This window comes from Capricornis sumatraensis, chromosome 10 (genome assembly GCF_032405125.1).
Source record: "Capricornis sumatraensis isolate serow.1 chromosome 10, serow.2, whole genome shotgun sequence".
In the NCBI taxonomy this organism is placed as follows: Eukaryota; Metazoa; Chordata; class Mammalia; order Artiodactyla; family Bovidae; genus Capricornis; species Capricornis sumatraensis.
The window spans coordinates 105,658,646-105,726,130 of record NC_091078.1 but is presented as its reverse complement, the minus strand read 5'-3'; the positions used below and the strand labels follow the sequence as shown (position 1 = coordinate 105,726,130).

At 66.2% G+C, this 67,485-nt stretch overlaps 1 protein-coding gene across 1 annotated transcript; it reads left to right on the top strand.

Moving 5' to 3' along the window:
• The first annotated feature begins 7,124 nt into the window (after positions 1-7,124).
• On the top strand, positions 7,125-39,933 carry PLXNA1 (plexin A1). Its single transcript, XM_068981682.1, has 31 exons — positions 7,125-8,306; positions 9,473-9,655; positions 16,226-16,366; positions 17,027-17,127; positions 17,329-17,452; positions 17,584-17,737; positions 17,935-18,034; positions 19,423-19,537; positions 22,018-22,218; positions 23,700-23,796; positions 23,866-24,059; positions 24,148-24,299; positions 24,651-24,771; positions 25,025-25,161; positions 26,341-26,508; positions 26,811-26,904; positions 27,044-27,283; positions 27,362-27,505; positions 27,629-27,863; positions 29,590-29,732; positions 30,783-31,039; positions 31,472-31,538; positions 34,245-34,391; positions 34,750-34,909; positions 35,256-35,359; positions 35,500-35,596; positions 35,880-36,070; positions 36,246-36,415; positions 37,436-37,648; positions 37,966-38,116; positions 38,998-39,933. Exons 1-31 carry the CDS (start codon positions 7,125-7,127, stop codon positions 39,091-39,093), a joined length of 5,679 nt encoding a protein of 1,892 aa, XP_068837783.1. The 3' UTR covers positions 39,094-39,933.
• The last annotated feature ends 27,552 nt before the right edge of the window (positions 39,934-67,485 follow it).

The window sequence follows — 67,485 nt, the reverse complement described above, 5'->3', positions numbered from 1 at the left end:
GCCGGCCCGATGCTGCAGGGCAGGAACCCACCAGCCAGCCTGTATCACTGTTTACATCGGTCACCCACTTGTCCCCTGAAGCCGTCTCACTCTGCAACCCCAGGACAGGGTGGCCCCATGCCGCCACAGCTCTCAGGGGTGTCTGTGGAGTGGCAGCAGGGGCTCTGCTCCTGTCTTCCCTACAGCGCAGTGCTGACAGTGAGCTGGCTGCCTCCCCAAGGATGGCGATTCTGAGCCCAGGCTCACCACCACTGGCCAAGAGTGGGCCAAGAAGCCCGAGGAAGCTGCAGTCAGGAAGGCTTCCTGGAGGCGGAGGGCACTTTGGGCCTTGAGAGGTTGGCAGCAGTGGGGGTCCCCCGGCCGAGGGCACAGCAGGGGCGCAGGCCCGGTGGACCCGGGGGGAGGAGGCCAGTGGCCGGCTGGGGCCCTGTCTGCCACTTCCAGCAGCTTGCTGAATGCCTGCACCTGGGCTTTCTCTGGGGACTCCCTCCCCGAAGCCGCCCTCACTCGGAGAGCTCCCTGCACCAGTACGGCCCTGAGAGGCTCTACTCCAGGCTGCAGCGACGTCCATGGGGGCCTGTGATCCAGCCCACTCATGAGGGTCCATCCTGGGACTCCTCCTGGACCTGCTGGGCAAGGAGCACCCGGAGCTGCCAAGGCCACCAGGCACAGAGGCCACCGTGGGCGTGACCTCGGGCAGCGGGGAATGTGCCCTGCCCCCTGCAGCTCCCCGACCCCCTGGGAGCTCAGGTCAGGTGAGGCCTGTCCGCTCGACCACCGGGCCTGCTGGGAGGGAGGGCGAGGCGGGGGGCCTCCCTCAGGGCCTGCCCCCCGGGCGAGCCCTGCTCCTGCTCTGGGACATGGCTCTCTGTGCACCCTCCCATCTGCGTCTCCTTGACGCTGCCCCCTGGGAGACCTCCATCCTTGCCCCTCTCAGTGGATGGAGTGGGCTTCCCAGAGGCGATGGTGACTGCAGCCACCCTGCGTGCCCAGTGGCAGCCAGCGCTCACCCCTCAGGCTGCACGCTCAGCCCCTGGAGGATCTGCCCAGGAGGGTCCCTCCCTCCTCCGACCCTTGCGGAGAGGCCCTCAGAGTTCCTTCTGCACAAAGCTCTGAGGTAGAGATGCAGAAGCGGTCCTGAAGGAACGTGCAAAGCGCCCGCCCCCCACCCATCCCCAGTGGATTTGATTCTGGCTCTTGCAATTGTTTCCCGCAGCCCCACACACTGCCTGCCCTCTCGAATGGCAACAGAAGCGAAACCCACACAGGAAACCCAAGGAGGAAGAGCCCAGTGCCCGCTGACTCATTTCCCTCCATGTGAGGGGACGGGGCGGGGTGGGGGGTTTGCCTGGGCCACAGCCTCCAGCCCACAAGGTTCCCTTCTCTGCTCCCCTCTCCATCTGCACCGGACTGGCCTCCCGGGGGCAGAGACCCTGTGCGGGGCTCTTGGGAGCAACAATTATTTGCCATTTTTGCTCCAACGCTCTGTGTGTTGGGGTTTCTGTCCTGGGTCCCTGAATGGATTGTGGCCTTTCCTTGTTGATTCTTGGGGATCCCTCCTAAATCCTGGCTATGCGGCTGTTGTCAAGTGTACAGGTGTTGCAAATGTCTTGTCCTAAGGCCTGGCTTACCTTGGTATTTCCTCTGGTAACTTTGAGTGGACAAAAATAACCAACATGAAGGTAGTCAAATTGACCCCTATGTTCCTTTATTTTTGACAGGCTGAAGAACTCCTCCGGTGGCCGAGGGTCATAAAGACGACCAGCTCTGCTGTCTGGAGTGCCTTATCCACCGCCTGGAAGGATGGCCCTGCGTGATGCTGAGTGTCATGTCAGGGGTCCTTCTGGGAGGGGCCCACAGGTGACAGGAGTTGGGAGCAGGGGATGCGCGGGTGGGGGGCAGCTGGCGACATTCTGGAGGCTGAGCGAGACGGCTGTGGGCCCAGGGCAGGCTCTGAAAACGGGTGGTCCCGCTGCACCTAAACAGCCATGCTGGGATCCGCCCACCTTCCGGTGACTCCGGCCACTGGGTCGGGCCCCCACCGCGCAGACCGCGTCCCCACGTCCCCAGATGTTGCTCGGCGGGCGACAGGAGCAACAATCTCGTGCTAGACCCACAGGAGATGAAGAACAGCCGCTCGGAATCCAGGACTCAGCCCCTGGAGGTGGGGAGGGGCAGGGGTCGCCCGAGCCTGCGGGGTCCCTCTCCTGCGGGTGACCGCCTGGCTCGCGGCCATCCGTCGGCCGCGGCTCCGCCCCAGCTCGTCCCCCCGCACTCCGGCCCCGGGCCCTTCAGCCGTCCCCACGGCTCCTGCCGCCTCGCCTAGCCCTGACCAGGTGCCCGCGCGCGGACCCACCTTCGGACGGCCCCAGGGCGCGCGCGCTGCTGCGGGGGCGCGGCCACGGCGACCGCCCCTGCCCTGCCGACTCGTGAGCTCGGATTGGCGACCCCCGCCCGGCGCGCCCCGGACCTTCCCCAGCCAGCTCCTACGTCCCGACCCCGGCCTCGTGCGCCCCCAACCTAGCCCCGTGACCCCCGCCCGGGGCGCCCCTGATCTGCACCAGCCACCTCCTACGTCCCGACCCCTGCCCGCCTCCTGCGGCCCTTGTCCCGCGACCCCCGCCCGGTGCGCCCCTGACCTGCCCCGCGACCCTCGCCCGGTGCGCCCCCCGAGCCGCACTCGCTGCCCCGAGCGCCTCGCTCAAGTCCCCGCACCCAGCCCGCCGGCGGCCTCCTGGGCCGCGCGCCCCACAGCCCTATGAGGATCCCGGGCCGAGACCGCCGTTCCGGATCGCGGCCGCATCTGGGTCCGGTTCCGGGGCAGCGGCTGCGGGCGGCGGCGTTGCCCTTTGCAGCGTGCGGTGGGCAGAGGCCGGCGGCGGGGATCGAGCGCCCCCTGGAGGCCGCCTCCGGCTCCGCCCCCCGCGCAGGCCCCGCCCCGGCCCGGCCCCCAGGGCGGCGCATGCGCGCGGCGCTCCGCGGGCGGCGAGAGCGAGGCCGGTCCGCATCCGCGCGCCTGGCGCCCCATTCATGCTGGGCAGCGGCGGCGGCCACGCAGCGGAGCCCGGGCGCGGCGGCCTCGGCCTGGGCGGCCTGCGCGGCTTCAGCGGCCCCGCGGCGGGGCAGGGGCGGGCGGCGGCGCGGGCGGCGAGCTGCGATGGCCGGCGGCGGGCGCGCCCCGGGGCAGCCTGTGAGTAGGGGCTCAACTTTCCCCGCGGCGGGGCGGGCGGGGGTCCGGCGGGGGTCCGGCGGGGGTCCAGGCTCCGGGCGGCCCCGGGCCGGCCTCCTCGGGGCTGCGGCCGAGCGGCGGGCGGGGGGCACGCGGGGGGGGGGGGGCTGCGGCGCGCGTGTCCGCGCCCCCGCGTGTCCGCGCCCCCGCATGTCCCTGCGGCTCCCGCTGGGTTCACGCGTGTCCGGGCGCGGCCGCGGCGCCGGCGTTGAGCCCGCGCGTCCCCGCCCGGCCGGGATGGGACCCTGCCCGCCGAGCTCGCGGGCCGCGCCGCCTCCTCCCAGCCAGGCGGGGAGAAAGTTCGCTGCAGCGCTGCCGGGAGGGCCCTTCGGCCGGCCCGGGTCGGCGGAGCGCGCTGGACGTCCGGCGCCGGCAGGCCCGCGGGGTCGGAGTGGTCGCAGGTCCGCCCAGGCCCGCAGGCCCGCGCGGGCTGGGAGGGGCGGTGCGCCAGCCGCGCGCCCGGCCTCCTCGCCGCCCCGCGCGGGGCCTCTCCAGGGTCAGTCGCTTCCCGTGGCCGCTCTGAGGGCTCCTGCGCGGCCCTGGGCCTGGTGGGCGGCGGGGCTGGCTGCAGCGGGGCGCGATCGGGCGGCCTCGGGGAAGGGATTGCGACTCCGCGGACCCACGGCCGTTCCGAGACCACAGGGACAGCCCAGGAAGGGGGCGAGAGGGGCTCCGGCGGCCGTCTAGGGCCCGGAGCTGCCCCTGGTTAATCTGTGGGGTGCTGGGGCCACGCCCCTTGAAAGAAAGAGGGGTGTGTGTTGGGGGACGGGGACCGAGCCTTCAGCTCCCGAGCCTGGAATCCGGCGGTGCGGCTCTCCGCGCTGCCCCACCTCTTTCCGAGCCGAGGCCGGTTCTCAGGGTCTTCGCGGGGTGGGCTGTGCCTCGCTCCTCGGGCCCTGGGGAGCTCGCCCAGGCAGAGTCCCTGGCGCCCTTCTGATTTGGGGTGTGCGGAGGAGACCAGGTGCTGCGCCAGGGGCGAACTGGGAAGCCCGTGATTTCTTTCTGGCCCGGCAGCAAGTCGGCCTGGGAGGGGGCCCGGGAGTCCCCAAGTGGGCATTTCAGGTAGACGAGACGGCGCTGCAGAGGCCTGGCCACCCCCGGTGTGGCTGAGGGTGTGTGCTCGGGGGTGGGGGGCCGATGAGAGCTGAGAACCAAGCCGACTGCCCTTTGCCGGCTCTGCCGTGGTTGGTGTGTTTTAAGCCCCTCCTCACGCCGAGGAACGTCTCCGGGTGTGAAATGGGGTCGGGAGGAGAGGATAACTCGGGGGAGCCGGGGAGCAGGCACTTTTCCTGAGGAGCAGGACTCGAGTGCCCGCGATCCCGGCCCTCTCGGACAGGCCTGGAGGGGAGCAGGCGGCTTGGGACCACCTCCGGGGGCCTGTGTGGGGGAGGTGGGGTGACGGGGCAGCTCTTGGCGCTGGTTGCTGACCGACAAGGCACCCCTGGGTAGGACGCTGTGTCTTCTCCGTCCCCCATGCCTCAAGCTGCCCGAGTCCCGCGAGGGTCCAGATGTGGCTGGGGAGTTGGCCAGTGGGGCGGGGGAGATCGGGGCCGTTCCTCTGGGAAGAAGCCTCTGAGGGCCTTTGTTTCTCAGGGCGCGGAGCGGCGGTGGCCGCGGGCCGGCAGAGAAGCGGGTGGCGCGCTCTCCACGCCCTGGCGGATGGCTGAGCCGGTCCTGTGCGGGCGTGGAGGCCGCTGGGCCGCTCCCTGCCTGCTTACCTCCCGTCGGCACGCCCAGCCCTGTGCCCCGGGCAGCTTCTCCCTCCCGGCCTGGCTCTGATTGGTGCTGCGAGCACCCTCACTGCCCTCTGCGCGGTCCAGCAGGTTCCACCCCGGCCTTCGCTCCTGCTGCTCTGCGACCGGGGTGCCCCTCCCCCGCCAGCGTCGGGCCTGGTCCTTAACCAGCAGGTGGAAGGGCCTCCCCGGACCCCAGCGCGGGCCCAGAGCTCGCATCTGTCCCGGCTCCTCTCCCCCGGCCGGCATGGCCCTACCCAGCAGCCACTCTGGAATGAATGCATTTTTTCCTGGGTAGAGCAGAGGCCCGTGGGAGTCCAGGTCTCCGTAGGAGTGTGCACAACTAGCTGGGTGACCTTGGGTCTGTCTGAGCCACAGCCCGTTCCTCGTGGGTAGGGGGAGTCCCCCAGCTGTCTTTAGTGGCCCTGTGAGGGGGTGGTCTCGACGCCCTCTTTTGCTGGCTGCAGCCTGACTGGTCCTCTGGGCAGCCCTGTTGGGGGAGGGGCAGCGGGCCCCCGGCCAGGCTGGAGTTTGGATGGCGCTTCTTCAGCTGGGTCCCTCCTGTTTAATATAAAAAGTAGGGCCCGTAATTGCATTAGAACGTGTGTAATTATCCGGAGGAGGGGAGAGCCCAGCCCCTGGTAATTGCAGGCCTGCTTTGAACTGATAAACGGTGAGTGATTCATGTTTTCTTTGGAGTTCGAAAGCACCCAGCCCAGGCCCTGCTGAGTCCTGAGGAGCCTGTTCTCCAGTACTGCTCTGCCCTGGGCTCCTGAGCTGGAGGCAGGGGCTGAGGACTCCTCTCCCTGCCGCCTGGGAGGTCCCTGGCGGCCATAGTTGTTGGGAATGTCTGGGCAGGGAGTGAGGGGGTAGCTGAGAGCCTGGAGGCAGGGTTCTGTGGCAGCACAGCCTGGTGCCCTTTCTGTGGGATGCTGGCCAGAGCTCCACCCCCCTTCTGGGGGCTCAGCATCCCGCCTCAGGCCCCCACCCGTCACCCGTGGAGTGCTGACCAGCGGCCCCCCTCACCCCCCCGCCGCCTCAGTTCTCGAGGCTCAGCATCCCCGAATGGAAGAGGGTGTGGGGAGTGAAGTTGGGTTGGGCGGCAGGGCCCAGTCACTCACTCACATGGGCAGGTCCTGGGCTGGCCTCTGGGGCTTAGGCAGCTCTCCTGCTGGTGGGGACAGTGTCTGGGGACAGCTCGGGCCTCCGACTACAAGGGTGACAGACAGCTGGAGAGCTCGCTGCTGCTGCCCTCAGCCCGCAAGTCCGGGGACAGCTGAGACGGGACCCTGACTGGGCACCCCGGCCTGCTCACTGTCACCCGGCAGACGAGCCTGCATAGACGGGGAGACCCTGGCCGGCGATCCGGTCAACCACGTGGCTGCGGGCCCCAGAGGCTACACGTAACCTGGAGTGTGGCTGCCAGCTGCCAGAGCTGTGGGGAGATGAGATTGTTTGTTTGCGAGGAGGCAGGGTCTGGGGGCTTCCCGCCTGGGGTAGGGACAGCCATTGGCTGGGGGGTGGGAGGTGCAAGCCACCCCGCTGCTGGGGAACTTCTCAGAGAAGGGGGCGGGGCCGGGCTCTTAGCGACCAGGGCTGGGGGCGGGGCGAGGGTAGGTGGGCAGGGCTGGGGGCGGGGCCGGGGACGGGGCCGGGGACGGGGCGTGGCTGCGAGGAGCCCCGCCTTCTTCAGGGACCACACGAGTGTTCCCTACTACCTGTGAGTACTGTCCAGCCCGCAAGGCGCTTGGGCAGAGAGGCGGTCACCACCGTGGGAGCTTGGAGCCGGGAGCCTTGCTCCCTGGGGGGCGTGGGCAAGCCCAGGTCTGTCGCCCACCTCCTGGTCCTGGGTCCCTATCTTCTCCTCCCGGCCGTGGCCGGGCAGCGGCGGAGCTCGAGCGGCCCGCGCTGATGGCCGGAGTGTGGGGCTCAGAATAGCTGCCCCCAGGGCTCCAGGCCGGGAGGGGCTCTCCCTTGCCCCTCTGGCGTCTCCTGGAGCGTCAGGCCGCCCCCCACGAGTGGGACATCCCGGCGGAGGATGGGCACTGGAGCTCAGTGACACGCAGGTGACACGCCCTGTCCCTCCTCCCCGCAGGGCTGAGGCTCCTATGATGCGTGGTGCCGAAGGACCCAAGCGCCTCTGCCTGAGGCCCCGGCCCGTCATGCTGCTGCCGCGCCTGAGCCCGCGGGCTCCACTGCTGCTGCTGCTGATCCTGCTGCTGCTGCTGCTGGGGGCCGCGCCCCGGGCAGGCGGGGGTCCGCAGCCCCCTTTCCGCACCTTCACTGCCAGCGACTGGGCGCTGACCCACCTGGTGGTCCACGAGCAGACAGGCGAGGTGTATGTGGGCGCCGTGAACCGCATCTACAAGCTGTCGGGGAACCTGACGCTGCTGCGGGCGCATGTGACGGGCCCGGTGGAGGACAACGAGAAGTGCTACCCCCCGCCCAGTGTGCAGTCCTGCCCGCACGGCCTGGGCAGCACCGACAACGTCAACAAGCTGCTGTTGCTGGACCAGCCCGCCAACCGCCTGCTGGCCTGCGGCAGTGCCTCACAAGGCATCTGCCAGTTCCTGCGCCTGGACGACCTCTTCAAGCTGGGCGAGCCACACCACCGCAAGGAGCACTACCTGTCGGGCGTGCGCGAGGCGGGCAGCATGGCCGGCGTGCTGATCGCCGGGCCGCCCGGCCAGGCGCAGGCCAAGCTCTTTGTGGGCACGCCCATCGACGGCAAGTCCGAGTACTTCCCCACGCTGTCCAGCCGCCGGCTCATGGCCAACGAGGAGGACGCCGAGATGTTTGGCTTCGTGTACCAGGACGAATTCGTGTCCTCGCAGCTCAAGATCCCCTCGGACACGCTGTCCAAGTTCCCGGCCTTCGACATCTACTACGTGTACAGCTTCCGCAGCGAGCACTTCGTGTACTACCTCACCCTGCAGCTGGACACGCAGCTGACCTCGCCCGACGCTGCCGGCGAGCACTTCTTCACGTCCAAGATCGTGCGGCTGTGCGTGGACGACCCCAAGTTCTACTCCTACGTTGAGTTCCCCGTCGGCTGCGAGCAGGCGGGCGTGGAGTACCGCCTGGTGCAGGACGCCTACCTGAGCCGGCCCGGCCGGGCCCTGGCCCACCAGCTGGGCCTGGCCGAGGACGAGGACGTGCTGTTCACCGTGTTCGCCCAGGGCCAGAAGAACCGCGTGAAGCCGCCGCGGGAGTCGGTCCTCTGCCTCTTCACGCTCAGGGCCATCAAGGAGAAGATCAAGGCGCGTATCCAGTCCTGCTACCGCGGTGAGGGCAAGCTCTCGCTGCCCTGGCTGCTCAACAAGGAGCTGGGCTGCATCAACTCGGTGAGCACCCCGCCCCGCCCGCCCGGAACACGGGACACGGCCGTCCCACCCCTTGAGAAAACAGGTGACGTGACTGTGTCCGTGTGCCCTCGTGCCCGTGGACAGAGCCCCCGCCCTCGTCCCGAGTGCTGTTCTGGTCTCTGGCTGGCCGGGCCTTGTCTCTGTTTCACAGATGAGGTCACTGAGAGGTGGGGTGATGTCCAGGGTACATGGCCAGTAAGGGGCGAGCTGGGGCCAGACCAGGGCCAGGTGGGCAGTGGGCACCGTCTCCTCTCAGGGTCCTATCTCGAGGCTCTGCTCTCTGCTGCCGTGGTGCCTGGCTGTGCATCTCACCTGGGTGGGCGGGAAATTGGGGAGCCGCTCAGTGCCCATTGGCTGGCTGCTGTCTGTCTTGTCTCTAGGCCCTGACGGGGCCAGCTGCTTTTTGAGGAGTGTATGTTGCCCTCCCCCAGAAAGGATGATCTTCCACGGGAGACCCCAGACTCGTAGGGGGTGAGGGCTTGTTTGGAGGACCTCCAGCGCCTCTGCTGCCCAGGGCTTGGGGTGGCCCCAGGAAGGGCCGGCCCGGGTTTTCCCGTCTGTCCAGGAAGCGTCGGGCCTCCTTGGTGCAGCTGGAGACTCCTGGCGGGCGCCTTGCTAAGTTCCCTGTGTGCTCTGTGTGTGCCCCCTTCTTGCCCCTCCCGTCCGCCCTGGTCCCTCCCACCTCAGCCCCCCAGCCAAGATCCTGGACCCCGCCCCAACCCTGCCCCCAACAAGCCTCCGCCGGGCCTGGAGCTGCCTGACCCCGTCCCCCTGCCCTGCCCTCCCCGCCCGGCTCCGGAACCTGCACTATCGATTGCTTCCTTCCCTTGCAGACGCCACCTCTCAGCTGGCCCCTCCCTCTGCCTATTAGGTGTCACCCCGCATCCTGTCCTGAGTGAGCCACCCCGCCCCTGGCACACACCTGTGTGCCCCCCGCCGCTCCCTGCGCCCCTGTGGTGAGGCGACAGGGCCTGGGCCTGGTGGGCATGAGAGGCACCCTCCGTCCCGGGCTCCTGCTGCTCAAGCAGCTCCCAGGGCCTCCGTCTCCCCACGACCAGCCGCAGCTGTGCCAGCCACCGTCTGCGCTGCACGGCCGCAGCGTCTCCCCGGGGACGGCCTGGACCTCACCCCCGCCGCCTCTTCAGCCCCTGCAGATTGACGACGACTTCTGCGGGCAGGACTTCAACCAGCCCCTGGGCGGCACGGTCACCATCGAGGGGACGCCCCTGTTCGTGGACAGAGACGACGGCCTGACCGCCGTGGCCGCCTACGACTACCAGGGCCGTACGGTGGTGTTCGTGGGCACGCGCAGCGGCCGCATCCGCAAGGTCAGCACGGGGTCATGGCCGGGGCTCCAGCGCCTGTTGCTCGTGTCCTGGTGGGGAGGGGCCCCCAGTCCCGGGGACCATCGTCTCCTCGTGCGCCCCGGGCGCTCCTGCGTCCAGCACGTGTCAAGGTCCTGGCTGGGCGTCGGGGCCTGGGGGCAGGTCAGGCCTGTGGCAGCTTAAGGCTGACAGGGCCCTTCGGCCTGCAGGCCTGCCCACCCACAGAGGTGACCTCCAGGAGACCGCGGGGGGCGGGGGTGGGGCTGGCCGGGTGGCCCTCTCCCCGCCGGGATCGGGTGTCGCCGAGGCAGCACTCTGCCCAGAGACACAGAACCAAGGGCAGGGTGAGGCTGGCAGCCCGCCCGCCCCTGGCTGCCGTGAGCCTGTTGGGGTGCCCTAGCGAGGGGGCAGCTCCCCGGCCCCTCCACGGGCTCAGCTTGGGGGTGTGCAGGGCGGGGGCGGGGGCCGGGCGGGGGTGGGCATCCTGGGGTGGCAGCAGCCCCAGGGTCAGCACTGGCTGGCTGGGTAGGGACCCGCCCAGGGAGGCCTGGCTGCCGTGGATGCAGCTCCTGGGGGCTGGAGGGTGGGGGTGCCTGGAGCCCTGAGGGTCAGTGCAGGGGTGGGGCTGGCGGATGAAATAACAGCTGGCGGAGGCTGCCTGCTGACCCAGCGCGGCCTGCGGGTGCCGGGTGGGGGCTGGGCCCTGACTGCTTGCTCAGCCCTGGTGCCCAGGCCTAAGGGGCGGGCAGGTCCCTGGTCCCTGCCACGTGCGGTCCACGGGCTCTGCGGCCTCTGGGCAGGACCCTCCCTCAGCACCGGCTTTTCCACCCATGGACGGAGCCATGGGCCTTGGGCCCTGGGGGCTGTGCCGAGGGCACCCCCTGGTGGGTGCTGCGGGGTCCTGCCCGTGGCAGTGTGGAGTTGGTGCGGGGGTGGCAGGCCCACCCCATGACCCCCTGTCCTGGCCCTACCTGGGGTGGCAGGGCCTCCAGCAGGGTTCTGCCTGCAGCCCCAGGGCTGGGGGGCAGCGGAGAGGGCCCACAGACCCCATGGGGGTTCCCTGGGGAGCCGTTTTTGCCCCTGCCGCGGGGGCCCACCCAGGGTGGGGCTGTGGGCGGAGCAGCAGGGACTCATTCCTGCAGGACCCTCGAGCCCGTCGCCTGGCAGAAGGCTAGCATCTGGGGCTGGGGGGCCCCTCCTGGTGGCCGGTGAGCCACCAGGGAGGTGATAGTTGAGGCCCCCGGCCGGCCCCCAGCCCTGCCTTCCGGGTCCGGTTGCCTGCTGCGGCCCTGCTGGCCTCGTGTTCCTCGCGGGGCGGATGGTGGCCTTCCTGGGGGTGTAGGGTCCAACCGCACCCGGGGCTGTGAGTTGGGCTGGTCGAGGGGGTCTATCGTGGAGGCATGACCCCTGCACACCCCGTGTGGACCAGCACGCACCTTCGGGGGGCCTCTCTCTCGGCCTCCCCGTCCCCCCCGGGGCTGGGGCTGCCTGGGCATGGGGAAGGGGCTTCTTGTCCCCATGCTGGGCCTGGCCCTCTGTCCCTGCGCCCGCCGGCTCCTTGACCTGCAATTCCCACCTGAGGCCTCCAGCCTTGACCTCCTCGAAGGGCTCTGCTCCCGGCCGCCCGCCTCTCGCTGACCTGGCCTTCGGCAGCACATTCCTAATTCCCGCCCCTGCCCGGCCCCTCCCGCGTCGTCCCAGCCCGGCCTGGGGGTGGAGGTGGCTGTGGTCCAGGGCCTGGCGGCCAGCGGTGCCCGCCCCCCTCCACCCCCCGCAGGCTCCCAGCTCTCTCCCCCGGGCCTGGGAGGGCCGGGCCTGGGGTTCAGTGCAGGCCTGGCCCCCCGTCCTGTCTCCCCACCTTCCCAGAGTCCAGGCCTGGGGCCCCTCCCCGCCTCTGTGCGGCCTGCTGCGCTGAGACGGACCCGCCCCGTCCTCCCCACAGCTGGTCCTTCCTGGGGTTTAAACAGCGACCCGGGGAGCTCTGGGGACGCGGCTGGCTGTGGGCCACCTCCAAATGGTGTTGTGTAAAATTGCAGCCGATTAACTGAAGAGCTGCCAACCGGAGCTGCCACGGGCTGGCTGGGGTGCCCCCAGGTCCCTGCCCTCCCTGTGCCCCGCCTGCACCTGCCCCCCACCCGTCCCCTCCTGCTCATCTCCAGGCCCACCGGGAGTCCTCGAGTTGGCCCGGGTACCAGAGGGAGGTGGGGGGCCTCCGGCCCTGGACTCCTGCCAGGGGTGCCTCCCACCCTCCCCAGCTGCAGTGTGGGCCTGGGGGTGGGGGGGCACCTGTCCTCCCGGGGCTGTGGGGCCAGGGCCAGGCAGCGACGTGGCCGAGCCCTGCTGCGGGGGTCCTGCAGGGTGGAGGGGCCACCGCTACATCCCCAGGCAGCCCTGGCCACTGCCCCGCACCCCAGGGAGCACCCACCGTGGGCTGCTGGGACGGGAACGCCCCTTCCTCTCCAGGGGCCTCGTCTCCAGAAGCTGCTCTTGGAAAGGCGGTGACGCCTGCTCCCCGCCTCAGGATTCTGAACCTGGGAGACCCTGAAAGCTGGGTGGCTGTCGGGGGACCCTGCCTCCAGGGTGGTCCAGCAGCCCCTTCTTGGGGTCCCAGTGCAGGCCTCACAGCCTCGTGCTGACCGTCTGTGAGCATCTGTGGGGCCCGTGCTCCTCACAGCCAGGCCTGTGCACGATGGGGTGCGGGAGGTGTTCCGGGGGCGGGAACAGGGGGCTCACAGGTCAGAGGGGCCCTTGCCGTGCGGGAGGGGTTGGGCCTGTCCTGTGCGCGGTGGACAGATATCTGGGCACCCTGTGGTGGGCAGTGGGGGCCACAGAGGTCTGGTCTGGGGTTCCCAGTGTTTCTGGAAAGTAGGGTCACCGCATCAGCTGCTGTTGCAAGGTGGGGTTGGTGCGGGGCTTGCGGCAAGGACATCTGGCCAGATGGTCACCGCTACCTGCCCTGGCATCCCTGGCCATGGCCCCGGCCTGTGAGAGAGGCCCAACGACTTCTGCAGCCCCCGTGCCAGCTCTGTGCGGCCTCCACAGCCATGGGTGGACCCTGCGGGCAGCCGTCCCCTCCTCCCTGGCAGGGGTCGGCCTCGGGGCCCCCCCCTCCAAGCACCACCCCCCATCAGGGGCTGTGAAGTTCTCACTTCTCAGTGCGGTGAGTGGGTCGTCTGCAGTCAGGTGAGGAGACCGAGGGTCAGGGAGGACCACTGCTTGTGTCGGTCGGTCTGTGTGCTGAGAACCGAGGACAGGAAACGTGAGACTCCTGGGACCCCCGCTCCCCCGCACCAGGTGTGTCTGGCCCAGTTACAGCCATCAGGCCTGCTGCAAGTCGTGTTTTAATTACCTAATTACCACCAAGAGGAAATCGCTAATTGCTTTTTCAGTATCAAATTCCTTCTGGCCTTCCTGAGAACGACTCGGGAAGGGGCCTAGAACCAGCCCCCAGCCAGAGCAGGGGGTGCCAAGGTGGCCCAAGAAGGATGGGAAGGGTCCAGGAGCAGGCCTGTGGGGGCCTCAGGCCTGACCAGCAGGGAGGTGGGGAGCAGGGGCCGCTGTCCCCTGGGGGCAGGGAGCAGGCTGGGCTCCTGCGTCGACAGGAGGCGCCCGTGCGGTCTCGGCCCTGTGGCCCACTGCCCCATCCTCTGCCTGGAGACCAGGAGGGGCCAGCCAGGGCGCCCCCGCTTCACAGCAAGGAGTCGGGCTGTGTCTTGGGTTGGGCGGGACAGGGCCCTTTCCCCTCCTGAGAGGGCCAAGCCGGGCAGCCCCCTGCCTCCGGGCGGCGAGGGCGCGTGCCGGCCTTGGCAAGCAGCCTGCATGGCCCAGACGTCCTCCCCGGGGCCCCCGCCCGCCCTTGGCCCGGAGAATGGACCCTTTGTTGGCTCTGGGCTGGACGGACAGCTGACCTGGCCGGGCCGTCAGCTGCCTGCCCGCAGCCGCTGGCCAGGGCCTCACGGCGAGGGGTGTGGGGGCAGCCGGCTGGAGCGGCCCCGGGGCCGGGGTCCCTGTGCAGGACCTGCGTGTCCTGTGCCCTGGGCTCCGGGGTCCTGTTGGCCAGGAGGTTGGGATGGGGCCAGCCCGTGTGGCTGTCTTCCCCGAGCTCCTGCAGGCCCGCTGCCCCGGCTGGTGGCCCTCGGGTGACAGCTGGAGGCAGGGGTGTGTGTGTCCTGCTGTCCTGCCAGCCAGCTGGCCCTGTGCCCGCCCCGCATGCCCCTTCTCCCTGGAATGCTCCCCTGGCGGCTGGCCACCCCCCCTCCCCTGCTTTGCCCCAGGTGCAACCGGCGATCCCGGCTCCTGGCTTCTCGGGCAGGTCTGGGGACACAGGGTTCCCCTTCTGTGGGCTCCAGGGCCCGGCAGCCCTAAAATCAGCCCTGCTGGCTCACGGGGGCCCCAGGACTGGCCAGAAGCCCCGACTGGCACCCGTGGGCTGGGCCCCTGCTGAGCCTGGCCAGGGGGCTGCCCGGCATGCAGCGTGGGGGCACCTGCCTCCCCGACCCGCCCCGAGCGCTCTGTGCCCTCCAGAAATGGGGCAGCCTCGCATGTGTAAGGGCCAGGGGCTGCCCTGTGCCGGCAGGTGGGTGGCGGACGGCGCCTGACGGGTGGACAGCTGGACAGGCACGCTCCGGCCGCAGCTGTTGGCAGCCACCTGTTGGAGTCGGTCAGCCCGCGGCTGCGGGCCTGGGGGCGGCGGCGTTCCGGACCCTGGCTGGCTGTGGCCCCACCCCCGCCCCAGCGTGCACCCCCCACGCGGGCCTTCCCTGCAGCGTATCCCTCATCCCCCCAGGGTGGGAGCCCCCAGGCCGCACCCACAGCCCGGCCGGTGCTCACTGCTCTGAGAGGGAAGGGTCAGGGCGTCTGCAGGGAGAGCCCGGGGCCCAACACTGGCCCAGTTCAGCACCCTCCCGAGCGGCCCCTGCCCAGGTCCGGGGTGTGGTCAGTCAGGCCAGGGCCGGGCAGGCCTCCCCAGGGTCCCGGGGTGGGCGGTGCACCTGCAAGGGCCCTTTGCAGCCCTGGTGCCCTGCCCTGCCCTCCGACCGGCCGTTCCCCACTGCCTGGCCGCATTCCAGCCTGGACCTGCTGGCCTGGTTGGCTGGCTCTGGGGCCTGCATCCCCGGGCGCCGTCTGTTGGGCCACTTAGTCCCTGAGTGGCTATGGGGTGGGGGACGGGGGACGCTGAAGGCGTTGGAGGGACGCTGAGGGGACCCGGGGGGGACGCTGAGGGGGTTGAGGGGGGGCGCTGAGGGGCCCCGGGGGGGGCACTGAGGGGGTCGAGGGGGGACGCTGACGGGGCGGGGGGGACGCTGAGGGGGTCGAGGGGGGTGCTGAGGGGGCCCGGGGGGGACGCTGAGGGGGTCGAGGGGGGGCGCTGAGGGGGCCCGGGGGGGACGCTGAGGGGGCCCACGGGGGGTCGCTGACGGGGCGGGGGGGACGCTGAGGGGGTCGAGGGGGGGACGCCAAAGGGGTGGAGGGGACACTGAGGCAGAGCCCGCACGATCAGGGCACGTCTAGGCCGGGCTGGGGCATGGACCGGACTCCTGGCCTCCTCGGCCTGGGGCTGCCCGTGGGGTCCCCTCCAGGCCCAGCCTGGGGGATGGAGGCTGGGCTGCTGTGCCCCCCCCCCCCGGCTCCCCGAGGCTGTTTGGGCAGCTCTAGGCCCAGTCCGGCCCCCCCACCCCCCAATAGCCCAGCTGGACTCGCCTCTTCCGGGTCTGGTTTGACTTAAGCCCGCCCGCCTGGCGGGGCAGCAGCTGAGCGGATGTGGGGGGGCCGCGGGCCCTCAGGAATGCGGCCTCCCCTCCCCCTGCCCCATGGCCTCCGCCCGGGACACCCGCCCCCGTGGGAGCTGGCCTGAGCCAGGGGCGTCTGCCTGCCAGTCAGGCCGGCCCCACCGCGTCCTGCAAGTGAGGGGCAAGGAGCAGGGCTGCTGGGCCGCAGTGGAGGTGGGCCGGGGGCCCCACGCGGCCTGGGAGGAGCCCCTAGCCCAGAGCCAGCCCTGCAGGCTGGACTGAGCCGGCAGGACACTGCCCCATGGGTCCCCTCTCTGGAAAGCCCTTTGGGTCTCGCTGTTAATTAAATACATTTGTTTGGTGAAAGCAGCTAAAAATACTTGCAGTGTCTCGAGCGGCAGGGAAGAGCTGGCTGATTAGCGCCCAGCTTGTTCGGGGCTTAGGATACTTTCAGCGCCGGTGCCATGCCTGCCCCCCTGCCTTCTAGCCGGGATGCCCCGCCTTGGAGCAGCCCCTCAGTCTCCCTCCCAAGGCAGGGGGGCCCTCTATCTGCACCGGACATCCCATGTGTCTCCTCCCCTCTGCACAAATAGCCCTTCCCCCGGGACACCCGGCCTGGCCCACTGCCCCCGCCTGGGCTGTGGCCGTGCAGCTCGAGACCGGGGGTGGGACGGGTGCTGGGCGGTGGTCGTCCTGTCCCTGGGGGACCCCTACACCGAGGCTGCGGTCTGCGTTGCTTGACGAGGTTGGTCCAGGTGCAGTGGTCCTGGCAGGTTTCCCCGGGAGGGGCTGGGGCAGGAAGACCCCCCTGACACAACACACAGCGTGGGTCTCGTTCCCACAGATCCTGGTGGACCTCTCGAACCCCAGCGGCCGGCCGGCGCTGGCCTACGAGAGCGTGGTGGCCCAGGAGGGCAGCCCCATCCTGCGTGACCTGGTGCTCAGCCCTGACCGCCGTTACCTGTACGCCATGACAGAGAAGCAGGTGGGCGCCCCGGGAGCTGGGGGGGCTCACCAGCCCACCAGACCCCCTCCCTGACCGACTGGGCACCCCTGGAGACAAACGCCCAATGAATGCCAGCCGGACCCCCTCCCTGACCGACTGGGCACCCCTGGGGATGAACCCCTGACGAGTGCCTCCAGGCCGGGGGCTGGCGTTGGAGGGGGAGCGTCCGGGGTCCCTGGCTCCTGGCTCTGGCCTGGCCAGCTCCTCCAGGCCACGCGCTGTGCTGCCCTCTGCCCAGCCTGCTGGCCCCTGGCAGCGGGAGCAGCAGATGAGGCCAGGCCTCTGTCCCTCCTGGCAGCTGCCTCCTCCTTGCCCCCCCGGCCCTGGCCCCCGCCGTCACTCCGCCTTGGGAGCGGCCGAGGTCGGGGTGAGCAGGCCTACCCACCTCCTGGCTGAGGACTGGGGCCCGTGGCTCCCTCGGGAATGTCAGGGCGCAGCAGGGCAGGAGGGACCGGCTGACGCCTGGGATGGACAGAGCTGTCTCCTGGGCCTGCTACTGTCTGCTGAGAGCCAGGTCTGCGTGGCCTGACTCGGGCAGGACTGGGGTGACCCTTGAGTGGACGAGGCACAAAGGAGGGCCTGAGACGGGGGCTCCCGGTGTCCGGGGGGGCGAGCCTGACATCAAGGGTCCTCCGCCAGGTGACACGGGTGCCCGTGGAGAGCTGCGTGCAGTACACATCGTGTGAGCTGTGCCTGGGGTCCCGAGACCCCCACTGCGGCTGGTGTGTCCTGCACAGCATGTGAGTCTGGCCCGGGCAGCTCGCGGAGAGTCTGGAGGCGCCGGCCTAGTGCTAGCTCCCCTGGGTCCGGTGGGGGGCGGTGGGCATCCCGTGAGCTGCTGAGTGTCAGAGGCCCAACACCCCTGGGTCAGGACAGGGTATGGGGTATCCTGGGGCCCCTCTGGCCTCCTGCCTGAGCCCAGCCCACACCCACGCCTGCAGCTGCTCCCGCCAGGATGCCTGCGAGCGGGCCACGGAGCCCCAGCGCTTCGCCGCGGACCTGCTGCAGTGCGTGCAGCTCAGCGTGCAGCCTCGCAACGTGTCCGTGACTACATCTCAGGTTCCCGTGAGTGCAGCCGCCTTCGGTGGGGCGGGGCGGAACCTGGGTGGGCGGGGCCTGGGGCCGGGGCGGGGCCCGGGGCGGGATGGGGGGGGCCCCCCTGGGGTGCTCACCCTGTCCCGCGCTCCACCCCCCAGCTCGTGCTGCAGGCCTGGAACGTGCCCGACCTCTCGGCCGGCATCAACTGCTCCTTCGAGGACTTCACCGAGTCCGAGGGCGTTCTGGAGGACGGCCGGATCCACTGCCGCACCCCCTCCGCCCGGGAGGTGGCGCCCATCACGCGGGGCCAGGGTGAGGCCGCGAGGCCCTCCAGCCGGGGCCGGGGGCCGCGGTCAGCGCAAGGTGGCGGGGGAAAGACTGCAGCCAGTCCCCGCCCACTGGGGTGGGCGCTGGGCCCCTGGTGGAGGGGAGGGTCCCCGGCAAGGCCCTCCCTGGCTCCCGGCGCCCGGCGTGGGGCCCTGGTGACCCGGCCTGCGCTGCTTGTGCAGGAGACCAGCGGGTGGTCAAGCTCTACTTGAAGTCCAAGGAGACGGGCAAGAAGTTCGCGTCCGTGGACTTCGTCTTCTACAACTGCAGTGTGCACCAGTCGTGAGTGCCCCGCCCCCCGCGCGGCTTCTCAGGCCTGAGGCCCGGCGCCCAGGAGGCCGCGGGGGTGTGATGCAGTGATTCACCCCGTGTGCGCAGTGGGCACCAGATCGCTGCTGCTTTGTGTGGGCAGGAGACGGCCGGCCAGGGGTGGGCACTCAGGACCTGCCGCCTGGGGGCAGAAGGATCTGGTCTCCCCGGGTTGGGGGGCCGCTGGGGCATGGCTGGCAGGCCATGGGTGCTCTCCTGGGGCTTCAGCGGAAGGGTGGGAGGTGCTGAGGGCCTGGCTGTGTGTCCCCCTGGGTCCAGGCACGAGGGGCAGGGTGCCCAGCCTGGGCAGGGTCAGCCTTGAGCCGAGGCCCCGGGTTTTCAGTTGTGTCTTTGCGGGTCTGACACCCACCTGGCGGCTCACGGGCGCCCACCAGGGGCCTCGGTGTTGCTCCCCCGCCGGGGTCCAGCTTCCCCGTGCTGGGCAGGCTGGGATCTTTGGGGTGGGGGCTGTGTTCCAGAGGCTGGGAGGGGGCGAGGTGCTGTGTGGAGGCCGGGCCGTGGGCTTCCTGGAGTTGTAGGTGAGGGTGCAGGGCGGGGCTCCGTGGCCCGGCCAGGCCCCGCCCGGCCAGCCTTGTTCCAGTCAGGGAGCCAGCTTCCACTGGGGCTGTCCCGCCTATGCTTAAATCTTAGTTTATTAGGAAGAGGTGGGATTTAAGACATGCTGCTCAGGACGTCCCTGGTGGTTCGGTGGTTAGCACTCCACACTCTTAATGCAGGGGCCTGGGCTCGGCCCCTCGTCGGGGAGCTAGACTCCGCATGCTGCCACAGAAAGACCCTGCGTGGTGAGGCTGACACCCTGTGCAGCTGGGTGACGGGTACTTAAGAGAAGCCTCTAGTAGTCGCTCCGTCGTGTCCGACTCTTTGTGACCCTGTGGACTGTAGCCCACCAGACCCCTCTGTCCATGGGATTCTCCAGGCAAAAGTACTGGAGTGGGCTGCCATGCCTTCCTCCAGGGCATCTTCCCGACCTAAGGATCACACCTGGGTCTCCTACGTTGCGGGCAGATTCTTTATCATCTAACCCACCAAGGAAGCCCTAAAACTATATATTAAAACAAACAAAAAAATTACACAAGAATGTGCTTCTCAGCTGCACTAAATGCGTTTTCAGTGTTGACGGTCGAGTGGCCTGGTGCCAGCTTCAGAGGGCTCTGTCCTTGAGAGGGTCTGTCGGGCAACGCCGGTGTGGATGGTCAGGCCGTGGGGGGAGTGGGGTGGGGAGCCCCGGCAGGCAGTGACCAGCTCTGGGCAGTGAGGGGCAGCCCGTGCGGAGGCCCCAAGGCGCAGCCCGGGCTGGGTGGGTGCCGCAGGCCCTGCCTCACCGCCCGTGTCTCCCGCAGCTGCCTGTCCTGCGTCAGCGGCTCCTTCCCCTGCCACTGGTGCAAGTACCGCCACGTGTGCACGCACAGCGCCGCCGACTGTTCCTTCCTGGAGGGCCGCGTCAACGTGTCCGAGGTACGGGGCCGCGTCCACGGGTCTGAGGTACGGGGCCGCGTCACCGTGCCCGAGGTGCGGGGCCGCCGCGACGCGTCCTAGGTATGGGGCTGCAGTGACGTGTCTGAGGTACAGGGCCGCGGTCGGGGCTGGAGGCAGAGAGCAGCTGCACGCGGGGTGCCGGCCAGAAGGGCTGTCCCGGCCTGGGACTGTCGCTGGCAGCATTGGCTGGTGGTCACCGCTTGGGGGCTGCACGCCAAAAGCATGTCCAGGCACAGTGTGGGCAGAGGCTGTCTGTCCAGTGTGCCGGGTGGCAGGGGGAGTTCAGTGTGGACGGGGGCTGGGCCGAGGTGCAGGTGTCTGCTGGTCTCCAGAGCCGCCGTGAGGCCGCATGGTCCTTGCCAGTCACTGGGGGTGATAGCTCCGGGGCCGGGCAGAGCCCTGACTTTGTTCTGGGTGGTGGGGCTGGACTTGCCCGGGGAGGAGGATGAGCCGGCGTGGACCGCTCACAGAACCTGCCCTGCCTGCCCCCGCCCACCCCCCGCCTTGTGGGCCTTCGCTTTTCCACCTCCCAGTAAGGACGCACGTCCAGGACAAGCTGGCAGTGGGTGGAACGAGCCGAGAGCAGGCGGGCACCCGTGGGAGCGGGCGAGTGGATGCCCCAGGTGTGCAGCCTGCCTGGGGGCCGCCGGTGGGCTGAGCCAGCTGGTGGTGGCCGCAGAATGGATGTGTGAGGTGGGGGCCTGGTCCTCACAGGCCGGCCCTGATCACACTGCCTGTCTGAGCTGTTCCGCAGAGGGTGCCCCCCGGGGGTCCTCCAGCGGGGCGTCTGTCTGGCCTCGGCCATGCCGGTGTAGACCCTGCTCGGGCCGGCTGGGGGGAGGGGCCTTCGGGGTCAAGGGGCCTGTCAGAGGCGGGCTGACTTCAGACACGCCCCCTCCCAGCTGGTCCCAGGTCACGTGGGGCTGTCCCTAAGGAGCGTCAGGCTGGCTTCCAGGGCGACCCCCTCCCCTCAGCACGCGCTCAGCCATGCGGGCCTGGGTCCCAGCCCCCCAGCGCCTTCCTGCCTGTGGTGGCGGCTCAGGGTCTTGCGCTTCCACATCTGCTCAGTTGCCTTCAAGGGGGCCACCAGCGCATGGTGGGGAGGGGGCGGCCTGGGGGGTCTCATGTGGAGCCCCTGATGGAGGGCCGCCCTGCTGTGGGAGCAGCCCACGCCCAGGCCCCGGACTGTCTGCCCCCGTCCAGCCTCTGCAGCAGTGGGGTGTGGGGGGGTTCCACACCAGGGCCGCGGGCCCCTCACTGCCCACACCAGGGCCGCGCCCCGCTGAGACCTGTGACCACAGTGCCCCAACAGCAGGCTGGAGGGCCGTCGTCTGGACGCTCCCTTGGTCTGTGTGAGCGGACGGGCAGCAGCAATCGTGGCCCCTCGTTCGCGTGTGGACCCGGATGGGGCTGGGGAGGGCTTGTGTCCACACCGCTCGCCTGCCCCCAGCCTGGCCTCAGCCTCTCAAGGGGCTTGCGCCAGGCCCGAGCCGACCCCTCTCTGGGGCCAGGGTCCTGAGATGCCAAGGCCACAGCGAGGCTCTGGCCTGATTGGTGGGGAGGGTCTGTGCAGCAACACTTGGCTCCTGGCCGCAGAGGGGGCGAGGTGGGGACGGTGGGAGCAGGGCCGTGGGGCTGCTGACGGGGGCTGGGCACTGCTGGCCGCTGTGGGCACATGCCTGCTGGCCACTGCTGTGGGGCTGCGGCCTGAGCTCCACACACTCTGCAGGCCAGTACCCACGTGCCAGCCAGTGCCTGCGTGCTAGCCAGTGCCCCCGTGCCAGTCAGTCAGTGCCCGCTGGCCAGTCAGTGCCCATGTGCCAGCCTGTGCCCATCAGTGCCCGCATGCTGGCCAGTGCCCATGTGCAGGTGGCCCCCGGGGCACCTGCAGACCCAGCCAGGGGTCAGCCTGCCAGGCTTGCCCTGCTCCCTCGGTGCCCCACAGGGGCCCCGGGAACCTCTGCGGAGCCAGCCCTGCCACCTCGGGAGCTGCCTGTGGGGCGTGGGGATGGCAGCCTGCTTCCAGCGTCTCTGTTTAAAGCTCCTTCTGCGGGGCTCCTGCGGGCCGACTCCGGCTCCTCCACTGCCGCTGCAGCGCCGCTGCAAGCAAGCCGGGCTGTTGCATCAGTCCTTGTTGCTGAGACGCTGGCCCTGGGGGCCAGGCTGTTTTTCTGCCCGCTCTGACTATTTTTACCTACTCCCTGGGCCCCCGGCCGAGAGCTCGTGCCTGCTTCTGCCTCAGGGGCCTGTCAGCTGCTCCCAGATGGGGCTGCTCTGGTGGGGGTCCCAGGGGCGGGCCTGCCCCGGTCACAGTGTGCTGCCCGTTACCCGGGCCTGGCTGGCTGGCCCTGGCGCCTCTGGCGTGCCTGTGTGTGGGGTGGGCATTCGATGCTAGACCGGGCCCCATGCAGCCACCCTACGCCTCCAGCCCAGACTCAGCTGCAGCCTTGTACCCCCAGGACTGCCCACAGATCCTGCCCTCCACCCAGATCTACGTGCCCGTGGGCGTGGTGAAGCCCATCGCCCTGACCGCCCGGAACCTGCCGCAGCCGCAGTCGGGCCAGCGAGGGTACGAGTGCCTGTTCCACCTCCCGGGGGGCCCAGCCCGCGTCGGCGCCGTGCGCTTCAACAGCTCCAGCCTGCAGTGCCAGAACTCCTCGGTGAGTCTGCTCAGCACCAGAGCGCCTGCTGGGACCCTGTGCTGTGGGTTTCTGCTTTAGCAAGAGGGCCCTGTGCAGGGGGCGCCCCGGTCCCCCCCTCAGGCCTCGCCAGCCCCAGCTGGGAGGCCCCGGATGAGCAGGCCGCAGGGGCCACTCCCAGAGCTGCCCTGATGCTTGGAGGGAGCCTGTCCATCTCAGACGTGGGTGAGGGGCCTGGGTGGGCTCAGGGCACAAGGGGTGTCCCTGGGGGCCGAGGTCAGGGAGACAGCACCAGCTCCTTTGAGGTGTCCTGTGTCGGGATGTGGCCGCCATGCGTGGTGGCCGGTGTGGGCAGCCACCCTTGGAGCCTCACGCCTGACAGGGTGCCCTCCCAAAGGCTTCTGATCACATCCCATGAGTTTAGTGATGGTGGTGTCCACAGAGCTAGAACCTCGTGGTGGGAGAGGGGAGAGGGCTGACTTGGCGGTCCTGAGGCAGCAGGCCTCGGTCTCCCCATCTGTTCAGGAGGGCAGTGGGCCTCCTGGCACGGGTCAAGGCCCTGAGTGGTGGGTGGGTGCCTCTGGGTCGTCTGCTAGGCCCCCAGCACCCAGGGGAGGGGCACGAGGTCAGAAGTCAGGCTCTATCTATCCCTCTTGGCTCTGTCCTGGCCAGGTGGGCCGGGGCCCAGGGGTCAGCACAGCCTCAGGGCAGGTTGGCCCTCGGCTGGTGCCCAGGGTCCCCTGCCTGCCTGCCTGGCCAGTCCCCTTTCCTGCCTGCCCCCTTAGCTCCTGTGGGCCCCGCCCTCTGCCTGTCTCTCACTGGCTCCCCTTCCTCCCTGTGCCTCCCCAAGGCCGCTGTCTCTCTTCTCCCCACCTCCCCCTACCCCGCCAGGCCCACATTTGTCTTCCCTGCAGCCCCGTGTGAAGGGAAAAGAAAGCATCGGGGAGTTTGATAGGATCCAATTACATTCCTGCAGATAAAATGATGATGAATTGCCCTGGGACGGAGCGCAAGTCTTCAGCTGAGAAAGTGGGGCACAGCTGGGCTCCCCAGGAGGGCTGTGTCCCTGAGCCCAGCCCAGCCTGGGGGCGGCTGGGGGGCAGCCCTCACAGGGGACACTCGTCACGCTCAGGGCAGTCTGGCGGGGGCTTGTTGCTCCCGCCTGGAGATGAGGAAGTGCCCAGGGGGTGCAGGAGTCCTGGCGTCCTGGCGGGGGTCACCCTGGAGGCTGTGGTCCTGTGACTGCTGGAGGCTGGGGGCAGCAGCTGCCTGTGTGCAGAGAAGCAGCTGGATGGGGGCAGACGCTTGGGCCCTCGGCTAACTTGGGCGGGGCTGTGGCGGGGAGGGATGCTGGGAGGGGTGGGGGGATGTCAGGCGTCAGGGTGCAGGTTGGCCCCCAGACCCTGCCCTGCCGGGCCTGCCACCAGTGGCTGGTGCCAGAGGTGGCCACGAGGGACACACAGGCCTGGCCGCACGGCCTGAGCCTCTTCCCACCACTGCAGTACTCCTACGAGGGCAACGACGTCAGTGACCTGCCTGTGAACCTGTCCGTGGTGTGGAACGGCCACTTCGTCATCGACAACCCGCAGAATATCAAGGGTGAGCCGCGTGGGGGGCGGCCCGGGGGGCGGGCCCGCGGGCGGCCGCTGACCCCCGTCCTCCTTGCAGCCCACCTGTACAAGTGTCCTGCCCTGCGGGAGAGCTGCGGCCTCTGCCTCAAGGCCGACCCTCGCTTCGAGTGCGGCTGGTGCGTGGCGGAGCGCCGCTGCTCCCTGCGTCCCCACTGCCCCGCAGACTCGCCCGCCGAATGGATGCACGCCCGCCACGGCAGCAGCCGCTGCGCGGACCCCAAGATTCTCAAGGTAGGCGCGCCCCCAGGCCTGTGGCACGGGGTGGGGTGCGGGGGCTCTGACACCTGGCCATCGCCCCAGCTGTCCCCTCTTCCCACAGCTGTCCCCTGAGACGGGCCCGCGGCAGGGCGGCACACGGCTCACCATCACGGGAGAGAACCTGGGGCTGCGCTTCGAGGACGTGCGGCTGGGCGTGCGCGTGGGCAAGGTGCTGTGCAGCCCGGTGGAGAGCGAGTACATCAGCGCAGAGCAGTGAGTGGGGCGGGGCCTGCGGGGCGGGGCCAGAGTGGGTGTGGCCCACGGGGGCGGAGCCTGCGGGGTGGGGGCGTGCCCGTGGGCAAGGGGTGGAGAGCGAGTACATCAGCGCAGAGCAGTGAGTGGGGGCGGGGCCTGCATGGGTGGGCCGGACCTGTGTGGGCGGGGCCAGATGGTGGGTGGGGCAGAGTGGGCGGGGCCTGTGGGGGGCAGGGGCAAGGTGCTGTGCAGACCAGTGGGTAGCGAGTATGTTAGCGCCTAGCAGTGAGTGGGACGGGGCCTGTGGGACAGGGCCGGTGATTGGGCGGGGCTGGCGCTGCAGCCGCTGAGGCCCCCGCGTGCCCACAGGATTGTCTGTGAGATCGGGGACGCCAGCACCGTGCGGGCCCACGACGCCCTGGTGGAAGTGTGTGTGCGGGACTGCTCCCCTCGCTACCGCGCCCTGTCACCCAAGCGCTTCACCTTTGTGGTAAGCCCGCCCCCCTGCCCTGCGGCCTCTCCTCGCACGCCCCGGGGGACGAGGCCCCCCCCCCCCAACAACTCGCCCACGGAGGCGGCCCGGGGTTCAGGCGACCTCGAGTGACGGACCCCGCCCCGCGCCGCCCATCTCCAGGGCCTGACTCGGACCCCGTTGCACATGGGGCCCTGCCTGTGGGCGCCGTCCCAGACCTAGTGCACAGACCTGGGCTTCCCGGAGCCCCAGCCCGTCCCTTCTCTTCCAGACGCCAACCTTCTACCGCGTGAGCCCTGCCCGCGGGCCCCTTTCGGGGGGCACCTGGATTGGCATCGAGGGCAGCCACCTGAACGCGGGCAGCGATGTGGCCGTGTCAGTCGGCGGCCGGCCCTGCTCCTTCTCCTGGTATGTGGGGACCCCAGGCTCGCCCCGCCTGTTCCCAGTGGTGGTTGGTTCAGGTGGCTGGGCGCCCCCTCCGTTGCCTGGGAAACAAGGGGGACTGTGGCGAGCCTGGCTGGGGTAATCACTATGGAAACCTAGAGAGGAGAAGGTTACCATGGAGACAGGCTCCCTCCAGAGCAGATGGGCGGGGCCTGGCCTGAGGGGCAGACGCCCGAGCCCTGCCCTCAGTTGATGCCCCCACAGCTCCGCCGTTTAGAGAAATTCTTGAGAGAGAGAAAGGGAACCTTAACAAAAGCCGGGAGACTTGAAGTGGATAATTTTAGATTAGGGATGATAATGGAGCGAGCCTTTAAATATTTTCCTGCGGTAATTACCCGTTATCAGACTAATTATTGGTGTTTGCAGCCTGCCGCGTGCGGGCCTGGCGGCTGTGGTGTAGGCACGGAGGGGACAGGCAGGTGCAGGCGGTGACCGGGTTGGCTGCCCCGTAGGGTGACCCAGCACCCCCACCTCAGCAGCCCGTTCCACCAGCTCATGGCCCGGTCTTGGGATTAGCCTGTTTTCAGATCAGAAAGGATGGGGGTGGGGGAGTGAGTGCATCGTGTGAGTCCTTCCAGGAAACAGGAGCCCTGAGTGTGGGGCTCTGACCCTGAGCGTGGGGCTCTGGCCCTGAGCGTGGAGTCTGGCCCCTCTGGACACACATTGAAACTGTGAGATGTGTCCAGCCAGCCATCCCCGGGCGATCGATAGGGCTGCCACGGGGCTGCCTTGAGGCCCAGTGAGCCCCTTCCTGCCCAGCAGGTCTGCTCCTGGTACCTGTGGGCCTGGCTCTGCGGATCGAGACACAGCCAGGCTCATCAGCTGACACCACAGAGGAGGCAGATGCGGGGGTGGGGGTGTCCCCTGGAGAGGGAGCTTGGATCCCAGGCCCGCCTCTCAGCTGGGGATGTACCCCACAGGGGCACAGACAGCACGTGGCCCCTCTCAGGGGCTGATGGGGGAGGTGATCCCCACAGTCCTCAGCTGCCTGGAGGCAGGGCCCGCAGCGGCCTGTGTCACGGGGAGGCAGGTGAGGCCGGAGCGGGACGTGGCCAGTGACGTGCCCGCAGCCTGTGGTGGTGGAGCCTGGATGCTCAGGCGGGTGGGAGGTGCCTCACTGCCCCCACCCTGCCGCCCCTCCAGGAGAAATTCCCGGGAGATCCGGTGTCTGACGCCTCCGGGGCAAAGCCCAGGCAGCGTCCCCATAGTTGTCAACATCAACCGCGCTCAGCTCACCAACCCCGAGGTCAAGTACAACTACACCGAGGACCCCACCGTCCTGAAGATCGACCCTGAGTGGAGCATCAGCAGGTCGGGCTCCCCTGGGGGCCTCCCCCCTGCTCTGAGCCCCGCAGCCCTCGATCTGCCCACCCTGAGCCCTGTGACCCCAGTCCTGAGCCACCAGAGGCCAGCGCCTGGCTCGGGGCCCCTGCCGCTGGCCCTCGGCTCAGCCCTCACAGGGTCCCGCCGCCCAGCGCGGTCCTGAGAGGCTTTAACCCTCGACCGTCTCTTGGGGGGCTGGGTGGGGTGTCTGTGCCTCCCATTTGTGCTGGGCCCTGGGCAGAGGGGCCCAGGATGTCCCACCTGTGACTCCCACCACCCTCATCTTTTAGTGGAGGGACCCTCCTCACAGTCACAGGCACCAACCTGGCCACTGTCCGTGAACCGCGCATCCGAGCCAAGTACGGCGGCGTTGAGAGGGAAAACGTGAGTCCCTGCTGGGCCCTGGCCCCCACGCCTGCCATCGAGGCCACGCTTGGGGGTCCTGGGGAGGGTGGGTGTGTCGCTGGTGGCTCCTGGCCCCTGGTGGAGCAGCCAGCCCAGCGTCCCTGCCCCGCGTCCCCAGAGCTGCCTGGTGTACAACGACACCACCATGGTGTGCCGGGCCCCGTCGGTGGACAACGGCGTGCGCAGCCCACCCGAGCTCGGGGAGCGGCCGGACGAGCTGGGCTTCGTCATGGACGACGTGCGCGCTCTGCTGGTGCTCAATACCTCGTCTTTCCTCTACTACCCGGACCCCGTGCTGGAGCCGCTCAGCCCCACCGGCCTGCTGGAGCTGAAACCCAGCTCGCCGCTCATCCTCAAGGTGGGCCGCGCGGGGCCGGCGGGGGGGCGGGGGCTGATTGGCGGCGGCTGCGGCCGGCTCACCCCATCCTGCCCGCAGGGCCGCAACCTGCTGCCGCCGGCGCCCGGCAACTCTCGCCTCAACTACACGGTGCTCATCGGCTCGACGCCGTGCGCCCTCACCGTGTCCGAGACGCAGCTGCTCTGCGAGTCGCCCAACCTCACCGGGCAGCACAAGGTCACGGTGAGTCCACACCCCCGCACCCCGCGCAGGGCCGCCCACCCCGGAGGGAGCCCCCTGGCGCCTGCGCGCCCCACCCCGCCAAGCTCGCGGGGGCCCTGAGCCGTGGGCGGCTTGTGCCCCCAGGTCCGGGCCGGCGGCTTCGAGTTCTCGCCAGGGGTGCTGCAGATGTACTCAGAGAGCCTGCTGACACTGCCCGCCATCGTGGGCATCGGCGGGGGCGGCGGCCTCCTGCTGCTGGTCATCGTGGCCGTGCTCATTGCCTACAAGCGCAAGTCGCGGGACGCCGACCGCACCCTGAAGCGCCTGCAGCTGCAGATGGACAACCTGGAGTCTCGCGTGGCCCTGGAGTGCAAGGAAGGTGGGCGGGGCGGGGGCGGGGCTGGGGGCGGGCTCAGCGGGCAGGCTCGGGGGCGGGGCTGGGGGCGGGGCTGGCCGAGGCTCCGAGCTGGGCCGCGCTGCCCACCAAGTCCACGCCGTCTCCTACGCTCCCGTGGGCCTTGCTGTGCTGAGCTCAGTCCAGGGAGCCAGGGGGCTCCGACTGGGGCCTTTGTGGGGTGCTCCCTCAAGCAGACCCTGCCGGAAGCCCCTGTTTGTGTCCCAGCCTGGCTGGAGGCCGCTGGGTGGACACACGGTGTCCCAGTCTCCCTTGCGTGTGAACGGACACGCGTCCGGGTGTGGAGATGCCGCACCTGCTGCTGAGGGCGGGGTGGCGCCGTTTCCTCGGGTGTGGTGGGTGGTCAGTGATCCACGAGCCCGTGTGTGGTGTTCCATCCGGCGGCCGGGGGTGGCCCTGGGGCGGGGGACCTCTCTGTGAGCACAGCCTTCGGCCTGGCCCCTCTATTCTGAGTCACCAGTGGGGCGGGAGTCTGTCCTGCCTTGGAGGGTGAGTGGGGAAAGCCCGCTCAGGCTGCGGCCTCGTACCCTGTACCGGGGTCCGCTGTCTGCAGCCCAGCAGGCCTCACGTCCCCAGAACCCGAATTCTGTGACTCCTCCCCTGTGCGGTGACAGGACGACCCCAGAGGGCAGGCTTGGTGTCCCCACACCTGGTCACGTGCCCCCTGCCCCCAAGAATCCCCAACCGGAAGGTGGACCCCGGGGGCGGGGGCCCGGCCTGAGAGTGGGAGGGGCTCTGCAGGCCGGAAGTCTGAGAAGTGGCCTGGGAGTGGGGGCTCGGGGGGAGGGCCAAGGTCGTCCCCAGGGTGCCCGTGCCTCCAGGGGAAACCAGTGGCTCGTCCCCATGGAGCAGAGACTGCTCCTCCAGAGCTGAATGCTGAGGGCGCGACTGTTGTGGGACCAGTGGGTGGGCGTGAGGGGTGGGTGCCTGGGCCGGGGCCGCAGGGATCCTGGTGGGTTCAGCGCCTGTGTGCGCGTGTGGGCTCCGGGCAGCAGCCTAGACCTGTGCTGGCCGCCATCCGGCCGGCTGGCTTTTCTGGCCGGTGCCCTCAGCCAGCAGGAGAAGGGTGGGCGTCTACTCGGAGCCCAGCCCACGCGTGCCCCTCAGAGCCCCGTCAGTGCGGGGCGCTCGCGAGAATGACCAGGGGCCCCAGAGCAGACGCCCAGCAGCGGGCAGCGAGGTTGGGGGCCGGCTCCTGTTCAGCACCCCTGACGTGCCTGGCGCCCTCTGGCTCCTGACCAGATAGTGCACACCTCACAGCTCTGGAATGTCCTGAGAACGGTGGAGCCGCCCCGAGCGGGCGGGCATGTCAGGGGCCGCTGGCCCGAGTGGTGGAGGGCTCTGCTCCCTTCCAGGCGGCCAGAGCCAGGGCAGCCACAAGCACCCCGGCCTCTGGGACCGGGGCCCCCAGCCTGGCCCAATCTCTGCTCTCGTCTCGGTTACGTCTGCAGCAGCTTGGGGGTGGGGGCCTCACCCTGCATCAGGACTAGGAACACAGGCGAGGCAGGCCCAGCAGTTCCTTGAGGGTCGGGTGGGCGGGGCTGGCGGGAGGGTGGGGCCAGGCAGGCCCAGCAAAACCCTGAGTGGGGTGGGCGGGGCCGGCGGGAGGGTGGGGCTGGGCGGGTCCAGCAGGACCCTGTGTGGGGTGGGCGGGGCCAGGCACCCGCCTTGACCCTTCGTCTGGCCGCAGCCTTTGCGGAGCTGCAGACGGACATCCATGAGCTGACCAACGACCTGGACGGCGCCGGCATCCCCTTCCTGGACTACCGCACCTACGCCATGCGCGTGCTCTTCCCGGGGATTGAGGACCACCCAGTGCTCAAGGAGATGGAGGTGGGCTGCCGGCCCTCTCCGTGGAGGTCCTGGGGTCCTCGGGCAGCGGGGGCCTGGGGGCTGGCCCGAGCCCCCTGGGAGGGGGGGGGGGGCCTGGTCCCAGCAAACCACCCCTGGCCTGGGCTCCTGGGGCCCAGCAGTTTCTCCGGGCCTCTGGTCCACCATGCACCACCCATGCTGGCCAGTCTGCTGAAGGGGAGTGGGCTTGCTCCCGCATCCTCCCGGGTGCCCCAGTGGCCAGCCAGGAGCCCAGGCCCTGGTTCAGAACAGGCAGGGCTCAGCGAGTCCAGTCTGTCATGCCTTGTGGTCAGGGGCATCCCTCCCTGCACCCCTAGGATGTCGGGGCTCCGACCCCACCCCAGGTGGCTCTGTGGGTAGAGACCCCCTCTCTAGCAGCACGTGCCTTTCTGTCACTGGCAGGGGCCCGGGGGCCCTGGGCTGCTCGCTGCCCCTTGCTTCCTGGGCTGGCGCCCGCTGGGGCTCCCTGTCCTGGCAGGTGTGTCTCCTGCGGTTGCAGTCCACTGTGCTATGTGACAGGTCTTAGGTGTGACTGTGTGTCCCGCCTGGTCTGGGGGCCTGTGTCCCTTCTGCCTCAACAAGCTCTGGGGCAGAAACGAGCCACCACGTGGGGCCCTGGAGCCAGCCATGCCCGCGTTCCACCCCCTTGTCCCATGTCTGTGCTGGGAGACCCCGGCGAGCCACGCCCCGTCCGGACTTGAGTGTCCTCTGTGCAGTGGGGAGAGGGGTCTGTGTCGGCGCTGGCGTGAGTGGCCGTGGATGGGCTCCCCTGGTGCCAGTGGACACCAGGCGTCCTCTGAGCTGTCGGAGCTGGGCTGCGCAGAGGGAGGCGGGGCAGGCACCTCACCGCTGTGCCCAGACCTCTGCCCACCGTGGGCTTCTCAGGCAGCTGCCAGACCATAGCCATTCTGCGAGGACTTGGGGCTTGGGGTCCTGCCAGGGTGATGGGCGACTGGACCACCAGGCCTGGACGGTCCCTCAGCCGGAGGGGCCGGTGCTTCTTAGGTCTGAGCGGGCCTGCGGCCCCCCCAGGTGCAGGCCAACGTGGAGAAGTCGCTGACGCTGTTCGGGCAGCTGCTGACCAAGAAGCACTTCCTGCTGACTTTCATCCGCACCCTGGAGGCCCAGCGCAGCTTCTCCATGAGGGACCGCGGCAACGTGGCCTCGCTCATCATGACGGCTCTGCAGGGCGAGCTGGAGTACGCCACGGGCGTGCTCAAGCAGCTGCTGTCCGACCTCATCGAGAAGAACCTGGAGAGCAAGAACCACCCCAAGCTGCTGCTGCGCCGGTGTGTCCACACCCCGCCCCCTGCCCCCTGCCTCCCTGGGTACCCACCTGCCCTGCATCCTGCCTCCCTGTGACCCCACCCACCTGCACCCGCGTCCCTGCCCACTGCCCCCCTGTACCCCCCACCTCCCTGTGCTCCTGCCCACCCGTGGCCCCTCCCTGCCTGAGTCCCTCTGCCCCGTGCCTGTGTACCCCTGCCCACCTACAACCTGTCTGCCCACTGTGCCCTGGGGATTCCTGTGCCCACCCACACCCCGACTCACCCACAACCCTGCCCACCCACCCCTGCGGCAGTGCACTCACTGGTCCAGCCCAGGCACTGCTGAGGCGACTCTGGAGACCCACCTGGGGTATGCCCTGTCTGGGACCCTTGTCACTGGGTGACACGTGCTCTGAGGCCAGGCCTGAGGTCACCCCACGTGCTCTGTTCCAGGACTGAGTCAGTGGCCGAGAAGATGCTAACCAACTGGTTCACTTTCCTTCTGTACAAGTTCCTCAAGGTGGGTGGCCGTGGGGGCCTGGATGGGGGCGGGGGCCGCAACCTGGAGGCACGGAAGGGCCAAGACCCTGGTGTGATGCCCCCGGGACAGCGTCTGTCCACTGGCATCTCCAGAGGCCGTCCTGCCCAGCAGGGTGCACGCCTGGCTCTCTTGGGGGTTGACGGCCGCACGCAGCTGAGCGGGCTGGAGGTCCAGGCCGCGCGAGCTTTATGTGGTCCTTGTGGCCCAGACCGAGGCTCACACGGAGTCCCTGGGCAGGGTGTCTGTGTCCAGCCCCGGTGCTGGCCCAGCCTGAGGAGGTGCCTGGTGGGGGAAGCGGGGTCTCGTTGAGCCCGTGCTGAGGAGGGGGCAGCCACCCGGGCTTCCTCCTGTTGTTGTCCAGACAGCTCCCCCCAAGCCCCGGAGACCGCCCTGGGGAGCCAGGCTATTGGAATGGGGTATATAGCCTGTGGATGGCTGGACATGGTGCAGGTGGGCCTCACGGGGGCTGTGAGCAGCTCAGTGGGTCACCTGCGTTTTAGAGCTGGGAGGTTGTCCAACCCCGAGGTGTGTCTGACTTAACCTCGACAAACCCGAAGGCTTGGCAGGCAGGCCTAATGTTCTTGCGGTCAGCGCTCCACGGTGGATGAGGGAGCTGCCACGGAGCCCCGTGACAGGCGGCCGGCGTCTGGTCCTCTCTGCGTGACCCGTGACAGGCGGCCGGCGTCTGGTCCTCTCTGCGTGACCCGTGACAGGCGACCGGCGTCTGGTCCTCTCTCTATGACCCGTGATAGGCGGCCAACGTCTGGTCCTCTGCGTGACCCGTGACAGGCGGCCGGCGTCTGGTCCTCTCTCTATGACCCGTGACAGGCGACCAGCGTCTGGTCCTTTCTGCGTGACCCGTGACAGGCGGCCGGCGTCTGGTCCTCTCTGCGTGACCCGTGACAGGCGGCCCGGGTCTGGTCCTTTCTGCGTGACCTGTGACAGGCGGCCGGCGTCTGGTCCTCTCTGTGTGACCGAGCGGCAGGCGGCCGGCGTCTGGTCCTCTATGTGTGACCCGTGACAGGCAGCCGGCATCTGGTCCTCTGCGTGACCGAGCAGCAGGCGGCCTGGGTCTGGTCCTCTCTGTGTGATCCCGTGGCAGGCGGCCCGGGTCTGGTCCTCTATGTGTGACCGAGTGGACGTAGCCTCAGCCCTTGATGGTGTCCCACGTCGGGGAAGATGGTGGGGCTTCCCGTCATCTGTGTTGGGGGCTGAGGCTGGCCGCTACAGCTCAGCGGTCAGGACAGCCCTGCTGGGCCGCAGGGCGGACAGGAAGGGGCAGCAGTGAGGGCGTGGATTGGGCTGTGCAGGGCGAGCAGAGGCGTGGAGTGGGAACAGGGGGTAGCCAGATGGAGACCGGAGGCCCAGGGTTGAATGCGAGGTCGAGAGAGGGGTCCGGGCAGGCTAGTCTGGGGGAAGGTGGCTCAGCACACGGCCACTGAGCTGTGCAGGAGGGCGGCAGGAACAGGGCTGGCTGCTGCTTGTAAAATACAGTGGTTTGCAGCCCGTGTGATGTGCCCGTGCGTGTTACAGAGACTTCGTGTTTTCGAGTGTTTTATGTTTATGATGCTGTGAAGACGAGTTTGCAGACAGAACGCCTTGAGAGGTGGGCATGCTGCTGGATGGAGGGTGAGGCATGATCTGCACTCAGGGCCGTGCCTGGGCAGCTGTCTCTTTAATCACGCTGCCTGATTAAAGGTGGGAGCACCTGGTGCGAGGCCGGGCCAATGTCGGGGGCCAGGGGCCGAGGAGCTGGAGCAGGCTGGGCAGCCGTCTGCTTGTGTCTCACTCAACCCCCAAGCCCCAGGGCCGCCAAGATGGAGGCTCCACATCTGGCCCAGGCAGGGACTCAGTTGGAGCGGGGAGCCCTCCCCCAACAGCTGCTCCTTCATGGTGCCTGTTGTCCAGCGGTGTCTGCAGAGGCTCCCCCGACTCCCAGCCCACACTGGGGATGTGACAGGAGTGCCCCACTTGGCCTGGCCCTTGGGCGGCTTCCACCCCAGAGGGGAGACGGCAGGGAAGCATGCAAGACCGGGTACAGGGGCGTCAGAGCCTGCGGGCGCGGGCACGCGGGGACGGCAGTGAGGCCCAGCACCTGGGCCGGGGTCCAGCAGAGCCTTTCTGAGAGGCACCTCGGGTGGGGTCTGCAGGGGGGTCCTCGGGGGCGGGAAGACCCGAGGGGCGGAGCCCTGGTCACTGGTGGAGGCCGGGACACGGGGCGCGCTGGGTGGCAGGGGAGCAGCGGGGTGTGGGAGGGACGTGAGGTGGGGGTCGGGCAGCACAGAGGCCCCCAGGCGCGCCAGGCAAGTGTCTGCTCCGGAACTGTGTTGACCGCGTGCTCTGGAGCAGTGGATGGAGGAGCCCGGGGTCCCTGACCTCCCGCGGGCAACGGTCACACCCAGTGCTGGGGCCCAGCCTGGCCTCGTCCGTGGGTGGCACCGGCGGCCCTGGGCAGGAGTGGAGTTGCGCCCGCGGTCCTCCCGAGACCAGGCCGCCTGTCCCCCGGGGCCCCTGCTGAGCTTTCCTCCGGGAGTCTCAGACCCAACCAGGGCACGGTCTCCGGTCAAGGGCTTTGTTCACATCCTCCTTGCGCTTTGGGAGCGGGGTTCTCAGGTGGGCCGAGTTGCCCTTCCAGCAAGGCCGGGGCCGGGCCGGAGCCTGACGCCCCCGGCCCCGTGCCCGCAGGAGTGCGCAGGGGAGCCGCTCTTCATGCTCTACTGTGCCATCAAGCAGCAGATGGAGAAGGGCCCCATCGACGCCATCACGGGCGAGGCGCGCTACTCGCTGAGCGAGGACAAGCTCATCCGGCAGCAGATAGACTACAAGACCCTGGTGCGAAAGTGGGCAGCGGGGGCCGCCACGCGCCCAAGCCCCGCCCTCCCGCCCGCCCCACCCCAAGCCCCGCCCTCCCGCCCGCCCCACCCCAAGCCCCGCCCTCCCGCCCGCCCCACCCCAAGCCCCGCCCTCCCGCCCGCCCCACCCCCAAGCCCCGCCCTCCCGCCCGCCCCACCCCCAAGCCCCGCCCCCAAGCCCCGCCCTCCCGCCCGCCCCACCCCCAAGCCCCGCCCGTCCACCCGCCCCTCGCCCCCAAGCCCTGCACACCCACCCGCCTGCCCATGTCCATCCGCCCTTCCCCCTCCCACCACCCAGCGAGGCGCAAGGAGCTGACCTTGCGTTCTCCCATCCTCAGACCCTGAACTGCGTGAACCCTGAGAATGAGAACGCCCCCGAGGTGCCGGTGAAGGGGCTGAACTGTGACACGGTGACGCAGGTCAAGGAGAAGTTGCTGGACGCCGTGTACAAGGGCGTCCCCTACTCCCAACGGCCCAAGGCTGGGGACATGGACCTGGGTGAGCCCGGGAGGGGGGCAGGGCTGTGATCTTGGGTGGGCTCCCCAGTCTCCTCCCCAGGGTGGTGGAGGCCGTGGAGGGTGGGGTCCCATTTGCACCTAGAGCTGGGGGCTCACTGGCTCACCGGGAAGGAAAGTAGAGAAGAGCTGGTCTGGTCCTGTGGCGGGCAGTGGCGGGAGGCCTGAGCGCCAGGCTGGGAGAAGGGCACACACAGGGGCCCTGGGGCCGCCTGGAGTGGGGTGTAGGGCTACAGCTCTGCGTGGCCAGGACGTGGGCCGGAGGCAGGGCCTGTCCCTCTGCTGCCCAGTGTCCACTCAGGGCGCCGGGACCCTCCCCTCCCCCACAGAGTGGCGGCAGGGCCGCATGGCCCGTATCATCCTGCAGGACGAGGACGTCACCACCAAGATCGACAACGACTGGAAGAGGCTCAACACGCTGGCACACTATCAGGTGAGCTGCCCACGGCCGCCGCTCGCGGTGTGGGCCGCGCTCCCTGCCGCCCTGGAGGTCCTGGGCCCGGGAGGCGGAGGCCCAGGGGAGAGATCGGCTCCGGGTGGTGGTTCCCATGGCACCTGGTCCTCCGTCTGCAGGTGACAGATGGGTCCTCAGTGGCCCTGGTGCCCAAGCAGACGTCCGCCTACAACATCTCCAACTCGTCCACCTTCACCAAGTCCCTCAGCAGATACGGTGAGGACTGGGCGGCGGGGGCAGGGGCAGGCCACTGACCAGGACAGGACCCTTGCCCCAGGCACCGTGGGGGCTGCCTGGGACGGCTTAGTCATGGCCCGTCCCTGGGCCACTTGGCCTCTCTGGCAGCACAGGCTCCTCGAGGCCGTCACACGTGTTGTCCCAGGGCATCGCTGTCCCCCGGTTTTCAGATGGGGACACCGAGGCTCAGCCAGGGTCCCCAGCCAGGCGGGCGGGCGGGTGAGGGTACTGGATGCCACGGCTGATGGCGCGGTGCCCACAGAGAGCATGCTGCGCACGGCCAGCAGCCCCGACAGCCTGCGCTCGCGCACGCCCATGATCACGCCCGACCTGGAGAGCGGCACGAAGCTGTGGCATCTGGTCAAGAACCACGACCACCTGGATCAGCGCGAGGGCGACCGCGGCAGCAAGATGGTCTCGGAGATCTACCTGACGCGGCTGCTGGCCACTAAGGTTGGGGGGCAGGCCGGTGGTGGGGGTGCCTGGGAGGGTGGGCCAAGGGCAGGGTGGGGGTGTCTGGGAAGGGTGGGGTGGGGGGTGCCTTTGGGGGCGGGCCGGGGGCGGGGCGGGGTGCCTGGGAGGGGCGGGGCGGCCCCTGAGCTGTGCCCCGCCCCCGCCCCGCCCCCAGGGCACGCTGCAGAAGTTCGTGGACGACCTATTCGAGACCATCTTCAGCACGGCACACCGTGGCTCGGCCCTGCCGCTGGCCATCAAGTACATGTTCGACTTTCTGGACGAGCAGGCCGACCAGCACCAGATCCACGACGCGGACGTGCGCCACACCTGGAAGAGCAACTGGTAAGGCGGTGGGGGGAGGATGCGGGGCGGCTGGGCCCCTCCACGCGGGCCCCCCGACTCACCCAGCACGAGAATCTGCTGCCCGTCTTGCGGGGGCGTGTGCAGGACGGTGTGCCGGTGTGACCTGTGTGAGACATGGCTTGGGGGCCCAGCCTGTGCTGCCTACAGCAGCGAGGGTGACGGTGACAGCGACCCCCTCCCAGCCCAGGCTCCCAGGCCAGCAGCCACTGCCGGCTGGGCTCACACCTCCAGAGCGGATGGTGCACCCCGGCAGGGTGGGCCTGGTCCTCAGAAGCTCTGTGCCTCGGGCCTCTCCCTCCTCGTCCCGACCCCTCCCAGCGCCCTGGCCTCTGCGAGCTGCTGCTCCGCAAGCCTGGGCCTCTCTGAGTGAGCCCACCTGGGCCTTCACCACCACCTCTGCTGCCCACAGACTTTGAGGAGGTCCAAGGGCATAGGGGAAGGCAGCGTTGCGTAGGTCAGCATCGTCCTGGGGCATTCCTAGAATGATGGAAGGGTCCAGGTGTGTGCTGGCCATGTGGCCACGTGCAGCTGGGAGTATCTGACATAACCGCTGGAGCCAAGGACCTGAATTTTTAGCTTAGTGACACGGCTAGAGCTTTCAGCCCGGCTAGTGGCTGTCAAAAGGTTGGTGTTTGGGGTAGGAGGTCAGCTGTCTCTGGGAGCCCTTCCTGGTCTTGTTACCGAGACTCTTGTGGGCAGGAACAGAGGAGCTGAGTGGGCCCCGAACAGGGACTCAGGCCTGGAGGACCCTGGCGATGCACACGAATGACCCCGGGCGAGAGCGCCTCTGGGTGTGCACCCTTCTCCCTGGGACTGTGGGCAGGGGGTGCAGCCCTCACTGCCGGGCTCTCTGGGCCCGTCTCCCTGGCTGCGTGGAGCCCCACAGTCGCTGTGCAGGGTGGAGCCAGGAGGACGGGGAGGCCACAGGTCAGCCCCTCCCGCCGCGCCCCAGGGGTGGCCGAGGCCCCTCTGACGCTGCCTGCGCCCACCTGCCTGCAGCCTGCCCCTGCGCTTCTGGGTGAACGTGATCAAGAACCCGCAGTTCGTGTTCGACATCCACAAGAGCAGCATCACGGATGCCTGCCTGTCGGTGGTGGCCCAGACCTTCATGGACTCCTGCTCCACGTCGGAGCACAAGCTGGGCAAGGACTCGCCCTCCAACAAGCTGCTCTACGCCAAGGACATCCCCAACTACAAGAGCTGGGTGGAGAGGTGGGCGCTGGCCGGGGGCGGGGGACGCAGAGGGGCCGGGCCGGCTGGGGTACGCAGGGGGCGGGGCTGGGCGGGGGAGGCAGGGGGGGCGGGGCGGGGCGTGCGGAGGGGCGGGACCGGGGCCGGGCGGGGTTCGCAGGGGGCGGGGCTTGTAGGGGGCGGGGTTCACAGGGGGCGGGGTTGGGCGTGCAGGTGGGACGGGACGGGCCGGGACGGGACGGGGCGGGGGGGGGGGGGGGGGCGGGAGGAGGGAAGTGTAGAAGGGGCGGGACCGCAGAGGGGGCGCTGGTCCCTCGCTCACACGCCCACCGCCGCAGGTACTACGCCGACATTGCTAAGATGCCCGCCATCAGCGACCAGGATATGAGCGCCTACCTGGCCGAGCAGTCGCGGCTGCACCTGAGCCAGTTCAACAGCATGAGCGCCTTGCATGAGATGTACTCGTACATCACCAAGTACAAGGACGAGGTCAGTGCAGGCTCGCCGCTGCCCCGGGCTGCTGGGCGGGCTCTGCTGCTGGGAGCGGGCGCTGGGCCTCCCTGAGACGCTGGGGACGGAGGACTGAGCCACGGGCTGGAGAGATGGGCACGGCTGGGGCCCAGTCCCGAGGCCAGGGCAGGCCCGCCGCAGAGCCTCCCAGGAGGAGGGTGGCCGTGGCTGTGGGGTATGTGGGCGTCAGGGGTGCGGGCTTCTCCCGGGCGCACAGAACCCGCCTGGCAGGGGCTGGAGGGCAGGGCGGGCATGTCAAGAAGTGGGATGGGGTGGGCGAAGGGGAGGGTCAGGAGCCTGGTTCCCTGGGTCGAGAGGGTGGAGCGGTCAGCTCCGGAGACTTGGCCATCGGGTCGGACTTGGGGTTGGCAGCGGAACCGGGGGACGAGCTGAGACCGGAGGAGGGGGCTTGGGGAGGGACCACAGAGCAGAGAAGCGGCTGTGCTGAGCCCGGGGCCAGCGGGCAGGGGCTGCGGTCGGGGAGGGGGCGGGGGGTGAGGGGAGGGCGGGCCCCCCGTGACCTGGGGTGGGGCTCAGTGAGGGGCACAGACAGGGGCTGCAGGGGGAGGGCGGGGATGGCAACATGGCCGCCGTGGAGGGCGGCGCTGCCTGCCCGCAGGATACACCAGTGTGAGCAGGGGTCACAGAGGACGCCTGGGAGTTCAGAGACACTGCACTCTGGGGACCCGAAGGGCTGGCAGGGGACCCGAGCCCCGTTTGGGTGGTTTCAGGGGAAGAGGGTGGGGAGGAGACCCTGGCGACCTGGGGGTCCTGGCTCCAAGCCCAGGTCCCTCAGGCTACGGCGGCGGGCCCTGTGTGTGGCCTTGGAGCCAGCCTGAGGCCTCTGCCCGCCTCTGCAGATCCTGACGGCCCTGGAGAAGGATGAGCAGGCACGGCGGCAGCGGCTCCGTGGCAGGCTGGAGCAGGTGGTGGACACCATGGCCCTGAGCAGCTGAGCCACCGGCCCAACCGCCCGGCCAGCAGCAGTGAGTGAGAGGGCCCTGGCGGCGGCCTCCGCCCGGCGGCCAGAACTGGGAGGTCCACGGAGGCAGCCTCGCCCGCCGTGCCAGGGTCCTGCGCTGGAGCCAGGTGTGCGGCCCCGGACCCCGGGCCCTGCGTCCCCTTCCTGCCTGTGGGGTCCCGGCTCTTCCTTGGTGTGGGTGAGGTGGTGTCTGCAGCCCTCCCTGCGCCCAGAGCTGTTTGCAGGGGGCCGGGGAGCCCAGGTGTGACCCGGCCCCCTCAGGACAGCAGGGGCACTGCCAGAGCCCTCCAGGAAGCAGAGGCGAGGCTGCGGAGGCCAGCGGGGCAGGCGGGCCGGTGTGCCCGCCTCCTGGGCAGAATCTGAAGGCTAGGCCTGGCTGGCAGCCTGGGCGGGGAGGCGGCACGCCCAGGGCCCCGCCGCAGGGCGCTGAAGTCGGCCTGGGCCAGCGCCACCCACCTGCCACGTCCTGGCGTCCCTACGCCCGCAGCCATCCTCAGATTCACCGCGTGCTCTCCGCGGTCGAGGCCGGAGCACCGCGTCGACCTCGCCCAGAGAGAGGCCCCCGGCTCCCTCCTATGGAGGGGCTGCAGGATGGCTCCACGCGGGGCCAGGTGACTTCCGGAAGGACTCGGGTCCCCTTTTGTCCTCAGGGCTGTGCCTCTGGGAGCCACTGGGCCTGGGGCTCTGGGCCGTGAGTGCACGTTCCCCTTATTTATTCCCCTCCCCACCGAAGCCCGCCCTGCCCCAGGCTGAGCTCTCTGCTGGGGAGGGCCCAGGAGCCTGCCTGATCAGCCTCCTGCCCACCCCCCAGCCTCCCGCCCACCTTCCTGCGGCTTCAGTCTGGCCCCTCAGCAGCGTGCTGGCCCCTTGGAGAGGGGGACGCTTGGGGGACGTTGCTCGTTTTTTAGGGGAACAGGGAGTCCTTCTGTGCTTAGACAGCTGGGGCTGTGGGGGCCTCGGACCCTACACAGTGGCCTGGCCGGGAGCAGGACGCAGTGACCAGAGGGCTTGGAGGTCGGGGCTGCCCACCCTGCCCTCAGCTAGCAAGAGTACACATTTTTAATTAAAAAACCTGTACATATATATACATATATATATATATGTGGCTCTGTCTGTCTCCAGCCCCAGTGGGGTCCTGTACAGTTAACTGAAGGAGGAGGAATTTTACAGTTTAGAGTAAGAGCCAAGGCACCGGGACAGCCAAACCAAACGGGCGTGGCCAGCGTCCCCTGCTGGAGCGCCCGACCTCCTTGTCCACTGCGGGGCAGCCTGTCTCGGCATCGACGCAAGGACAGACTGCCTGGCCGAGAGCTTCCCGGAGGCGGCCGTGGATCCCTGCATGACTGTGCTAGCGTTTAGTATGACTTGACCTTTTTAAAACTGCAAGTGTTCAATACTAGAGGTTGTTAGGCCCCTTTTTTTCATGTTTTTTAATTAATCAGTCACTTGTGAAGGCAGTGGCCCGTCCCCTTTTCAATTCACTTTTTCGACGGTACTACAGATCCCCGCGGACTTTTAAGGGACAGCTAACTGTGGCCAGCCCCGCGCCTTCCCCGACGCGGCGTGAGCCCCCTGAGAGCCTCCATCAGCTGAGCAGCTGCTCCCCCGCGGGAGGAGGGGTGAAGTCCACCACCTCCTGACTCAGGAAGCTCCTGGAACTGGGGGTCAGAGGCCCCCAGGCCCCACGGGCGCTGAGTAGGGCTCGGGCCCCCACGCGGTGGGTGTCCAGCAGGAGCTCAGGCCAGGCAGGCGCCGGGTTCCTGTGTGTGGGCCTCTCCCCCTGAGTCTTCCCTGAAGCTGCTTCTGATCGAAGCCCCCGTTCTTCCAGCCCCACTCCGGCCAGGGGGCTCCTTGGCCCCCGGCATCACCCTCTTCGGAATCCAGTCCCCGCCCTCTTCCTGGGCCTCCCTGGTCCTCGCGCCCGTCCCGCGGTCGGGTCGGCAGGTTGGGCGGTGGGGACACAGAAGCGCGGAGCCGCCTGCCCTGCCCAGCGCGTGGCCTCGCAGAGCACAGAGGCGGGTTGAGGCGAGCACTTTAGCGCTGCTTGTTTACACACGAGCCAGTCACGGACCAGAGCCTGCCGTCCACCGGCAGCACGGCCGCACCTCCTTCCCGGGGCAGGAGTCAGGCCGAATCCTCGTCACGCAGCCCCCGGCCTGTCTCGTCCTTCGCACCTCTGTATCCTCCTGCCTGGCACTCCGACCCCGAGCCCAGCTCTGGCCAGAGGGCGGCTGGAGCACGGAGTGGAGCCTGCTCTGCAGTCCTGGGGCCGGGAGGCGGGGCCAGACTGCCCACCTGCCCGGACTCTGCTGCTACTGCCTGCTGCCCTGGGCTGCCTCCCTTGCTCTCGCCCGCACGCCTCTCAGGAGCGCCAGGGATGGCTCGGCCACGGTCGGGAGCCTGGCCTCCATATACCTCGAGCTTGCCCACACTCCTTGACCCGGGCCCGGCCCCGTCCCACAGGAGAGGCCCCCCCTCCCCCTGCTTTGCCCATGCTGAGCAAGCCCTGCCCGGCTCCCCCCAGTGCTGGAGCTGAGGGCTCACGCCGTTGGTGCTACACAAGCTAGAATAGATATATTTAGAGAGAGATATTTTTAAGACGAAGCCCACAATTAGCTGTCCTTTAACGCCGCAGAGCCCCCACCCAAAAGAAGAGCAATCGCTCGGCGGCCTGAGCGGCCCCTCGGCCGCTGCCTCTCCCAGGGGCGGCGTGGCTGACGGCGCTAGGCTTGCAGGTTGTGTAAATACACGGCTATTTCCTATTTTACTGTCTCAGATTTAGTACTTGTAAATACACACACATTAAGGAGAGTAAACATTTTTGCTAAAACTCACGGCTCCGGGTTTTCCTTGCTGGGAGGGGTCTAGGGTGGAGCCAGGCGGGCAGCACAACAGCCAGCCCATCTCACCTCCCCCTGCCCCGCCCCTGCTCTGAGCAGAATTTCCCGGGGTGTCAAGGCTCCTGCCCTCAGGGGGTGACGCAGCAGGGGCCCCCACAACCCCCACCTTTGTTCTTCCGTGGGCCCTGAGGGTGGAGGGCCCAGCATCACAACTGGCCCCAGGGCCACTGGGCATTTCAGCTGAGACTTAAACCAGGACCTGAGGGTCCTGTTGACCTGGGCTCCCGCCTGTGTCAGAACAGGAGGGGTGTGACGGACCCCGGAGAGCGACCTGCACCTCTGTCTGCGCCCGACCTGCAGGCTGAGCCAGGGGGTGACAGTGACGAGGCTGACGGTCCCCTCGTGGTTCAGCCGCCGTTCTGGCCAAGTGAAGTGGTGTGGAGCTCACAGCCACACAGACACAGGAAAGCTGAGGAGCATGATGGGGAGTGGCCTTGGGGGACTGAAAGCCGGCCACGCGGCAGGAGAGGTCCCCAGAAAAGCCGGTGGCGCTCCAGCCTGCCTGCAGCATCTCCACCCGGAGAGCGCTGACAGAGGCCCATAAATCATCATCAGTACCTCCTGCTCCAAAAACGGGCCCATCCTGACAGCCGGTCTGCGGGGCGGCGAGCTCAGCGCCAGGCTCAATCACCAGAGAAATCAGTGTAATCAGCATGAAATTGCATCGGAAACAAATTTAGCAAACACCGTCCCATTTGGGGGTGTGACGTGGCCTGTTCGCATCGCTCTGTCCCCTCCAGCTTTCCGGCGCAATCAGCCCTGCGGAGGGCCTCAGGCCCTCCGGCGGGCACGTCAAAGCAGGCGCGGGTCTCTGGGCGCAGTCAGCGCTCAAATCAAGCGGGATGGGGGTGGGGGGTGGGGGGGGCGCCATCTGACTGTCGTGCACGTGGGAGCATCCAGGCTCTAAGCCCTTACTGCCAAGGCCGGGGCTCGCCTGCTGCGCTGGGCAGCGCACGTGGGGGTGTCTGTTGGCCAGAGCGAAGGCTCCAGCACGCTGGGCTGAGCCCTTCTGTGTGCCAAGCTCTGCACGAAGCCGTGGCGATGGGGAGGAAGGGTTCAGGTAACAGCGCCTGGGAACGCCCTGGTGACTGCACACGGGGGCCCGTGGTGGCGGCCAGCTGAACAGACAGGAAGGGCCACCAGGAGAGGGGCAGTGCCCCTCGGGCCAGGGTGACTCGGACGGCCGTGCTCCACCAGGGAGCGGAGGCTGGGTCGGCAGCATGCGAGGCCCCAGGTGGCCCACGCTGAGGGGGACCCCGGGCCCCAGGAGAGGCAGAGGCAGTCCTAGGCTCCTTGGGAAGCAAGGAGCGCCGGCCCCTTCCAAGGCTCCTCCAGCGCGCCGAAGTCACCACACGCCGGGCCGAGCCGCCGCGCCATCGCGCACTTCCGCTTCCGGGCGCGTGGCTGCCTTCCGGCCGCGTGCCCCGGCCCTTCACTTCCGGCGGGGAGGAGGCCTCGGCGGGATGGAGCGCGGCCTGCGCCCCGAAGCCCCCACACCGTGCCCAGCCAGGCGTCTTCGCCGCCGCCCGCCGGCCCTTGCTGCCGCGTCCGTCGGCCCCCAGGCCGCCCGCGCCCCCTGAGGCCCGGTCTCTCCGGGACACCACTCCCAGGTGTGACGCTAAGGGGACGGGGTGGGGCTGGGCCGGGGAGCAGCCTGTAGTGCAAGAAGGAGCCCCCTTTCCTTCCTTGGCTGCGTTGATTTTCTGAGGGGCGCGTTCCTCTCAAGTCCCTGGGGAAGGGCTCTCCCAGCTAGGAGCGCGGCCCTCGGACTCAATACCCGCCTCCTGGGCCGCACAGAGGGGAGCAGCCCTAGGCGACCCTGCCGGCGACTGTGCCCTGGAGGGCGGAGCCGTCGCGAGGGCCGGGGTCCTAGAGCCCCCTCAGGCTGCCCCCCGTGTCGCCAGCACTGGAGTTCCACCAGCGAGGACTCAAGCAAGGGGTTGGGGGCCCGGCGAGGGAGGCCCCTGCCCTAACTGGTGAGGAAGGGGCAGAATGAGGGGCTGGAGGATAGCGCCCCTGTCCAGCGAGGCTGGCCGAGGCACAGAGATGCTGGTGGGCCCGCCAGCTGCAGGAAGGAGCCTAGAGTCCAGAAGAGGAGGCTGTTGAGCAGGCCGGGCAGCAGAGCGGCTTCCGGAGTCGCTGCAGAGGGGCTGCAGGTGCCCCCGAGCCAGGACGCTCCGTGAGGACCGAGGCCGAGGACCAGAGGTGAGCAGGATCGAGGCTGCTGCGCACACCACTCCGGGAAGACCCGTGTCCGCTGTAGCCTGAGTTGATGGTACCCCTGTGGAGGTGCGCAGTGCACAACGTGTCCAGATGTACAGGACGGCCCTGAGGGGGTGAGGCACTCCCGCTGGAGGCCAGGAGAGGAGCAGGCCCCCGTCCCTAGTGCCAGGAAGCCTCGTCACCTTTGCCTCCGGCCCCGCCACCGTCATGGGAAGAAGATAAAGGGAGGGGGAGCCCTGTTACGGAGTTGAACTGCGACCTGGAACCTAACGTTTCCCCAAAGGAGACTGTTGGTTTTATTCTTCGTCTGTATATATCTGGCTGCCTCTGGTCTAAGTTCAGTCACATGGCACACGGGCTTCAGCAGTTGCCACACAGGGACTTAGTTGCTGCGCAGCATGTGGGCTCTTAATTCCCCCACCAGGCATCGAACTTGTATTCCCTGCATTTCAGGGTGCAATCTTAACCAATGGACCCCCACGAAAGTCCCCAAAGGAGACTACTTAAATACCACTAGATTAAGATACTTGAAAGTTTAAGGTTTGTTCCTACTTCCTGGTAGGGCAGAAGCTTGGAAGCAAGATTAAATAAACTGCAGACAATTAAGAAGCTACGTTAACAAGATACCAGCAGTGCGTCTTCAACCCCAGAGGCCGTGCTGGGCTAGGGTGCAGGTGCTGGGCTCGTCTGTGGCCTGAGTCCCTGGTCCTGGGAGCTGCTCCCTCTCCACACCCAGGGGAGTCTCAGCGGGGCTGTGACCCCAGCTGACTGGTCAGAGCATCCGTGCCGATCAGGCTGAGCATGGCACGTCATCAGGAGCAACTGTTTTCCCCAAAACTGCTGAGAAGAGTGGCTACTCCTTACTGTGGGGTGCCTTGGGGGCAGGGGTGACACGGGCTCCAAAGTGTGGAGCTAAGAGATGAGGGGAAGAGAGAGACTAACTCCTGGGCCCAGCCCCGCCCGTAGGCAAGAGCTCTGCGGCCCTCAGGTCATTAGCCGGCAGATGCCTTTTTCTGGCTTCGCTCCCGTTGCTCGTGGGGATGCAGTCTGAGTCTCGCTGCTGGAGGCTCCGCTGCTGGGAGAGTTAGACGGGCCACCCGAGCTGAGGGCACTGCCGGTGTAAAGCACACAGGATGTGGGCTAGCTCATGGAAATTGTGCGTGTGGACGCGTTTGAAGTGACGCTAATGGGGTAGACAGGCTCGCCTAAGATGGTGTTACGCTTACAGGTTGCTTTTGACTTTTAAGTGTGCTCACTAGAAAGTGCAGCCTGTGTTTCTAGCTCATTTCCTGTTTCCACTGGACAGAGTGGGACGAGGCCGGTTTCCTAGAGGTGAAGAGATGGTGTGTGTGTGCGCCGATGTCTGTCTGAGCTGTTGCTGCTTTGGAGAGAGAGTTCTGCTCACAGAGGGTTTCTTAGTTTCCTGTGCTGTGGTCGATCTCCCCGAGCTTGGGGAGAGAACTGGGGAAGAGAGGAAATGCTCTGATTTTTGTTTCCTCAGCAGCTTTGTTGAGTTGCTGGTCACGTCGCCTACAGTTGACCACTCAGTGTACACCTTAGTGGCTCCTGGCCACACAGCTGTACGACCACCACTGCAGTCCCTTTTAGACCCCAGGCATTACCCCAGAAAAGCCCCCACACCTGGGAGCTTCCACTCGCGCCCTTTCTCCCTGGCTCCTGCCCTGCTCACGGTCTCCGTAGATCTGCCGGCTCTGGACGCTTGACGCAGACGCAGGCACACCATACGTGGCTGTTTGTGTCTGGTTTCTCTCCCTTAGTGTCATGTTTTCAGGGTTCGTGTCTGGTAGCCTGCACCAGCTTCACTCCTCTGACGTCTGAATGATACTCCCCTGCGTGGATGTGTCCATCCGTTCATCAGCTGAAGGGCATTTGAGTCGTTTCCAGTTCTTGACTTAAGAACAATACTGCTGCGCACGTCTGTGTACAGGTTTTCATGTGAACGTACGCTCATTCTCGTAGGCACGTACGAGGAGTGGAATTGCTAGATCATATGGTAATTCTAGTACTTTAAGGAACTGCCTGACTGCTTTCCGCAGTCTCTGCGCCATTTTGCCTTCCCCCTATTAGTGCACCAAGGGCTCCCCTGGAGGCTAAGAAGCTGCCTTCAGTGCAGGAGACCTAGGTTCGATCCTTGGTTTGGGAACATTCTCTGCAGAAGGGAATGGCAACCCACTCCAGTATTCTTGCCTGGAAAATCCATGGGCAGAAAAAGCTTGGCAGGCCACAGTCCTTGGGGTTGCAAAGAGCGGAACGTGGCTGGGCGGCACACACACGCCCCAATTCCTCTGAACTCGCACCAGCACTGGTGAGCGTCTGCCTTTCTGGCCACTGCCGTCTTAGGGGGTGTGAAGTCGTGCACTGTGGCTTTGCGTGGCCTTTCCCTGGTGGCTCGTGACGCTGAGCGTCTTCTCGTCTGCTCATTGGCCGCTTACGGGGTATGTGCTTCCTTTGGAGAAGCGTCTGCTCAGATCTTTGCCCATTTGTCTTTTCATTATTTAATTGTAAGCGTTGTGTCTGTATTACAGGGGCCCGGCCGCCATCAGATACATGATTTGCAGACATTTCTTCTTCCATCCTGAGTTTTCTTTTCACTTTTTTGGTTTGTGTTTGGCCAGGCCAGGCAGCTTGTTTGAGGGATCACAGTTCCCCGAACAGGGTTTGAACCCAGGCCACAACAGTGAAAGTGCCCAAACGTCAGAGAATTCCCTCTGTTCACTTTTTTTAATATTTAAAAAAATTTTATTTTCGCTTTCTTGATGTTTTGTTTTAAATGTTTAGCTTTTAATAAAAGAACGAGAAATCTGATATTGGGCTTAGGGTTAAAGGATGGAACCCAGGAAACAGATTAGAGCAAGCAGGCAGGGGGGGGCCTGGGAAAGACAGGAGGAGGAACTCTGAAAAACAGAATACGGAACCCTTCAAAGACTTTCACTTTGTGATAAACTCTGTTTCTTTTAATTTTTTCAAAATTGTGGCAAAATACATATAATAAAACTCACTGCCATTTTTAAGTGTCAGGTTCAGCGGCATCAGGTACATTCACACTGTTGTGCAGCGACCACCACTGCCATCTCCAGAACTTTCTCACCTTCTGAAGCTGAAGCTCTGTCCCGGTTAAACGCTTCCCTTCCCTTGGCCTCTGGCACTCCCCACGCTGCTTCCTGTCTCTGTGGATTTGACTCCTTTGGGGACCTCATCTGAGTGGGTCATACAGCATCTCTACTTCTGTGAGCAGCTTCTGTCACTGAGCATAGTGTCCGTGAGGCTCACCCATGTTGTCACGGGAACCAGAATCTCCTTCCTTTTTAAGTCCCACTAGTCTTTCATTGTGTAGATGGACCATATTTTGTTTCTCCATTCATCTGTGGATGGGTGACTTGGAGCACTTCTACCTTCAGCTGCTGTGAAAGCATCACGGACATGAGAGTGCAGATGCGTCTTTGCGACCCAGCTTTCCGTCCCTTTGGGTACATGCCCAGGAGTGGAATTGCTGGGTCATATGGTTATTCTATAAATGTTTTAATCTTCTGAGGAACTGATACACTGGTTTCCACGGTGGCTGCACCACTTCATATTCCCACTAGCAGAGTGTTAGGGTTCTAATTCCTCCACATCCTTGTCAGCACTTGTTATTTTCTGTGTTTTTTTCTTCTTTTGATAGTAGTCGTTGTAACAAGGTGGCGCATCATTGTGGTTTTATCATTTGCATTTCCTAATGGTTAGTGATGTGGAGCATCTTTTCCATTTGCTCATTAACCATTTGCATATTTTTTTGAGAAACAGCTATTCAAATCCTTTGCTTCTTTTTAAAATTGGATTTTGTTGTTGAGTTTCAGAGGTCCTCTGGATGTTCTGGGTATTCATCTGTCACCATTATGTGACTTGTAAATATTTTCCCAGTCTATGAGTTGCCTGTTACTCTGTGATACTGTTTTTAATGCATAAAATTTTTCATTTTTCATGAGATCTATTTTTTCTTTTGTTGCCAGTGCAAAGAAAAAACTATTTTTTTTCTGTAGTTTGTTTCCTTTCATCCTAGTCTTTGAAAGATAGTTTTTCCAGATATTCAGTTCTGTTATTTTTTCCCATTGTTATGGCCTCTATCATTCCTCTGAAGAAGTTGGCTGTCTTTCCTCAAAAGCTCTTCACTGACTATTTTAGGATCCGCTTTGGTGTTCTGCATTTCCCATCCAGCGTCTGGCTGATCTTCACATCACAGATATCACGGAATGTTCTGGATGTTAGCATTTCCAATGGGGACCATCCAGAGGCCATTTCTTGGCCTCTCCAGCCATGGTGCTGGGACTTTGTTCCCCTCACTCAGCACCTTCTCGTGAAATCATTGGTGTCTATTTTGTGCAACAAGCCCTCATGGCCACGGGCCACGCCGCCCTGACTGACTTTTGCCTTCTGTTTGAGTTCCCCAGCTCTGACCCAGCGCCTCTAGTGAAGCTCATGGGAGGTGGGGTTCATGCCTCCCAGGTGGTTCCTCCCACCCATGTGTTTCCAGTTCTTTCCTTCCCTTGTTTCTCTAAGCCCTCTACTCATGCAGCGTGGGGGAGGCGAGGGGGCTCCCTGGTGCCCCCCATGCACCACAGTTATTTCTGTGGGTGAGCATTGTCCAGGAGTGCCACTGCCCCAGTCCCCGCTTCTGACAGTTCCTTACAAACCACCAGGGCTCCTTGCTGGCCCTTGTAGAAATCTGAGAGTCTTTTCCAGCAGTCCCTGCCCCTGGCCCGATATCAGGTGCATCTGCCCAGAGCTGCTGTGGCCATGAGCAGCTGAGAGGATGGAGTGTTTCTCAGCTTAACTCCCTGCTGGTTGAGACTGTTGCCTGTGCCTCCATCCACGGAGGTCAGTGGACAGCTGGAAGTCCTGCTCGGACGTCAGCGAGAAGTGTGTGAAGCCCGGGCACTTCCTCATGGCAGGCATGCGGTTGGAGCAGGTCGGAGCAGCTGCAGCTGCGCAGCCGCAGAGCTGCCACCACTGGAGCGAGTGCCCAGCGCGCCTATAAAGCCCATTGACTCTCGGGTGGGAGCCCTTGAAGGCCGACAGGCAGCTGCTCTTCACTCTTGGATTCCTGCCAGCTGAAATACTTCCCATGGTAATTGACTCTCAGAACCCCTTCTGCCAGGAGGCTGGTTTGGAGTCAGGAAAAGAGAGGTCCAGCTCTGCACGGGGGCTCACGGACCTGCTGGGCTGGCGGGTGTGACGAGCAGACGGCCCGCTGCCCTGGCGTGGGCTCCTGGGCTGTGACCACTGGATTCTAGAAATTGAGTGAGAGTCGAGTTTAGTCAGGTGATGGCTAGCATTTTTTAGCAAGAAAGTATTCTTTAATTATGACAAATACATTTTTTAGACATAATGCTGTTGTACCCTTAGGAGACTGTAGTATAGTGTAAACGTAGCTTGTCACATGCACGGGGAAACCGAAGCCTTTCTGTGACTTGACTTACTGAGATATTGGCTATACTGAGGTGGTCTGAAACCAGACTTGCAGTAGCACCATGCTATGTATGCCTGTGATTAGTGGTGATTGACAGCCGCCCACCTCAGAGCAGAACCTGCAGAGCAGGCTTTGGAGAAACCAAGCACTTTCCTTCACTGAGGCCCATTCCCGCCTCCCCCACGACTGGCTCCCGTTCTGCTCTGTGTCCAAACCCCACCACCCCGTGTGGAGGTCCCCGTGGGTTCAGTTCAGGTGGCTGCAAGCCTGCCAGGGTAGATTGGCTGCAGGAGTGTCCCTGTCCCACTCCCGAAGACATCCTAGGAAGCCACCATCACCCTGATAACAAAACCAAAGACACTGCCGAAAAATGAAATCGCCAGTATCATTGATGAATGCAGGTGTACAAATTCTCAACAAAGTATTAGCCAACCAAATCCAGCAACACATACAAAAGATCATATGCCAGAACCAATTTGGATTCATCTCAGGGTCAAAAGGATGGTTCAGCATACACAAATCAATGTGAGATACCACATCATTAAAAAGAAAAGATTACAGCCACTGATCATCTGAATAGATGCCGAAAAAGCATTTGATAAAATTCAACATTCATTCATGATAAAAATCCTAATGAAAGTGGGTCTCAGGGGAACATATCGCAACATCGTGACAGCTATTTATGACAAACCCACAGCCAATATAATACTCAATGGTAAAAGCCTTCCCACTAAAATCTGGAACAAGACAAGGATGTTCACTCTCACCACTTCTATTTACCATATTAGACGTCCTAGACACACTGGTCAGACAAGAGAAAGGAAAGGTATTCAGAGTGGTAGGAAGAGGTAGAATTGTCGTCATCTGCGGATGACATAGAAAACCCTAAAGACTCCACACCAGAATTACTAGAGCTGATAAGTGAGTTCAGCTAGGTAGCAGGATACAAGTTAACACATAGAGGTTAGTTGTGTTCCTTTACATTAACAATGAAATATCATGAGGGGAATGTAAAGAAACGATTCCTTTTAAAACTGCATCAGAAAAGTACTTAGGAATAAAGGAGGTGAAAAGCCTACCAGGCTCCTCCCTCCATGGGAGTCTCCAGGCAAGAGTACTGGAGTGGATTGCCATTTCCTTCTCCAGGGAATCTTCCCAACCCAGGGATTGAACCTGGGTCTCACGCATTCCAGGCAGATGCTTTAACCTCTGGGCCACCAGGGAAGCCCAAGACATATGCAGAGTACTATAAAACATGAAGAAAGATGATTCAAGGAGATGAAAAGCCATCCCATGCACTTGGGCTGGAAGAATTTAAATGGCCATGCTACCCAAAGCAGTCTACATATTTAATGAGTTTGCTGTCAGACTGATATTTTTCAAAGAACTAGTCAAATAATCCTAAAATTTATATGGAACCAGAAAAGACCCAGAATTGCCAAAACAGTCCTGAGGGAAGAGAACAAAGCAGGAGGCACAACCCTCCCAGACTTCAGACAGTACTACAAAGCTACAGTCATCAAATGGCGTGGTACTGGCACAGAAAGAGTCATATGGATTACTGGAACAGAAGAGTGCACCCAGAAATAAGCCCATACTCCTGTGGTCAATCAGTCTTCAACAAAGGAGGCAATGGGGAAAAGACAAGCTCTTCAGCAAGTGGGACAACTGTGTGCAAATCGATGAAGTTAGAATATTACCACACCACACACAAAAATCAACTCAAAATGACTTAAAGACTTTAAGATGAGACACCATAAAACCCCAGAAGAGATTGTGGCAAAACATTTTTTGACATAAATTGTATCAATGTATTCTTAGGTTCCTCTTCCAAGGCAATAGAAATACAAACAAAAATAAACAGATTGGACCTAATCAAACTTAGAAGCTTTTGCACAGCAAAGGAAACCATAAACGAAATAAAAAGACAACCTATGGACCGCGAGAAAATACTCGGAAATGATGCACCTGACGAGGGCTTAATTGCCAAGATATACAAGCAGCTCACACAACTCTAACAACAAAACCAACAAAAATGGGTGCAAGACCTAAGTAAGACATTTCTCCAGAGAAGGCATACATATGGCCAGTAGGCACAGGAAAAGATGCTCAACATCACTAATTGTTTAGTTTCTCAGTCGTGTCCGACTGTTTTCGACCCCATGAATCGCAGCACGCCAGGCCTCCCTGTCCATCACCAACTCCCGGAGTTCACTCAGACTCATGTCCATCGAGTCTGTGATGCCATCCAGCCATCTCATCCTCGGTCATCCCCTTCTCCTCCTGCCCCCAATCCCTCCCAGCATCAGGGTCTTTTCCAATGAGTCAACTCTTCGCATGAGGTGGCCAAAGTACTGGAGCTTCAGCTTCAGCATCAGTCCTTCCAAAGAAATCCTAGGGCTGATCTCCTTCAGAATGGACTGGTTGGATCTCCTTGCAGTCCAAGGGACTCTCAAGAGTCTTCTCCAACACCACAGGTCAAAAGCATCAATTCTTTGGTGCTCAGCCTTCTTCACAGTCCAACTCTCACATCCATACACGACCACAGGAAAAACCATAGCCTTGACTAGACGGACCTTTGTTGGCAAAGTAATGTCTCTGCTTTTGAATATGCTGTCTAGGTTGGTCATAACTTTCCTTCCAAGGAGTAAGCGTCTTTTAATTTCATGGCTGCAGTCACCGTCTGCAGTGATTTTGGAGCCCCCCAAAAAGTAAAAGTCTGCCACTGTTTCCACTGAAATGCAATTAAAACTTAGATGAGGTCTCACCTCACACTACTGGGGATGATCATTAAGAGTCTATAACAAATGCTGGAGAGGGTGGAGGGAGCAGGGAACCTTCCTGCACTGCTGGTGGGAACGTGAACTGGGGCAGCCACTGTGGAGAACAGTGTGGAGGTTCCTTGAAGAACTAAAAATAGAGTTGCCATATGATCCAGCAATCCAACTCTTGGGCATACATCTGGAGAAAACGAATTCAAAAAGATACAGGCACCCCTTGTTCACAGCAGCGCTATTTACAGGAGCAAAGCCACAGACGAAACCTGAATGTGCGTCAGTGAGTGAAGGGGTGAAGACGGTGTGGTGCATGCCCACAGTGGACTGTTACTCAGCCTGAGAGGGTGGAATGGCGCCACTTGCAGCGCCGTGCGCGCAGCTGGACTGTCACACGAAGCGAAGTCTGAAAGAGAAAAACAGATACCGCAGGAGACCACTTAGCGCTGAATCTGAAGTAACACACACAAACATACCTAGGAAACGAGCAGAGTCAGGCATAGAGAACAACTTGGGGGCGGGAGGTTAGGTGGGGAGGGAAGGACGGGGAGGTGTGGGTCAGCAGACAGAGCCCTGAGACACAGGATACAGAGTAAGGCCCTACTGTATGGCGCAAGGGACTGGACTCAATGGCCTGTGATGAATCAGTGGGGAAGATACGGTGTATGTTTATGTACGTATGTATGTGTAACTCAGTCACTGTTGTACAGTGGGAATTAACATCCTAAATCAACTGTACTTCAATAAAGTGAAAAAAAAATGTCCCTGATCCTTACTCCTCCCTGTTACACAGGAGGCTGCCCCTCCCAATAGGATGAAGGGTCCTTCTCCCCACCCCTGGAGTCTGGGCTGACCCTGTGACTTGATCTGACCCACATCATGTGGCTGAAGTGTTGGTGTTCCAGTTCTGAGGCAAGGCCTCAAGGGCCGTGCAGGGGTCACTTCCTCCTGGCTCACAGGAGCAAACCTGGGCCAGCCTGTCGGTGGTGACAGACGCAAGTGGAGGAGAGGCCAGCTGCCCAGGGAAAGGCCAGCCAAGACCAGCCTACAGCCAGCTGACCCCAAACAGTTGGCCTGTAGGCATGTGAGCAGTAATTAGTGCTTGTGATTTTAAGCCACAGAATCTGGAGTGGTTTGTTAAGCATAAGGCTGCCAGAGAAAACACAGGACACTTAGTTAAATTCGAATCCCAGATAAACTGCAGAAACGTGTTGCTTCTCTGAAATTCAAGTTTAAGTCCTGTGTTTTCACTTGCTCAGTCTGGCAACCCTAGTTAAACAGCAGTGTTACAGACTGGATTATGTCTCTGCTCAAATTCGTCTGTGAAAGTCCTAACCCCTTGTATTAGAATGAGGCTCTGATTTGGAGACCGGGCTTTAAAGAGGTGACTGACTGAAAATCAGTGTGGACCCTCATCCAATCTGGTGTCCTTGTAAGAGAGCAGAACACACAGCCACGGGGGGTCGTCCAGATGCGCACACGGCGAGAGCACGCACGGGCCCAGGCGAGAGGCCTCGGGAGGAACCGGTCCTGCAGGCGCCTGGGTCTTGGACGTCCAGCCTGCAGCACGGACGGAAATAAACGTCTGCCGGTTAAGCCGCCCCTTGTGCGGTGTTTGTCACGACCACGCAGCTGAGGCGTAGGGAGTGACTGCCTCAGGAGTGGGGGCTGCCGCCGGGGAACGGGGATGCTCGGCCAGGCCTGCTGAGTGTGGTTCCTGCTCCCCACCCCAGAAACGCCCCAAGGGCTGTCCCGAGGAGCCTGGGCTGCTCTGGGCCAGTTACACGGGGAGGCCGATCCCTGCTTCTGGAAGGTTCTCTACGAAATCTCCCTCTGTGGAAAAACCTCGCTCAGGGGACCCCCGTCAAGGAGCGGAGGAGCGCGTTCCCCGGGCCCGGTGGTCCGACCGGCCCCCGCCTTCCCAGCTGGGTCGCCAGGCGCCCTGAAGACTGCTGGACCCTGAAAGCCCCCGAAGCGGCTCAAGTCCCCGCGCCAGGGTGCGACCTCCCGCGGCCCCCGTCCGGCCCCGCCCGCCGCCGGTACCGCGCCCGCGCGAGGCTCCCGCCCGCGCGTGGACGCCTGGCCGGCCCTGGCACGTGGAGCGGCTCCGCGCCCGCCCGCACACCCGGGCTTTCCGTCCGGAGCTTGCGGCTGGGTTCCCTCCTGGAGGCCGTGGCGCCACCGCGGAAGAAAACGGAAGAAGCATTCACAGAACCTTCCAGGGCCCAGGGAGGAGACCGGGCCCAGAGCTCCCAGAACCTCGCAGGGAGGAGACCGGACCCAAGGCTCCCAGAACCTCGCAGGGAGGAGACCGGGCCCAGAGCTCCCAGAACCTCGCAGAGGCCACGAGGAGACCGGGCCCAGAGCTCCCAGAACCTCGCAGGGAGGAGACCGGGCCCAGAGCTCCCAGAACCTCGCAGAGGCCACGAGGAGACCGGGCCCAGAGCTCCCAGAACCTCACAGAGGCCACGAGGAGACCGGGCCCAGAGCTCCCAGAACCTCGCAGGGAGGAGACCGGGCCCAGAGCTCCCAGAACCTCGCAGAGGCCACGAGGAGACCGGGCCCAGAGCTCCCAGAACCTCACAGAGGCCACGAGGAGACCGGGCCCAGAGCTCACAGAACCTCGCAGGGAGGAGACCGGGCCCAGAGCTCCCAGAACCTCGCAGAGGCCACGAGGAGAACGGGCCCAGAGCTCACAGAACCTTCCAGGGCCCAGTGAGGAGACCGGGCCCAGAGCTCCCAGAACCTCGCAGGGAGGAGACCGGGCCCAGAGCTCCCAGAACCTCGCAGGGAGGAGACCGGGCCCAGAGCTCCCAGAACCTCGCAGGGAGGAGACCGGGCCCAGAGCTCCCAGAACCTCGCAGGGAGGAGACCGGGCCCAGAGCTCCCAGAACCTCGCAGGGAGGAGACCGGGCCCAGAGCTCCCAGAACCTCGCAGAGGCCACGAGGAGACCGGGCCCAGAGCTCCCAGAACCTCGCAGAGGCCACGAGGAGACCGGGCCCAGAGCTCCCAGAACCTCACAGAGGCCACGAGGAGACCGGGCCCAGAGCTCCCAGAACCTCGCAGGGAGGAGACCGGGCCCAGAGCTCCCAGAACCTCGCAGGGAGGAGACCGGGCCCAGAGCTCCCAGAACCTCGCAGGGAGGAGACCGGGCCCAGAGCTCCCAGAACCTCGCAGAGGCCACGAGGAGACCGGGCTCAGAGCTCACAGAACCTCGCAGGGAAGAGACCGGGCCCAGAGCTCCCAGAACCTCGCAGGGAGGAGACCGGGCCCAGAGCTCCCAGAACCTCACAGAGGCCACGAGGAGACGGGGCCAGAGCTCCCAGAACCTCGCAGGGAGGAGACCGGGCCCAGAGCTCCCGGAACCTCGCAGGGAGGAGACCGGGCCCAGAGCTCCCAGAACCTCGCAGAGGCCACGAGGAGACCGGGCCCAGAGCTCCCAGAACCTCGCAGGGAGGAGACCGGGCCCAGAGCTCCCAGAACCTCGCAGAGGCCACGAGGAGACCGGGCCCAGAGCTCCCAGAACCTCGCAGGGAGGAGACCGGGCCCAGAGCTCTCAGAACCTCACAGAGGCCACGAGGAGACCGGGCCCAGAGCTCCCAGAACCTCGCAGAGGCCACGAGGAGACCGGGCCCAGAGCTCCCAGAACCTCGCAGAGGCCACGAGGAGACCGGGCCCAGAGCTCACAGAACCTCGCAGGGAGGAGACCGGGCCCAGAGCTCCCAGAACCTCGCAGAGGCCACGAGGAGACCGGGCCCAGAGCTCCCAGAACCTCGCAGAGGCCACGAGGAGACCGGGCCCAGAGCTCCCAGAACCTCGCAGAGGCCACGAGGAGACCGGGCCCAGAGCTCCCAGAACCTCGCAGGGAGGAGACCGGGCCCAGAGCTCCCAGAACCTCGCAGAGGCCACGAGGAGACTGCGCCCAGAGCTCACAGAACCTCGCAGGGAGGAGACCGGGCCCAGAGCTCCCAGAACCTCGCAGAGGCCACGAGGAGACCAGGCCCAGAGCTCCCAGAACCTCGCAGGGAGGAGACCGGGCCCAGAGCTCCCAGAACCTCGCAGAGGCCACGAGGAGACCGGGCCCAGAGCTCCCAGAACCTCGCAGAGGCCACGAGGAGACCGGGCCCAGAGCTCCCAGACCTCGCAGAGGCCACGAGGAGACCGGGCCCAGAGCTCCCAGAACCTCGCAGGGAGGAGACCGGGCCCAGAGCTCCCAGAACCTTGCAGAGGCCACGAGGAGACCGGGCCCAGAGCTCCCAGAACCTCATAGAGGCCACGAGGAGACCAGGCCCAGAGCTCCCAGAAGCTCGCAGAGGCCACGAGGAGACCGGGCCCAGAGCTCCCAGAACCTCACAGGGAGGAGACCGGGCCCAGAGCTCCCAGAACCTCGCAGGGAGGAGACCGGGCCCAGAGCTCCCAGAACCTCGCAGAGGCCACGAGGAGACCGGGCCCAGAGCTCCCAGAACCTCGCAGGGAGGAGACCGGGCCCAGAGCTCCCAGAACCTCGCAGGGAGGAGACCAGGCCCAGAGCTCCCAGAACCTCGCAGGGAGGAGACCGGGCCCAGAGCTCCCAGAACCTCGCAGAGGCCACGAGGAGACCGGGCCCAGAGCTCCCACAACCTCGCAGAGGCCACGAGGAGACCGGGCCCGGAGCTCCCAGAACCTCGCAGGGAGGAGACCGGGCCCAGAGCTCCCAGAACCTCGCAGAGGCCACGAGGAGACCGGGCCCAGAGCTCACAGAACCTCGCAGAGGCCACGAGGAGACCAGGCCCAGAGCCCCCAGAACCTCGCAGGGAGGAGACCGGGCCCAGAGCTCCCAGAACCTCGCATGGAGGAGACCGGGCCCAGAGCTCCCAGAACCTCGCAGGGAGGAGACCGGGCCCAGAGCTCCCAGAACCTCGAAGAGGCCACGAGGAGACCGGGCCAGAGCTCCCAGAACCTCGCAGGGAGGAGACCGCGCCCAGAGCTCCCAGAACCTCGCAGAGGCCACGAGGAGACCGGGCCAGAGCTCCCAGAACCTCGCAGGGAGGAGACCGCGCCCAGAGCTCCCAGAACCTCGCAGAGGCCACGAGAGACCGGGCCAGAGCTCCCAGAACCTCGCAGGGAGGAGACCGGGCCCAGAGCTCCCAGAACCTCACAGGGAGGAGACCGGGCCCAGAGCTCCCAGAACCTCGCAGAGGCCACGAGGAGACCGGGCCCAGAGCTCACAGAACCTTGCAGGGAGGAGACCGGGCCCAGAGCTCCCAGAACCTCGCAGAGGCCACGAGGAGACCGGGCCCAGAGCTCACAGAACCTCGCAGGGAGGAGACCGGGCCCAGAGCTCCCAGAACCTCGCAGGGAGGAGACCGGGCCCAGAGCTCCCAGAACCTCGCAGAGGCCACGAGGAGACCGGGCCCAGAGCTCCCAGAACCTCGCAGGGAGGAGACCGGGCCCAGAGCTCCCAGAACCTCGCAGAGGCCACAAGGAGACCGGGCCAGAGCTCCCAGAACCTCGCAGAGGCCACGAGGAGACCGGGCCCAGAGCTCCCAGAACCTCGCAGGGAGGAGACCGGGCCCAGAGCTCCCAGAACCTCGCAGGGAGGAGACCGGGCCCAGAGCTCCCAGAACCTCGCAGAGGCCACGAGGAGACCGGGCCCAGAGCTCCCAGAACCTCGCAGGGAGGAGACCGGGCCCAGAGCTCCCAGAACCTCGCAGGGAGGAGACCGGGCCCAGAGCTCCCAGAACCTCGCAGAGGCCACGAGGAGACCGGGCCGAGAGCTCCCAGAACCTCGCAGAGGCCACGAGGAGACCGGGCCCAGAGCTCACAGAACCTCGCAGGGAGGAGACCGGGCCCAGAGCTCCCAGAACCTCGCAGAGGCCACGAGGAGACCGGGCCCAGAGCTCCCAGTACCTCGCAGAGGCCACGAGGAGACCGGGCCCAGAGCTCCCAGAACCTCGCAGGGAGGAGACCGGGCCCAGAGCTCACAGAACCTCGCAGAGGCCACGAGGAGACTGGGCCCAGAGCTCACAGAACCTCGCAGGGAGGAGACCGGGCCCAGAGCTCCCAGAACCTCGCAGAGGCCACGAGGAGACCGGGCCCTGAGCTCACAGAACCTCGCAGGGAGGAGACCGGGCCCAGAGCTCCCAGAACCTCGCAGAGGCCACGAGGAGACCGGGCCCAGAGCTCCCAGAACCTCGCAGAGGCCACGAGGAGACCGGGCCCAGAGCTCCCAGAACCTCGCAGAGGCCACGAGGAGACCGGGCCCAGAGCTCCCAGAACCTCGCAGGGAGGAGACCGGGCCCAGAGCTCCCAGAACCTCGCAGAGGCCACGAGGAGACCGGGCCCAGAGCTCCCAGAACCTCACAGGGAGGAGACCGGGCCCAGAGCTCCCAGAACCTCACAGGGAGGAGACCGGGCCCAGAGCTCACAGAACCTCGCAGGGAGGAGACCGGGCCCAGAGCTCAAAGAACCTCGCAGAGGCCATGAGGAGACCGGGCCCAGAGCTCCCAGAACCTCGCAGAGGCCACGAGGAGACCGGGCCCAGAGCTCCCAGAACCTCGCAGAGGCCACGAGGAGACCGGGCCCAGAGCTCCCAGAACCTCGCAGAGGCCACGAGGAGACCGGGCCCAGAGCTCACAGAACCTCGCAGGGAGGAGACCGGGCCCAGAGCTCCCAGAACCTCGCAGAGGCCACGAGGAGACCGGGCCCAGAGCTCCCAGAACCTCACAGAGGCCACGAGGAGACCAGGCCCAGAGCTCCCAGAACCTCGCAGAGGCCACGAGGAGACCGGGCCCAGAGCTCACAGAACCTCACAGGGAGGAGACTGGGCCCAGAGCTCCCAGAACCGCGCAGGGAGGAGACCGGGCCCAGAGCTCCCAGAACCTCGCAGAGGCCACGAGGAGACCGGGCCCAGAGCTCCCAGAACCTCGCAGGGAGGAGACCGGGCCCAGAGCTCCCAGAACCTCACAGGGAGGAGACCGGGCCCAGAGCTCCCAGAACCTCGCAGGGAGGAGACCGGGCCCAGAGCTCCCAGAACCTCGCATGGAGGAGACCGGGCCCAGAGCTCCCAGAACCTCGCAGAGGCCACGAGGAGACCGGGCCCAGAGCTCCCAGAACCTCGCAGAGGCCACGAGGAGACCGGGCCCAGAGCTCCCAGAACCTCGCAGGGAGGAGACCGGGCCCAGAGCTCCCAGAACCTCGCAGAGGCCACGAGGAGACCAGGCCCAGAGCCCCCAGAACCTCGCAGGGAGGAGACCGGGCCCAGAGCTCCCAGAACCTCGCAGGGAGGAGACCGGGCCCAGAGCTCCCAGAACCTCGCAGGGAGGAGACCGGGCCCAGAGCTCCCAGAACCTCGCAGAGGCCACGAGAGACCGGGCCAGAGCTCCCAGAACCTCGCAGGGAGGAGACCGGGCCCAGAGCTCCCAGAACCTCACAGGGAGGAGACCGGGCCCAGATCTCCTAGAACCTCGCAGAGGCCACGAGGAGACCAGGCCCAGAGCCCGCAGAACCTCGCAGGGAGGAGACCGGGCCCAGAGCTCCCAGAACCTCACAGGGAGGAGACCGGGCCCAGAGCTCCCAGAACCTCGCAGGGAGGAGACCGGGCCCAGAGCTCCCAGAACCTCGCAGAGGCCACGAGAGACCGGGCCAGAGCTCCCAGAACCTCGCAGGGAGGAGACCGGGCCCAGAGCTCCCAGAACCTCACAGGGAGGAGACCGGGCCCAGAGCTCCCAGAACCTCGCAGAGGCCACGAGGAGACCGGGCCCAGAGCTCACAGAACCTCGCAGGGAGGAGACCGGGCCCAGAGCTCCCAGAACCTCGCAGAGGCCACGAGGAGACCGGGCCCAGAGCTCACAGAACCTCGCAGGGAGGAGACCGGGCCCAGAGCTCCCAGAACCTCGCAGGGAGGAGACCGGGCCCAGAGCTCCCAGAACCTCGCATGGAGGAGACCGGGCCCAGAGCTCCCAGAACCTCGCAGGGAGGAGACCGGGCCCAGAGCTCCCAGAACCTCGCAGAGAGGAGACCGGGCCCAGAGCTCCCAGAACCTCGCAGGGAGGAGACCGGGCCCAGAGCTCCCAGAACCTCGCAGAGGCCACGAGGAGACCGGGCCCAGAGCTCACAGAACCTCGCAGGGAGGAGACCGGGCCCAGAGCTCCCAGAACCTCGCAGAGGCCACGAGGAGACCGGGCCAGAGCTCCCAGAACCTCGCAGGGAGGAGACCGGGCCCAGAGCTCCCAGAACCTCGCAGGGAGGAGACCGGGCCCAGAGCTCCCAGAACCTCACAGAGGCCACGAGGAGACCGGGCCAGAGCTCCCAGAACCTCGCAGGGAGGAGACCGGGCCCAGAGCTCCCAGAACCTCGAAGGGAGGAGACCGGGCCCAGAGCTCCCAGAACCTCGCAGAGGCCACGAGGAGACCGGGCCCAGAGCTCCCAGAACCTCGCAGGGAGGAGACCGGGCCCAGAGCTCCCAGAACCTCGCAGGGAGGAGACCGGGCCCAGAGCTCTCAGAACCTCACAGAGGCCACGAGGAGACCGGGCCCAGAGCTCCCAGAACCTCGCAGAGGCCACGAGGAGACCGGGCCCAGAGCTCCCAGAACCTCGCAGAGGCCACGAGGAGACCGGGCCCAGAGCTCACAGAACCTCGCAGGGAGGAGACCGGGCCCAGAGCTCCCAGAACCTCGCAGAGGCCACGAGGAGACCGGGCCCAGAGCTCCCAGAACCTCGCAGAGGCCACGAGGAGACCGGGCCCAGAGCTCACAGAACCTCGCAGAGGCCACGAGGAGACCGGGCCCAGAGCTCCCAGAACCGCGCAGGGAGGAGACCGGGCCCAGAGCTCCCAGAACCTTGCAGAGGCCACGAGGAGACCGGGCCCAGAGCTCCCAGAACCTCACAGAGGCCACGAGGAGACCAGGCCCAGAGCTCCCAGAAGCTCGCAGAGGCCACGAGGAGACCGGGCCCAGAGCTCCCAGAACCTCACAGGGAGGAGACCGGGCCCAGAGCTCCCAGAACCTCGCAGGGAGGAGACCGGGCCCAGAGCTCCCAGAACCTCGCAGAGGCCACGAGGAGACCGGGCCCAGAGCTCCCAGAACCTCGCAGGGAGGAGACCGGGCCCAGAGCTCCCAGAACCTCGCAGGGAGGAGACCAGGCCCAGAGCTCCCAGAACCTCGCAGGGAGGAGACCGGGCCCAGAGCTCCCAGAACCTCGCAGAGGCCACGAGGAGACCGGGCCCAGAGCTCCCACAACCTCGCAGAGGCCACGAGGAGACCGGGCCCGGAGCTCCCAGAACCTCGCAGGGAGGAGACCGGGCCCAGAGCTCCCAGAACCTCGCAGAGGCCACGAGGAGACCGGGCCCAGAGCTCACAGAACCTCGCAGAGGCCACGAGGAGACCAGGCCCAGAGCCCCCAGAACCTCGCAGGGAGGAGACCGGGCCCAGAGCTCCCAGAACCTCGCATGGAGGAGACCGGGCCCAGAGCTCCCAGAACCTCGCAGGGAGGAGACCGGGCCCAGAGCTCCCAGAACCTCGAAGAGGCCACGAGGAGACCGGGCCAGAGCTCCCAGAACCTCGCAGGGAGGAGACCGGGCCCAGAGCTCCCAGAACCTCGCAGAGGCCACGAGGAGACCGGGCCAGAGCTCCCAGAACCTCGCAGGGAGGAGACCGGGCCCAGAGCTCCCAGAACCTCGCAGGGAGGAGACCGGGCCCAGAGCTCCCAGAACCTCGCAGAGGCCACGAGGAGACCGGGCCCAGAGCTCACAGAACCTCGCAGGGAGGAGACCGGGCCCAGAGCTCCCAGAACCTCGCAGAGGCCACGAGGAGACCGGGCCCAGAGCTCACAGAACCTCGCAGGGAGGAGACCGGGCCCAGAGCTCCCAGAACCTCGCAGGGAGGAGACCGGGCCCAGAGCTCCCAGAACCTCGCAGAGGCCACGAGGAGACCGGGCCCAGAGCTCCCAGAACCTCGCAGGGAGGAGACCGGGCCCAGAGCTCCCAGAACCTCGCAAAGGCCACGAGGAGACCGGGCCAGAGCTCCCAGAACCTCGCAGAGGCCACGAGGAGACCGGGCCCAGAGCTCCCAGAACCTCGCAGGGAGGAGACCGGGCCCAGAGCTCCCAGAACCTCGCAGGGAGGAGACCGGGCCCAGAGCTCCCAGAACCTCGCAGAGGCCACGAGGAGACCGGGCCCAGAGCTCCCAGAACCTCGCAGGGAGGAGACCGGGCCCAGAGCTCCCAGAACCTCGCAGGGAGGAGACCAGGCCCAGAGCTCCCAGAACCTCGCAGAGGCCACGAGGAGACCGGGCCCAGAGCTCCCAGAACCTCGCAGAGGCCACGAGGAGACCGGGCCCAGAGCTCACAGAACCTCGCAGGGAGGAGACCGGGCCCAGAGCTCCCAGAACCTCGCAGAGGCCACGAGGAGACCGGGCCCAGAGCTCCCAGTACCTCGCAGAGGCCACGAGGAGACCGGGCCCAGAGCTCCCAGAACCTCGCAGGGAGGAGACCGGGCCCAGAGCTCACAGAACCTCGCAGAGGCCACGAGGAGACTGGGCCCAGAGCTCACAGAACCTCGCAGGGAGGAGACCGGGCCCAGAGCTCCCAGAACCTCGCAGAGGCCACGAGGAGACCGGGCCCTGAGCTCACAGAACCTCGCAGGGAGGAGACCGGGCCCAGAGCTCCCAGAACCTCGCAGAGGCCACGAGGAGACCGGGCCCAGAGCTCCCAGAACCTCGCAGAGGCCACGAGGAGACCGGGCCCAGAGCTCCCAGAACCTCGCAGGGAGGAGACCGGGCCCAGAGCTCCCAGAACCTCGCAGAGGCCACGAGGAGACCGGGCCCAGAGCTCCCAGAACCTCGCAGAGGCCACGAGGAGACCGGGCCCAGAGCTCCCAGAACCTCGCAGAGGCCACGAGGAGACCGGGCCCAGAGCTCCCAGAACCTCACAGGGAGGAGACCGGGCCCAGAGCTCCCAGAACCTCACAGGGAGGAGACCGGGCCCAGAGCTCACAGAACCTCGCAGGGAGGAGACCGGGCCCAGAGCTCACAGAACCTCGCAGAGGCCATGAGGAGACCGGGCCCAGAGCTCCCAGAACCTCGCAGAGGCCACGAGGAGACCGGGCCCAGAGCTCCCAGAACCTCGCAGAGGCCACGAGGAGACCGGGCCCAGAGCTCCCAGAACCTCGCAGAGGCCACGAGGAGACCGGGCCCAGAGTTCACAGAACCTCGCAGGGAGGAGACCGGGCCCAGAGCTCCCAGAACCTCGCAGAGGCCACGAGGAGACCGGGCCCAGAGCTCCCAGAACCTCACAGAGGCCACGAGCAGACCAGGCCCAGAGCTCCCAGAACCTCGCAGAGGCCACGAGGAGACCGGGCCCAGAGCTCACAGAACCTCACAGGGAGGAGACTGGGCCCAGAGCTCCCAGAACCGCGCAGGGAGGAGACCGGGCCCAGAGCTCCCAGAACCTCGCAGAGGCCACGAGGAGACCGGGCCCAGAGCTCCCAGAACCTCGCAGGGAGGAGACCGGGCCCAGAGCTCCCAGAACCTCACAGGGAGGAGACCGGGCCCAGAGCTCCCAGAACCTCGCAGGGAGGAGACCGGGCCCAGAGCTCCCAGAACCTCGCAGGGAGGAGACCGGGCCCAGAGCTCCCAGAACCTCGCAGGGAGGAGACCGGGCCCAGAGCTCCCAGAACCTCGCAGGGAGGAGACCGGGCCCAGAGCTCCCAGAACCTCGCAGAGGCCACGAGGAGACCGGGCCCAGAGCTCCCAGAACCTCGCAGAGGCCACGAGGAGACCGGGCCCAGAGCTCCCAGAACCTCACAGAGGCCACGAGGAGACCGGGCCCAGAGCTCCCAGAACCTCGCAGGGAGGAGACCGGGCCCAGAGCTCCCAGAACCTCGCAGGGAGGAGACCGGGCCCAGAGCTCCCAGAACCTCGCAGGGAGGAGACCGGGCCCAGAGCTCCCAGAACCTCGCAGAGGCCACGAGGAGACCGGGCTCAGAGCTCACAGAACCTCGCAGGGAAGAGACCGGGCCCAGAGCTCCCAGAACCTCGCAGGGAGGAGACCGGGCCCAGAGCTCCCAGAACCTCACAGAGGCCACGAGGAGACGGGGCCAGAGCTCCCAGAACCTCGCAGGGAGGAGACCGGGCCCAGAGCTCCCGGAACCTCGCAGGGAGGAGACCGGGCCCAGAGCTCCCAGAACCTCGCAGAGGCCACGAGGAGACCGGGCCCAGAGCTCCCAGAACCTCGCAGGGAGGAGACCGGGCCCAGAGCTCCCAGAACCTCGCAGAGGCCACGAGGAGACCGGGCCCAGAGCTCCCAGAACCTCGCAGGGAGGAGACCGGGCCCAGAGCTCCCAGAACCTCGCAGAGGCCACGAGGAGACCAGGTCCAGAGCCCCCAGAACCTCGCAGGGAGGAGACCGGGCCCAGAGCTCCCAGAACCTCGCAGGGAGGAGACCGGGCCCAGAGCTCCCAGAACCTCGCAGGGAGGAGACCGGGCCCAGAGCTCCCAGAACCTCGCAGAGGCCACGAGAGACCGGGCCAGAGCTCCCAGAACCTCGCAGGGAGGAGACCGGGCCCAGAGCTCCCAGAACCTCACAGGGAGGAGACCGGGCCCAGAGCTCCTAGAACCTCGCAGAGGCCACGAGGAGACCAGGCCCAGAGCCCCCAGAACCTCGCAGGGAGGAGACCGGGCCCAGAGCTCCCAGAACCTCGCAGGGAGGAGACCGGGCCCAGAGCTCCCAGAACCTCGCAGGGAGGAGACCGGGCCCAGAGCTCCCAGAACCTCGCAGAGGCCACGAGAGACCGGGCCAGAGCTCCCAGAACCTCGCAGGGAGGAGACCGGGCCCAGAGCTCCCAGAACCTCACAGGGAGGAGACCGGGCCCAGAGCTCCCAGAACCTCGCAGAGGCCACGAGGAGACCGGGCCCAGAGCTCACAGAACCTCGCAGGGAGGAGACCGGGCCCAGAGCTCCCAGAACCTCGCAGAGGCCACGAGGAGACCGGGCCCAGAGCTCCCAGAACCTCGCAGGGAGGAGACCGGGCCCAGAGCTCCCAGAACCTCGCAGGGAGGAGACCGGGCCCAGAGCTCCCAGAACCTCGCAGGGAGGAGACCGGGCCCAGAGCTCTCAGAACCTCACAGAGGCCACGAGGAGACCGGGCCCAGAGCTCCCAGAACCTCGCAGAGGCCACGAGGAGACCGGGCCCAGAGCTCCCAGAACCTCGCAGAGGCCACGAGGAGACCGGGCCCAGAGCTCACAGAACCTCGCAGGGAGGAGACCGGGCCCAGAGCTCCCAGAACCTCGCAGAGGCCACGAGGAGACCGGGCCCAGAGCTCCCAGAACCTCGCAGAGGCCACGAGGAGACCGGGCCCAGAGCTCACAGAACCTCGCAGAGGCCACGAGGAGACCGGGCCCAGAGCTCCCAGAACCGCGCAGGGAGGAGACCGGGCCCAGAGCTCCCAGAACCTCGCAGAGGCCACGAGGAGACTGGGCCCAGAGCTCCCAGAACCTCGCAGGGAGGATACCGGGCCCAGAGCTCCCAGAACCTCGCAGAGGCCACGAGGAGACCGGGCCCAGAGCTCCCAGAACCTCACAGGGAGGAGACCGGGCCCAGAGCTCCCAGAACCTCACAGGGAGGAGACCGAGCCCAGAGCTCACAGAACCTCGCAGGGAGGAGACCGGGCCCAGAGCTCCCAGAACCTCGCAGGGAGGAGACCGGGCCCAGAGCTCCCAGAACCTCGCAGGGAGGAGACCGGGCCCAGAGCTCCCAGAACCTCACAGGGAGGAGACCGGGCCCAGAGCTCCCAGAACCTCGCAGGGAGGAGACCGGGCCCAGAGCTCCCAGAACCTCGCAGAGGCCACGAGGAGACCGGGCCCAGAGCTCCCAGAACCTCGCAGGGAGGAGACCGGGCCCAGAGCTCCCAGAACCTCGCAGGGAGGAGACCGGGCCCAGAGCTCCCAGAACCTCGCAGGGAGGAGACCGGGCCCAGAGCTCACAGAACCTCGCAGAGGCCACGAGGAGACCGGGCCCAGAGCTCACAGAACCTCGCAGAGGCCACGAGGAGACCGGGCCCGGAGCTCCCAGAACCTCGCAGGGAGGAGACCGGGCCCAGAGCTCCCAGAACCTCGCAGAGGCCACGAGGAGACCGGGCCCAGAGCTCACAGAACCTCGCAGAGGCCACGAGGAGACCAGGCCCAGAGCCCCCAGAACCTCGCAGGGAGGAGACCGGGCCCAGAGCTCCCAGAACCTCGCATGGAGGAGACCGGGCCCAGAGCTCCCAGAACCTCGCAGGGAGGAGACCGGGCCCAGATCTCCCAGAACCTCGAAGAGGCCACGAGGAGACCGGGCCAGAGCTCCCAGAACCTCGCAGGGAGGAGTCCGGGCCCAGAGCTCCCAGAACCTCGCAGAGGCCACGAGGAGACCGGGCCAGAGCTCCCAGAACCTCGCAGGGAGGAGACCGGGCCCAGAGCTCCCAGAACCTCGCAGGGAGGAGACCGGGCCCAGAGCTCCCAGAACCTCGCAGAGGCCACGAGGAGACCGGGCCCAGAGCTCACAGAACCTCGCAGGGAGGAGACCGGGCCCAGAGCTCCCAGAACCTCGCAGAGGCCACGAGGAGACCGGGCCCAGAGCTCACAGAACCTCGCAGGGAGGAAACCGGGCCCAGAGCTCCCAGAACCTCGCAGGGAGGAGACCAGGCCCAGAGCTCCCAGAACCTCGCAGAGGCCACGAGGAGACCGGGCCCAGAGCTCCCAGAACCTCGCAGGGAGGAGACCGGGCCCAGAGCTCCCAGAACCTCGCAGGGAGGAGACCGGGCCCAGAGCTCCCAGAACCTCGCAGAGGCCACGAGGAGACCGGGCCCAGAGCTCACAGAACCTCGCAGGGAGGAGACCGGGCCCAGAGCTCCCAGAACCTCGCAGAGGCCACGAGGAGACCGGGCCCAGAGCTCACAAAACCTCGCAGGGAGGAGACCGGGCCCAGAGCTCCCAGAACCTCGCAGAGGCCACGAGGAGACCGGGCCCAGAGCTCCCAGAACCTCACA

What these genes read in the sequence shown, in the direction of transcription:
- PLXNA1 (XM_068981682.1), top strand. Translation starts at nt 7,125, where the DNA reads ATGCTGCTGCCGCGCCTGAGCCCGCGGGCTCCACTGCTGCTGCTGCTG. An exon ending in TGACTACATCTCAGGTTCCC is followed by an intron (nt 17,453 to 17,583) that starts GTGAGTGCAGCC and finishes TCCACCCCCCAG; the next exon opens with CTCGTGCTGCAGGCCTGGAA. An exon ending in CAGTGCTCAAGGAGATGGAG is followed by an intron (nt 29,733 to 30,782) that starts GTGGGCTGCCGG and finishes CGGCCCCCCCAG; the next exon opens with GTGCAGGCCAACGTGGAGAA.